Source organism: Vulpes vulpes, chromosome 1 (genome assembly GCF_048418805.1).
Source record: "Vulpes vulpes isolate BD-2025 chromosome 1, VulVul3, whole genome shotgun sequence".
Lineage (NCBI taxonomy): Eukaryota > Metazoa > Chordata > Mammalia > Carnivora > Canidae > Vulpes > Vulpes vulpes.
The window spans coordinates 169,597,432-169,669,520 of NC_132780.1; the positions used below are offsets into that span (position 1 = coordinate 169,597,432).

At 36.8% G+C, this 72,089-nt stretch overlaps 1 protein-coding gene across 1 annotated transcript; it reads right to left on the reverse strand.

Moving 5' to 3' along the window:
- Positions 1-6,782: 6,782 nt before the first annotated feature.
- Positions 6,783-38,135, reverse strand: ELOVL4 (ELOVL fatty acid elongase 4). The gene is made up of 6 exons (XM_026007402.2): positions 37,666-38,135; positions 16,039-16,226; positions 14,378-14,458; positions 12,883-13,054; positions 11,348-11,475; positions 6,783-8,858 (listed from the first exon to the last, which is right to left on the reverse strand). The coding sequence occupies exons 1-6, from the start codon at positions 37,763-37,765 to the stop codon at positions 8,583-8,585; spliced, it is 945 nt and encodes a 314-aa protein (XP_025863187.1). The 5' UTR covers positions 37,766-38,135; the 3' UTR covers positions 6,783-8,582.
- Positions 38,136-72,089: the final 33,954 nt, after the last annotated feature.

A 72,089-nucleotide genomic window follows, 5' to 3' on the forward strand; every position in this document is an offset into this window, starting at 1 on the left:
GATACAACACTGGAGTAGGGAGAGAGCATAGAAGAGATAATCCTACCTACTCTATCCATCTACCTGTTGATCTTCTATTGATTGCACCCAACTGGAAACCAGCTGGTAAGGAAGACGAGGTGATGGTGTCCACATGGGTCACTATCCTAGGACACAAAACAAGGCAAAATGTATCAGAGGTGTGCAAACACAATTAGCCCACATTTCGTAGCAACTTTCAAGAGGTCAAACAAGTAGATTTAGGGAGAAGTGACAAAGCATCAGGAGTGATGCAATGGTCATGAGGCACTAGTCATGCCACTTACCTATACCTTCATAACCTTCCATTTGATGAAAGAGTGCTGCTGTACATGCCCTGATTTATTAGATGGTGGATCAGATAACACCTAGTCCGTGACAGGCAGCTTAGCTTACATGATCATTCGATGCTCTGTGCTCAGATACGAAAATTTCTACCATAGTCCAGTAGCAACCCAGGATCTGTTTCTTAAAAGAATAGTTATCTGGAGAATAGGTCATGGCTTTGCCCTAAACTGTAATTCTAAATCAAGATTTGCCAGAGGCCCCTAGAAGATTGCTGTCAGACATTTCAAGCACCATTTGATCTATTGGATCCTAAGGCTCATATGCAGAATACCTTGCACTGCAGTCCATAGTGGTAACAAAGCCTTCTCTTACTCTGGCCCTATTCAGAACTGACAGCCTTCTGGGTTACCTGAAAAGTGTATAACAGCAGTATCCTGAAATGTATATATGTTGTTTCAAAAGTCCAATGAGATTTACTAGTCTAAGAAATTCATTTATTTAACAGTGATAGGTGTAGTGATCATCTTTCACTGAGGAGCAGAAGTCTTAATTTTCTATAGATCACAGGACTACCAAAAACTTTATTGATGTCATGGCCCTTGAATTTATATTATCCCCTCCCACCTCTGGCATAAATGTTCCTTACCAAGGAATCTATGGTACTTGATACCTCCTATTCACCAAATGCAATCAACATGATGGACCAAAGCAGTGTCTTATCTTGATGAGACAAATGAAGTTCCTAGATTATTAAAGAATATTGAATAATTGATACTGTCCTGAGGCAAGACCATGAAGGAATACAGATGAACAACACTTCTTCTGTAATCTCTTAATTGGAAAGGAGAAGCAAACATTTAGCAGATTGATCACTGCATATCAGATGCCAAAATTATGTTAATTTGCTTCAGTTAACTGAGTACATCTGAACTTAGAATTACATGATTAAGTTAATGCTAATCCACTGTTATTCCCTAAGACTCTCCAATTTCTATTCAAGTCAAACAGAAGAGTTAATGGGTATATGATAAATAATCATCTAATTCAGTCCTAAGGGCATCATAATAAATTAGCCACCATCAGACGTACTCATGTACTAATCCATTCTAATAACCAGTCTGACTCTGCTGCCCATTACTGTAACCATGTCCACTCCATCTCTGGCATTTAAGTACTGACCTTTGGCCTCTAGTCATCTGTAATTCCATCATTCTTACTGAAGTCCGAGGGTCCATTTTAGAGACAGCATCCTCCCTCCCTCCCTCATCATCCTGAAGCAGGATCAGAATAGGTCACCCCAAAATATGCTACTTTGACATAAAGGTTATTTTGAGCTGAAAGCAATTGAGTAAAGCAGACCCAGGAAGAGCCTTCCCTCTATCTGCCTAACAGCAGGGCATAAATTTGTGAAGCTGTCCCCCTCTCCTGCATCAAGAAAAGGAGAATAAGCCTTATCAGTGGAAACAGTGAGGGCACTGAGATGAGTCTGCATAATCAGAACTTATGAAATAACTCTTACCTATACCTTCAGTTTCCCCCAGTTTATCAGTCTCTCTTTCCTTGTCTAGTCACTTCTCCACAATTTATTGCCTTTTGTTAAATCCATAAGGCTAACCACTTCTGCGAGTTTTTCTCTTCTTTCCCATGAAGCCCCCATGCACATAAAACTAAAAATGTTAGTATCAATAAAAGTTATAAACTTTTCCTATTGTCTTTCGTCAGTTTAATTCACAAGTCTCACTCACTAACCTAAGCAGGTGGGAGAAGAGTTTTTTCCCCCCTATAGTCCCTAGCCTTCGGAAAACAGACACTACTTTTTCAAGGACGAATGTACATTTGCCTATGTATTTCTCAAACATAGTGAGGGGGTGGTCAAGTGGATGGCACATGATAAATCATCGCCAACATTCCTCAATCCCTGAGCTTTGCATTATTCCAATGAATTTCTAACATATAGCTCATTTTAATGTTGGCCACCAGTGATTTCAGATTTTAAACAATTGCCAAGTCATTAAAGCTACCTCTCACTGTTGAGCTTTATCTTTAAGAATTTCTAGTAAATGCACCTATATTAATAATTTCAGTCCAATCTAAAGGTATGTTTCTTCCTTCTTTGCTTAGCACTCTTAGATCTATTCCTACACATTTCTGGAGGTAAAACTAGCCAAATCCTATCATTCTAAGCTATCTCCTCCCAAGGTAGATTTTGTACTTGTCTTCCTGAGACATGCTCTGTTCTAATTATCTTTACAGATCTGATGGCACTAAAAGAGTAGATGGCAGGTATAAGGAAAATCAGTATCCCTTGGAAAGTAACTACCTTGGTTGAAGCCATTACAGGATCTCGAGCAATAAAGAACTGAGGTCATCTGACAGGGGAAGAGAACTGCTTTTGTCGGCCAGCAATATTTAATGGGATTTAGAGATTCAGGTTCTCAGATTCATCTCAATCTAAATCTTCATTCCAATTCTTCAGGTCCTCCCCCTCCCCCTACTTTCCTAATTAGTGCCACAACTTTCACTTAGGAAACTATCGATGTTGTGAACTTGTAAGTTGTAATTCTGCAACCCACTTTGGATCATCACCCTTTTTTTCTCCCTGAAGTTCTGCAGGGCAATCAGAAGCAATGATCTCACTCAAATCTCTTTATTTCTCATTTTCATCATAATACTACCATGCAACTGTCACTTGTTCAAAGACTTTGCTTACAATGATTTCATTCTATGAGGCCATATGTGAAAAATTCAGCTATTTGCTACATGGAAAACAGTAGTCATTATTTCCCAGTGGTCATTATCACTGCCTGTAAACTCAACTAGTTCAGTAACCAATTTCATATCATCTTTGTTTCCTGATCAAATTTTAGCACTGAATACTTAATTAGATAAGGCTCACTGCATGAAATAGACACTACTCAGGTATTTTGAGCAGAGAGTGCTTTAATTCAAAAGATTAGATTACTGGTAACTTGGAGGAATGAGTCAGAAGGCCACCCCTAGTCTTTGACTTCAAATTAGTATGACCACATCCACCATGATCACTGTCTCCATTACCACTACCTGCATTTACAAAAGCAGTGTCAAGATAGTGGATCACGTAATTCAGCTGTTGCCAACACTTACATCTGTAAGGAGCCCACTAATATAATTGCATTACTACAGAAGGATGGCATCCACCTCCCTTATGACTTCCAAAAATTTCATGAGTGCCTCATGTTGACAAAACCTAAATTTGTGAGGGAATCAGAAATGTAATTTCTAGTTTATATTTTAAGCTCTAACACTGGAGGAGTGAAGAAGGGAGAGATATTGAAGGGATAGAGATGGATTCATAGAACCAATAAATATCTAGCACACTAATCTACAGATGGTGCTGGCTTTCTGAAGTAGTTAATATTTAGGGTAGACTCTAGTATGTAAACTCCAAATCTCAACTGTAATTAGAAATGAGAAATGTGTTTCCCGAATTCATCTTTCTGCTCTTTTTGCCTCACAGGTTCCCATCCTCCTTTTCTTTCTGGAAAAAATACCAGACCCCACTTTTACATAGGCTGACAGTAATAATTCAAGTGTAATGAAAACACTTAAATGTTGGTGAATAAATACACCTTTCAAGAGCAGCTATTTGTTCTTTTGTGACCATGTATAACACCTTTATTAAATTTTCTCTGATGAATGAACTAAAAAATATTTAAAACCAACTGTGCACGTACAACTGATAAACCCTAACTGCATAATATGCTTATAAAAATGTAAACATTGTATTTGATTCTCAGATTTATTAACAAAATTAGAACACAAGCCACTTTCAAAGGTGAAGTGTGAGTGTCACTAACATAATTCTACCTTCTGTGCAAGACTCATAACCTACCACCCTCTCATTACCAAATAGCTGGGTAATCATTATTCTTGAAAGACTGGTTCTTAGGATAGCTTCCTCACAGGGAGGAGAAACTCAGTTTAAATATGATGCATCAGAGATGACAAAAAAGGAATTTCAACTGGGTGCTTTGCTTTTTCCCAAAGACAAATTCAAAGAAAAGTCTTAAAGCTGAGGAAAAGAGCACCTAACTGGCTTCTCTCAAATTGCAGGAAAGGGATTCAGGGATTCTTGGAGACTGAGTATATGGAATATGCATGTGGACTGACAAATTCTCTTTACACTTCATAGTCTTGTACTTAAACTGAAAAATACCCAATAATTTCCAATAATACCCTATCTTTTTAGAAATGACTGTATTATTTAAACTTTCCAAGATTTTGTTTTGAAAATGGCTTTTAATTTGGACATATTCTCTATGTAGATGTTCAATTACAATGTGACCTTCTGGTAGCTGCATTAGATTATTATAATTAGGTAGATAGATATCAAGTGATGTGTTTTAGCATGTATTTTTTTCTCAAAGGAGATACTACTTTAAGGACACAATCCCTGGGAGAACCTCACCTATGAGAGTGAGAAAAAGAGAAAAAATTCTGTGGGATTCCTATTTAAAACCAGATAGATCTCCAAGGAATGAAAGTATGAAGGAAATTTGTTCACATGTGGACATGTAAACATGTCTTCATGAGGTAAAATGAAAAAGACAAAAAGAAAAGGAGATTTAATTACTAGGCCTTTTTTTCTTAACAGGTAAGAAAAAGTTTAATTTCTCCAATTTCTCTAGCAAAACCTAGAGCTATAAGTCTAAAAGAACATCAAGGTGTATCTCAGATAATCCCTTACAAACCTAAAATTCTTATAATGATCTAAAGACAGCTGATTGACTACCTTCTTCATAACTCACATGGTCTTTTACTGATAAATTCTAAAATCTCAGTCTTCATCTGAGTAGTTCTATATATCAATTATAATTAACTTCTACCTCTGAATCCCCTTCAGAAATGTAAAGTCATGTTACATCCTATTTTTATAACTTAAAAAAAAAAGTATGCCTTTCAATTCACACCTGTGCCTTTCCTCAATAATTTAGGAGGGAAATTGGGAAATTTGGGAGAGAATGAGGGAAATCAACTTCTAATACTTATATGATCTTGTAGTGTTTTGAAACAATAAATGTTTATATTCCCCTGCCTCTTCATAACTGTTTCTCTGGTTCAGATGGCATCTGCCTAAATAACACCTAAGATTAAGCTAAAATACACTATGAAGGACTTGCTTTTCAAGGTGACTTGTCAAAATTGCTTGCATGCTGAGGAGGCAAGCAACCAGTCTCATGAAGCAGGTCTTAAGTTCCTGTGTGTGTAGCTCAACATCTCAGCCCTGCTAGTCCTATCTACCACCCAGCAGGATCCCAAGTCGACCTACCTCACCCAGGTCTGTACTTAGCACTCCTCTTGAGCTCCTATACAATCTACGGCCCTCTTTTTCTCCATAAAGAAGACGGTGTTAGGAATTCAGCTGGCTGAGTGTTAGGCTACAACAAGACAAGAGCTGAGAGAACAGGACAGCTCAGTATGATGTTGCATTCTCGCAAAGGTGCCAATTATCAGTACATAATGCCTGGATTGTTGTATTATCAGATGGATAGTGTAGCAAAAATCACCTCTAGGTTCTCTTTCATATTTAGAGGATAACTGAGTTGCACATATGGAACAAATCTGTAAATTAAAATATTCCTAATAAACTATGAAACCACTAGACTCCATGTTTTAAAATGTGAATATAAAAGTCCATATGAAAATACTTTTGAATACCTAGGAAGTGTGAAGAGAAAAAAAAGAGAACGACTAAGTTAATAATGCTAAAAGTGAAATCAGTCATCAGTGTCCATCAGCAAAATGAAATCAAGAGTAACACAGAAAAGAGAAAAAAGAAGAGATACAGTCATCCATAATTCTATTGGAAAATGCACTGTCATCTGCCTAAGGTATTTCTAGCCATTTCAAGTATGTTAAAAATTCCATTTTCTGTGCATGAAAACATTTCTTTAGTTAGTGACAAAATTTTACCAAAAAAGGACGTAGTTCCCCTCCACGAATTTTTAGGTATGAGGCATGCAACTCAGTGTGATGACTGAGGAGAAATTATGAAAGTTATCAGAACAGGCTATACATCATAGATTAAAGACATCCAAGATAATGAACTTTAAAAAGTGTAGTAAGAGCTGAATGATCTAACATAACGTAAGATCACAAGAGCTCTTCCACTTTATTCTTGGAACCAAAAAACCCACAGCATTAAAAACTGCTAAAGCTTACATTTGAAATGACAAATAGAAGAGTAGTTTAAAAGAAAATTATACGTTTTATATCTGGATCCAAAAGATCTTCCAAAGATGACTACCTTTTAAAGTAAAAATATGCCATCATTAAAAAATAAGCTTTTCTCCAGAAATTTTAGACACTCTAAGTTCTAGTTTCACATCTTTTCTACATTAGAAATTGGCAGCAAAAAAAAATTTACAATATTAACAACTGAATCAAACATCTAGCAGATAATTTATGTAATAAACTGATTAACAAAAAAAAAAACATTTTTCCCACAGCAGTTGTATATTTATTGTGCTAAAATCAGGTAGCAGGGAATGAAGAGGTCTGGGGAACCAGTACAGAATGTTCACAAAGATTTACAAATCTCTAGTCATTACACACCGAGCAGCTAAGACAAAGGTGCTGAATCCTCTCAGGCCAAACTATTTTAAATGTTGCAAATATTCTATATTTCTCATGACTGCATGCCTTTGGGGAAAAAGGTGTGTAATTTTAATGCACAATAAATATTTTATAGTTTACAAAATATTCTAAAATAGTTCGTCTGCACAAACAGCATACATCCTGTACATGCAGTTTTGACATGTTGAGATACTTAGAAATATTCATGCTTTTTTTGTTGTTGTCACATTTTCTTTCTCTATAATGATCCCTGGTCAACATCCCCTAACAATTTAACCAATGTAATAAAACAATGTACAAGTTCTCTTTCCTAGTGTATTTCCAGTTGTTCATTTATATTACATGAAACACTCCATTTACACATAGTAAACTTCATTTTCTCGTTCTGACTACTCTTCACTTTAATTCATTTTGTGTCTTAATAATTAACACCTTGTAACAATCACACACTAAATTTAATGATCTTTAGCACCAAGGAGTCAAGAATATCGCACCAAAACGGGTTTATACTTCATATCTAGTTAATAAATAAGATCTTGCAACTTTGTTATAAGGAAAATATCACTCCAAAATTAATCACATTGAAAGAGAAGGATAGTTTCACAGAAAAGTTGGGTGTATGCTATTTGTAAAAAAAAAAAAAAAAAGGCAAAAAAAAAATACTAGCGGATTCGAAAGCTAATAGTAAAATTTACATTAGAGGACTCCTTGATTTTTTAATTAAAATTTATTTAATTTTAAATGTTCTTTCCAACAGAAGAGGTAGGTATATTTCCACATATGAAAAATCGGTAACAGCCACAAATCAAAACAAGGAAAGCCTGATAAAAATCAACATACTCTCTTCTAACAGCACATAAATGTAACTCTTTTCTGATGTTACTTATAAAGATATGAGTTGTTTCATGTTCCAATCAGACAATAATCCTAATTTTCATAATATACTTCTGATAGTAATAGGAGTATTGAAAGGCTGTCTTTTCATCAAAAATTGTTTCCCACAGTGATTTGTGCCGCAAGTCATGGTGACCTTTGGGTCGCTAGACAGGATTTTACTGTAATTCTTATTTTCACCAACACCATCATCATCAAGCCTCTAAGAGTCTACAGAGATCATCAGATTCTTTAAATTTAATTACAACCAAAAGGGTATATTCAGACTAGAGGTGGAGAGATTTGACCATACCAGTCAGCAAATGAATTCAAATGTGCAAATTTTAAAGTATCTACAGTTCCAGCTTTGGACTAGAAAATGTAAGGTAACTGATTGTAATCAGTAGGTAATAGTAATTTAGCCAAAAAATTCATACTGTGTTTCTGTGATCATCAGACTGAAGAATGACTGTATATAAGATACATGAAAAATGTCATGCATTAGACAAACGGATGTGAACAGAGGGAGAGCCTCCAAAGTCACATAATGATTGCTTTGGTCTGGACGACAACAAGGCTAATAAAAAAAAATGTTTAAAATAAAACTTCATAAATAAAACATCCGGGCATTGTATTTAACACTTTACTCTATCTAAAGGTTACTAAGACATAGAGCACATTTGCCTTTTTCTCCCCACCCCCAAAACCCTCATTTGCTTGTTTTCCCTGAAATTTTATATGAAATGGGAGCTTCCTCACTGTCAACAACAGTTAAGGCCCAGTTCAATTTACTCTCCTTTCGCTTTTCCATTTTTCTGCTTTTTTCCATTTTCTATCACTAGTTGTTTCTCTGATTTGCTCACACCATTTGCTGAAATACCATTCACAGCTGTTTTTCCAGTTTTTGCTTTCTTAGGCTCTTTGTATGTCCGAACATAGAAGTTAAGAAAGAGAAATATGAAGCTGATTGCATAGGCGATGAGAGCCCAGTGCATCCATTTTGGGAAGGGGCAATCAGTGTAAAGAGACAGCGCCGTGTGCCCAATGGTCACGTGGAACTGAACCTGAAAAACAAAACAATGTAGGATACGTTTACTGTGAACAGTGAGTAACTTCACCAGAATCTTCTATTTAGCTAAGATAGGCCCAAATCTTGCCACAGTGTCCAAAGTTTCAATAGCTCTTTGGCTTTCATGCCTGATTATAGCTCCCTCTCATCAGGCTGCAGTTCAGATGTCATCCCCTCAGCAAGAGCTTCCTTCCAGCTAGGACAAAGGACCTCCATCCGGCTGGCCTCTCAACCCTATTAATGAGGGCTTTCGTTTTATGTGGGTTTTTTTCTTTTTAACAATTACAATTATCTGTAATTCTTAACTTCTTCATTGTCCATCTTTCCACTAGTATATAACTTCAGAGGGTAGGGTTCTGTGTTGCTCTCTGAAGATTCCCGAGTCCTTAGCACAGGGTCTGGATTCAATGAATAATTTGTTGGATAATGTTGAATAATGTTTAATGATAGGGAGTTATCAATGGCCTAAGAGAATGAAATAATAGTACCATATATTATTTTAGATTTTTTTTCCTCCCAAATTTTAGACTGATTTCTTTTCATGAAACTGTCAGCAAGATGGTACATATACTTTTAAAAGTGAACCTATCATTATTTATTTCTTATAAAATAGCACACAGGTAAATCTGCATTTGAATTAACATTCTCCTTGTTGTGCCTGAGAGGCTCAGTTAAACATCTGACTCTTGATTTTAGCTCAGATCATGATCTCGAAGGTCATGGGATTGAGCCCCACACTGGGTTCCATGGTCAGCAGGGTCTGCTTGAGATTCTCTCCCTCTTGCTCTCCCTCTGTCCCTCCCTCACTCCATGTGTGCACATGTGTGTACTCTCTCTCTAAATGAATTAACATTATTCTTTACAAATTTAGATTTTTTGGTAAAATTTAGTAGATATTTGATAATAAGTGCAAAAAGAAAAACTCACTTTCTACTTTAAAAGTTTTTAAAAGAAGAAAAAATTAAGATGCTTTGTAATTCAGATAAGACAAATCAGTAGAAATTCCAACATATCAAATGAATAGTTCTCAATATAAGAATTACAAATTCCACGTGTTAACAAGGGTTAAATTTTTACAAGATTCACTTACATGATTAACTATTGTGAAAACTTATGGCTTGGAGATACTCTACTCTTCACAAAATTAACATCCTATTTGGAATGGGCAATTGTGGTTTCTCTTTTAAGTATAGTCTTACCCATATTAACTAGTATATTAAAAATTATTAAAATAATTTATTCCATGTGAGCCCCAAATTTATATTAGACTGAAAAACTTTAAACTCTCCATGGCAAAATGCAGGTTTTAAGAACTTTTGATTTCACAATGGTTCTCAGAACCTAAATCATCAAAAAAAGCTTATGCATATAGGTGTGATTAAGTATGGCATCACTCAAGAAGACTCGGGTGAGGACTCTGACAAAGTAGATATAAAGAGTTCAGATGACTTTTGTCCTCTCTTCATTTTCTTGTGACCATTTACTAATTACTGAGGAAACTGAATTACACAAACTATATAAACAGCTTACACAAAAACTGGAGGAAGCTTCCTGTAGCATTTTAGTTACAAATGAATCTTTCACACCCAGCATTCCCCAAAAGTTGTGTTTCCTGTTCAGCCAGCCAGCTGTTTAGCAACTTAAAGCAGAGACGAATAATATTTCCAAATGTGATTCCACTGATAAATTGTACACATGCTATGATTACAGCAAATTATAATAAATTCCAAGGCTTGAAGAACAGCTGCCAGGTTGGCTTGGGATTTCCAGTTTGATTACTGGACTAACACCTTGCTTTGAATGTTTCACTGAGGTACCCAGATGCTACAAGAAGTCCTCCTAGGAATATGTGCTGAAAATTGTCTGCTCTAAAGGCTAGCCTTTGAAAATACCTAGCTCTGCTCTCTAAGAACTATGTGTTAGACAGTAAGAGGAGTTCTCTTGTCTTTGTTCTCTTCCTTCACCCCAACCCTTCCTTGGTTCTGTGCCTTCTCTTCAATTTTTATATCCTAAATGTAGAGGATCTGTTAGCAAGGACTAAAAAATGGAACAGAAAACAAAATTCAACCAAGAGCAGGATGAAGAGAGGTAATAATAACATCTTGTTAAAAAAATCACCTGAGAAAGAACCTATATTATTTTTCTGTCATATATAAGTCTATGTACTTTATGGTTATGCTTAGATCTTTTCTCATCCATTTCACAGATATTTTTTTTCACAGATATTTTTAAAGAACATTTCTTTTAGAGAGATAAGAGCTATTTTTAGTCTTTTAAGAACATTAAAAAGGTTAGTAGCAGTGACAACTAGGTCTATGAACAAGAAACTCCAAGAGCCAAGCAGCCTCAACTCTCACAGCTGCAGCACAGAGAAAGCCAAATTTGTAACAGAAAATTGTCCTGGATAACTTAGCTCTTCAGAATTAGTCAGTTCAAATATTTTCAGTGTTTCACCAGAAGAAAGTTCAGAAGAATTTAACTCACCAGCTGCAACATGGTTAAGTATCGTTTCCACCAAAGATACTTCTGAATCCACGGGCCAAATGCAGTTAACCCATAGTATGAGTACATAATCACGTGGATGAAGGAATTCAGCTGTGCTCCAAAAAATGCTTCAGAAAAACAAAATTACAAGATACTGAAAACTTTAATAGGCAATAAACCATCTGAACATAAAATAAATGAATCCACATTATTTTCTAACTAATCTTGAGTACAGATGAGGAATAAAAACTGTAAAGTAGAAATAATGAAAAAGATTTCAGATCATGTTAAGTCTTTTTAAACTTTAGACTCTGGCTTTTAGCATATAAATAAAAATGCGTGTTCCTCAAATGCAAAGGACTTTCAAAGTAGGCAAGTTTCCAAATGGAGTACCCCAGTGGCTTATGTATGCCATAATAAAAAAGTGCTGCATATATTATTTTTCAAGCTATTTTTCTCAGAGAAAAAAGACATGCATGGTACATTTAATTGTTTCAACAGGTTTTTAATAAGTGTGTCTGGCTGCCTCAGTCAGAAAAGCATGTGACTCTTGATCTTGGTGGGGGCCCTAAGTTCAACCCCATATGAGGCATAGAGATTACTTAAAAATTTTTTTAAATAATGAAATAAAAAGGATGTTTTAAAAAAATTAATAAAAGGTAGATTGAGATTGATAGACTTTTAAAGCCTCATTATTGCTTTCAGATATGCCCATAAACATATCAACAGAATAGTACTTGTTTGTTAGGTCTCTGAGCAATTTTAAATGAAAGCAGAAGGTGAACTGTACTACTATAATGACCTATAGCCTTGGTTCTCTAGAGAGAAATAATCAGTTTCCAGCTCAGTGATGTAAAACATCTTTAGTCTATAGGCAACTGAAAGCCTGAAGACATATCTTGGCCAAAATGTGAATTCAGATCCTTTATAACAAAGCTATTTATAATTACCTTTGAGTAAGAACCAACAGGTTCATTTAAGGCCCATTTTAGAGGAGTGGGCTCTGGGCTTGGACTGGAGATGGAGCCTTCAAACTAACTGAGAAGTTAAAGCTTAGTATCCTTTGTCTTTTTTTTTTTTTTTTTTTTTTTTTTTTTTTTTTAGGTAGGCTCCACATCCAGTATGGAACACAATGTGGGGCTTGAACTCAGGACCCTGAGATCAAGACCTGAGCTGAGATCAAGAGTTGGATGCTTGACTGAGCCACCCAGGCACCCCCAGCTTAGTATCCTTTGAATCAGAAACACTACAGCCACTCCTCATTAAAATCTGAATTTGCTATATTTAAGATTAGTTTATGTTTATCTCAGAGGCAAATCTTTATGTATTTAAGTAGCCATAGGTAAAAAGCTAAAGCTTTACTTTCTTCAAATTTCTTTTTTTTCTTCATATGTCTTTAAAATGAAATTAACACAGAAATAATTAACTATGAAAGCAAGTTAAAGACCAAATCATATTCCCAGCTTCTCATTACTTTTCCATTCAACACATTTACATAATTTAATATATGCATCTATGTTCCTGAAAATGCTCACCTTGTCCCCCTGCGACCCACTTAATTCCAATCCACCACAATGTAAACATTGTACAGTGATGGTATACATGAAGGAAAGAGACTTGGTTGTTTTTCTTCCTTAGGATAAAAAATACAGTATCCAAATACTCAACCCCTTTTGATACAAAGTACCACCAAAGAGCAGCAGCTATCTGTAAAAAGAATGGAAAAGCATGTTATAAACACCAGAGTGACACTATCATATGGTTTTTTATTCATTGTTAAGTTAGTCCTAAACAATCATTATTGCACAAAATGTACAAGGCATGGAGTCATTTTTGCCTAAGTAGGTATGAAACCTAGACATCTATCCATGGGGGCGGGGGTAATGGGAAAGAAAGAGTCCAAGTCTCTATTTACCCAGTGGCAATGATATAGAGAAAATTTTTAGTCTGTTAGAGAGCCAGATGTCATGAAGTACCAAACTACTAAATATAGAGCTATAAACGCCTTCATACTGCTATGTTTTTCAATATGGTAAAGAAACTGAGATATTTATTTTGTAAAGGTATTTTGGTTTTTCATGCTTAGCCTATAGTACCTCAGATATTTTTGCAAGTGTGTTTGTGTAGCCACTGGTCTCTCTTAGTGTCTGTCTCTCCCGCTTTAAGTGCAACAAGTACCTAATCATAGTACTTTGTATTAGGCGGTAAAATCTTTAAAGTTGCAAGTTGAAACAAACAAACAAAAATAACAAATACTTCCTAGGTCATAAATATAATCCTACTTACATGAATAAGTCTTTTCTTTTCCTGGGCTCTAATTAAGACACCAGATGGTACAGAAAGATTATGTTACATGCTGAGATTAAGGATCCAAGGATCCAGTAAGAGGTGACCTCTGTGAATGTTTTAAAATATTTTACAAGAACCTTACTATAATAGTACCTAAACTCAACTTTTTAAATGTCAAGTATTTTCTATAATGTGTGTCCTATGTACAAACAACAAAGAAAACAGTACATAACTGAAATCTGTTTATAAATTTCTGTATGTCAAGGGTGACTGGAAAGTAAGATATGGTAACATATTACCAATAGTTTATTTTCTGCAAATATAATAAAAACTGAGTTTATACCTATATAAACTGTGCAATGCTCAACTTACTAAACATTACATAGTTTATAAAATATTTGTTTTTCCTCAGGCTCTTAACAAATGAATTAGACTTTCTTTATGAGTGTCCATTCTTGACCCAAAACACAAAAATCCAAAAATGTCATCTTTACAGTAAACATAGAACTTTTTAAAATTGCTACATTCTAGTAATCCAACACATATTCATTCTCATACAACCAAACAGGTCACTATAACTATGAAAATTTTTCAATTATGTACTTTTAAAGAAAAGTTAACTTTTATTGATTCAACCTGATCCTATACACTTTTACCATTCTTTGAAAGTAGGTTTTTCAGAGTGGGGATTATAAAATTAAACCCACTTCTACTGATTAATGGGATTAGGAATGTACTTACCCTAACTTCATTAACATTATCAGAATAATCCACACTCTGGCAAATATAGCTATATCCTGCATTATATGATCCCATGAATAACTAGAAAAAAAGGGGGAATAACATTTAAAGCAAAGTTTTAGTAGATATGGAATTTCAAAACACTAAACACAATATGCAACATTTCAAATTACTTTAAAGAACAATATTGTCTAAGAAATTCAAATGCAATAAACAATGTGTTGTGGAGTTTCTAAAATTTGTTGTGTGCCAATTTATTCTAAAATTGAAATCTATATTAAAAACATGTAACTCTTGGACTGAGACTTCAACTGTCATCTACTTTATAATATTAAGAGAAATTATGATTAACCATGACTCAGATCTAACAGTTACATTGATTTCTATTCTTGACCCAGAGTGGTTTGTATCAAACAAATGAGGTCAAAGTATCCAAATAAATTAAATAAAAGTTTTTGTGAAGTTGAGATTCTCTAGACTAAGCTGTCAATTACAGATTTCTTTAAAGAAGAGTACTGTTTATTTTCTTAGCATCACCAGTCCAGTTCTCTGAATTCATACAGAATTTTAATGAAGAATCTCTTGGGAAACAAATTCCTTCCACTCTTATAACTTAAAAAAATGCCTGTATCAACTTAGCCTTTAGGATTTCTTTTCAGAATGTCATGGAGAATTTGCTAGTGTCCAGAAAAGTACATGATGATTAGCAGCAACAATGTATAACAGTTAACTCATTTTTGTTCAAACCCAAATACAATGACATTATGTAATAGGATTTAACCTGAAATCAGTATTTTACATCTGCATTTTTTTTAAGATTTTACTTATTTAATCATAAGAGACACAGAAAGAGAGGCGGAGACACAGGCAAAGATAGAAGCAGGCTCCATGCAGGGAGCCCAATATGGGACTCTATCCTGGGTCTCCAGGATCACACCCTGGGCTGAAGGCAGGCGCTAAACCACTGAGTCACCCAGGTGTCCTACATCTGCATATTTTGATCAGTTAACAAACCTGAAACTACTGAATAAGAATTACAAATAAGGAGCTACAACTATTTACTGGCTACTTAATATGTGCCAAATACTATGAAAAAAATTTCATTTATCTCTGATCTGGAAGGCAGGTTTTTAATCTCTATTTTACAGAAGGGGAAAATGAGTCTCAGAAAAGTTATATCACTCCTACTGTCAGTTAATAATGGTTATTTTGGAATCTAGTATGTCTGCTTCAACATTCCATTTTAAACAACTGTCCTGGGCAGCACAGGTGGCTCAGCCGTTTAGCGCCGCCTTCGGCCCAGGGTGTGATCCTGGAGACCCGTGATCAAGTCCCACGTCCTGGAGACCTGGGAATCGAGTCCCACATCAGGCTTCCTACGTGGAGCCTGATTCTCCTTCTGCCTGTGTCTCTGCCTCTCTCCCTGTGTCTCTCATGAATAAATAAAATCTTTTTAATAAATAAATAAACAACTGTCCTATACTTTCCATATATCTCATATTTTTGTCATTGAAACATGAAAAATATCAATAAAGTAAATTTTACTTTTTGAATAGCTAACAGTTATCTTGGGATACAATATTACAATAATGGTTTGACATATTCTAATGTCTTAATTTCTAATAACCCTGGGGAAGAATAGGTGACTTCAGTAAACCTACCTCTCTGAAGATAAAAAGGTTAAGCAAAACCATCCCAAAATTATAGATAATGAGCACTAAACGCATCTGGAAAGGTTCTCGGTCCTTCATCCATTTTGGACCCAGCCACACAAACAGGAGGTAAAGAGTACTTATACAAAGTGTAGGCAATGGGGACTGCATCAGAGGCCAATTCTCCACACGTTTATCTAGAGAGAACAAAATCACATAAAATTTATTAAGCACTAAATTTGTTTGAAATGAACTTGTTAGGAATTATAGTATTTCAGCTTAGCTTTTTTCCTAATTTGGCCAAATGCAGGTCATTTTTCTTTGAATTACAACAGAAAACATGGCATTAAAACCAAAGGAATGAGACCAATTCCTGTGAGTAGCTTTTGAAAATAATGCTTCACTACATGTGGCATACATTAAGTTTTATAGAGACCAAGAGAACAAAGACAAGAAATGAACTTTGCTACAAATATAGGACAAGCAGAGGATGAAAAGTTGATGAAAGACTTCATTGACAGGAAATAAATATTTTAAGGAGAAACCTGTCTTCCATATTAAACATGTGAAATGTATCAGTACAGTTTGGAAGTTGCGCCTTCCTTGCGCCTAGCAGGAAAAGAATAGTAAACTGAAGAGGTACAGCAATGGAAGTCATTTCCTGAAACACTTTTGGATACTGAAGACAAGAGTACAGTTACAGTGGGGAGAAAAAATTAGGGGGGATTACAGTTCTATCATTTCTTTAAATGGAAATCATCATATTTAAGACCTTTTTCTTTTTCTTTCATAGCATGAGCCTGTTCAGCCATGACTATAACCAGCTTATGTACTTTTCTCTAAAACTATAAACGTTTACCTCACATATGTGTAAATATTTCATTTAAAATGAGTACACTGTCCTTAACATTCAAATACGCAACCCTGAATCAATTTTATAAAAGTTTTGCCACAAGTAACATTTCTAAGAGAAGCATGATAAAAAATATAGAGCTAACAAAAATTGACTTTCTAATACATTATAAAAAGATACTGAAATTTATATTTCTAAAACCTAAACAGTATTTTATAGGTTGTGAATCTAATGTCTAGTTTATGCTTGGTAATATAAAACATTTCTATGTTCTATGCTGAGAACATATAATAATAATATATGTACAATATAATATAATAACAATAACAAAATTATAATAATTTTATAATAACAAAAATAATAACAATAACAAAATTCTACATTTTAATCAGTTCCTAAAGCCGAGCCCAAATGAATTTAACTTAATTGCTCATTACTATGTCCCACCACACTTAAATTGCCAGTTTCACTAAAACTATATATGCAGAATAGCTCTGGATTAGATAATTAGGTTTCAAAATATCTTACTTAAAGTTAGTCTGTTTCTGTACACTATTCATAGAAAATAAGATAAAAGAAGGACACAGAAATGAAATGTTTAATCACACAGTCTCCAAAGTCAGGAAGGGACATAACTATGGTTTCTATGAAATAAAGATTGTTAGAAAGATGCATTAGCAATCTAATGCATGCATAATGTTTTCATATGTGAACAAGAAAAAAAACAAGAAATAAGAAAAAACAAGAAATAAGAAATGAAAACAAGAAAACATCGAAACATGAAAACAAGAAAACAAAGAAACAAGAAAAACAAGAAAAAACAAAACAAGAAAAAACAAAAACTGATTTAAAAAAATTTTATTTAAATTCAATTTGCCAATATATAGTACATCATTAGTTTCAGATGTAGTTTTCAATAATTCATCAGTTGCATACAACACCCAGTGAAAAACTGATTTTATTTCAGAGTTTATAGAAGAGGCTTACTATCTATATATTCATGGAAATTATGGTTCTGTCACTCAAATCAAAATATATTCCAGAGTTAAAAATAAACTAAAACACTTACAAGAGAGAATAATCCTCTTACAAGAGGGTGTGGCTTAAAAGATGAGTGGCTGACTTTTGTTGAAGGCATTGTACCACTATGATCTTATCACTGACTTTTTACTTTTCTTTATAATAGTCATAATATCGTGCTATGACCGTATCCCTCTGTGACAAAGTCCTCTTAAATATGGTGTATTTAGCTATTTATTTATTTCCCATAGGAGAAACACTTAAGACAAACTCCTAAATCCTAAAGCTCTGCTCTACTTACTTCAGAAACTAGAGAAGGAGTAGCTGTGGCTTCCTATTCCTATCCAGAAACTAGAGACTAGACACTATTTTTTCCATGCATTTGATACAAAGAGCAAAAGGATTCTGTTATGAGATAATCCTATGTAACAAAGAAGGAATATAAACTCATCTGTAAGGAGATTCTCATATCACAGATTATATCACACTCTTTTCTTTAAAAAGATTTATTTTAGAGAGAGAGGAGAGACCATGTGTGAACAGGGGGAGGGACAGAGGGAGAGAGGAGAGAGAGAACAGATCCTCAAGAAGACTCCCAGCTGATCGTGGAGCCCAACGTGGGGCTCAGTCCCAGGACCCTGAGATCATTACCTGAGGTAAAATCAGGAGTCAGTCACTCAAATAACTGAGCTACCCAGGTGCTCCAATGCTATCACTCTTAATCACACACAGAATTCCTGCTGACTTCAAAGTAAGTTCTGAGCAACAAGTAGAAAAAAATAAGAGAAATAAGCCCCAAAATTTCCCCCAAATCAAGAATAAATAAAAATGCTCATTCTTTTTGGATGGTTAGCCTGTGCCATTCTCTCTTTCAACAGAGATATTTAAAGAGAGAAATAAGAAAGACAGTGAGAGGAAGAGACATGAGTCAGAAGCTGAAGATGTGACAATATGAGACACTAACAGAGGCCAAACAAGAGTAAAAAGGGAGAAGGGAGCAGATAAGAAATAACAGAGATAATAGAAAAGGCATTTGAGACTCCATCAGTAAACAGATGGGCTGAGTTCTAATATCAGCTCTGCTACTCTGCATAGGCCCTTAAAGGCACAATCTGTCTTCATCCCTTCATCTATAAACCCTGTTAGAAAAAGGGGAACTCCGTTAGTGCTTCTCCAACTTCAGTGAGAAAAAAAAAAATCACAAAGGAGAGAGGCATTGTTAAAATGCAGGTTCTGGGATGCCTGACTGGCTCAGCAATTAAGTACCTGCCTTCCGCCCAGGGCTTGATTCTGGAGTCCCGAGATCAAGTCCCACATCAGGCTCCCTGCATGAGTCATCTTCTCTCTCTGCCTATGTCTCTGCTTCTCTCTGTGTCTCTCATGATAAATAAATAAAATCTTTAAAAAAAAAATGCAGGTTTTGACTCAGTAGGTCTGGGGTGCAGCCCATTTCTAGGAAGATTCTGCATTTTCTAGGAAGCAACTGATTCTGTGTCACTATTCCATGGATCACCCTCTGAGTAGCAAGAAATGAGATAATCCCTTAGGTTTTTTTTTTTTAACTTTTGAAATTATTACTCTTAAAAATGATAAATAGGCAGAAGAATGGAATTGAAAGTGAGGAAAACTGGACCTAAAAAATAGGCAATTTTCATTGGTCAGGGGACCTGTTTTGCATACAAGTACCTGCACGTTTCTATTCCACAATGGCACTCATCACACTGTCCTGTTACCTTCCTCTAAAATGCAACCCTCTTAATAAAAAAAACAAAAACAAAAACAAAAAAAAACAATGCAACCCTCTTGAAGGTAGGATCTGGGTCTCTCATTCGTGTACTGTAAGGCTTATCAGCTTGTCTAAACAATACTTATTTGATGAATAAATGATGAGTGGGCAATTTTTTTCATATTAGTCCTTTATTCTCTATCCCTTCAGATAAAATCTACTAGTGCATTTATTGATATTCCAAGTTTTTCAGTGTCCAGCAACCCTTTCCTATAGCTCTTCCCAGTTCCTCCTTTATGCTGGCATACAACTTGAACCTGATGTCAACAACACTTCAGTATTTAGAGGGCATGTGTGCTCTCTCTATAAGGCTCCATATCTTTACTTCATTGCTTTCTCCAGGGAAAAAAGGTAATGCTCCCATTTCTTTATCCAACCAGTGCAAGTTGTGCGTTCAATCAACAATCACTTAACAAAATCCTGTCTTCAGCCTATAAACGGCCGCAGTTCACATCATATCCTTCTCAGATTAGCCCTTCTAGTTCACCAGGGTCAGAACACTCTTAAAAATTCCACCTCCAATGACCATTATAGAAATTGTAGTAACTGTCAGTAACCTGAACCACAACATTACAATCCCATTCTATGATGATATTCGCGTGATATTTCTCCATGCCTTTGCAGTTATTTGTGTTTTTATAAATTTGCATAAATATTTCCCTTAGTACTTCTGATTAGATTCAAATATCTAATACTTCTTTTACTTGTTCCCTTTTCCATTATAAAGGACTGAGTGACTCACAATAGTGTTATACAATGATATAAAAATTTAGTATTACTAACAGGTCCCCTTGCAAGTCTGGAACCAAAAAAAAAAAAAAAAAAGAAAGAAAGAAAAGAAGAAAGATGTGGAATTAGAAAAGCAAAGGAAAATCATGAGTACTGAAGCTTCATGTATTTTATATAACCTTAAAATAATGAATTATCCAGCCTTTCATTAACTCAAAAGTTCCAATAACATATTTTTATGTTGCCTTTCTTCTAAGAAAGATGTATAAATATTATAAAAAGCAAGTTCAGGAGCAAAAAACTATATTTTAATAATAAGAATTACTAAGACACATTACCTTAACCCTTCTGGACCCTTAAGGGTTAACTTTTTCTCAGGAAATAGTTTCTATTTAGAACATTTTGATTGTTTCATAAAACTCTTGCCAAGTAGGACTGATTTATTTACAATCATTAGGTCACTAATCATACAATTTTATCTGTATTAAAAGGTCATGTAATGGTTATACAACTGTATGTGCTTGTCAAAACTCACAAACTGTTAGCTAAAAGGAGTTAATTTTATTATGTGTAAATTATACCTTTATACAAATGGGAGGCAAAATGGTATATCTGAAGTGGGCCTTCTTCCTGCAAATACCCTCCACCAACAGGTCTTTATTTTTACCCTGATCTCTATCTTAAAATCACACAGCATGATGGATAGATAGAACAGACTTTCAGGTCAGACTCTCCACCCCTTCTGAGCTAAGTGATTTGGAGGAGGTTATTTGGTTCTTGACCTCTGAAAACTAATTTACTAGAAAAGGAGACAGACACAAAAATCTATTGCTTTTCAGGATCATGAGTGTAATACAAGAGGCCAGTCTTAAGAACAGTGATACGGCAGGTGAGATGGAACAAGATGGACTTCAAGAACAGACATTTGATTTTTCTTGAAGAAGAGGAATTTGCCAAACAGAGAGGAGGAAGGCCTTCTTACAGAAAGAACCCTATGTATAAATATCCCCAAAGCAGGAATAATACACTTATTCTGGAAACTAAGCAGGCCTGAGGTAGAGGATATTTATAAAGGAAGATGGCAGGAAATGACTAGAGACTTACAGGTCATACTGGACCCGGCAAACTGGGAGAGTCTTACAAACTATGCTGAAGAAGTTAGAATCTGTTTGGTAGATAATGGGGAGATGTTTAATTGGTTAAAAATAGGGGATCACATTTAGCTTATAAAAGATAATGGCAGAAGCAGTGAGAGATGGACTGAAGGGGAAGAGGAGATGTCAAGAGGTGGGGAAACCAGTTGGATCACTGTTCTCAAACATCTCTATGTTGCTGGGCCACCCACAAAAGGACCATCTGCTTGTTAAAAGTGTAGATTCTTAGGCTTCACCCCAGATCTACTGAATCAAAATCTCTGGATAGGGCCTAGGACTGTGATCTCAAATTCATCTGGTGATTCTCGTGGGCAGCCAGACTTGGACACCACTTTAATGCAGAAATTATGGAAACCTGAATATAGAAGGCTGCAGTGGTGATGGCCAAGACAGGGAGATATGAAAGTAAAATCAACAGATTTGGTGACTGACACGGATATGAGTTAAGAGTGAAAGAAAAGTTCAGGATTACTCCCAAATGTCTGGCATGGCTGGCAGCAGAGATGGTGAAGTCATGATCCTGGACAGAGCATAAAGGAAGAGGAACAGATCTGGAAGGAGATGATCAGGTGAATTTTTAAACATCCTATGTCTGAAGTACTTGTGGATTCCTGGATGGAGGCATCCAGTAGGCTCTGAAGCTGCAGAGAACTACTGGCATTGTGGACACATGGAGGAGTCATTGGCAATGAAAAGCACATCAGAGTTTGAAGTCACAAAGAGCACGTGGAATGAGAGAATAAAATGAACAAGGATCAAATACTGGAGAGCACTTAAGGGAGGAGTGGGAGAATTGGCAGTGAAACAACCAAAGAAAAATAGAAAATAATGTTGAGGAAAGCAAGAGTATGATGTTTTCAAAATGATGGGGTAGGCAATTGACAGTTATAGATGGAGAATCAACTGTTCTTTTCTCTTCAATGAGGAAATAACTACTTCCCAGGGTTTTGATGTGTGATAATTAAATGTAAAAGTTGTAGCACACATAAATGCCACAGAATTGTTCCTTCTGCTGTACCCTATCCCCTATCCACACCACATTTTCACACAGGTGTGTCTTACGTCAAGAATAATCTGAACCCCTCCCATTAAAAGTCAAGACCTTTGATGTCTTCTAGGTCTTTTCTTCCTGATCTGGAGAAGTTATCTAGGTTCCAAATATTGACTCTCAAGTCAGTCTACCAACATTAGAATCCTAGCTCTCTCATTTACTAGGTAAATACACTGAGTGAGTTACATAAGTCTCTTTGGCTTTATGAATAATAACAGGGTTGCTGGGAGGAATAAGATATGGCTATACACATGGTCCCTGACACACAATAAGAGCTTAATAAATGTTGACACTGTCATTATTATTGAAAATAATCAAACCACTAAATCCTCTTTTCCAAGAAAAGAGTTGAACCAAAATAAAGAAAAAGTACCATCAATAATTAATTGTGTAAGAGTTTAAACTGAGAAAACAGAACATTTTATAACTTACATACTGAGGGGGCACCCGAATGGCTCAGTCAGTTAGGCATCTACCTTTTGCTCAGGTCATCCTGGGACTGAGCCCTATGGCAGGCTTCCTGCTCAGTGGGGAATCTGTCTCCCTCTCCCTCTGCTTATATTATATATATATCTCTCTTAAATAAATACATTTTTTTAAAAACTTTGTATACAGAGAAAACAACACATTCTATAATGTATTCAGGAGAACAATACATAACAAATCTGTATCTGAATTTTGAATTACTTTGGCTATTTTTTTAAATCCTCTTTTTTCAAAAACATGTAAAACAGATTTTAATAATAATAAAATATTTATAATCCAATAGTTTTGAAATAATCCAAATCCTTTAGAAACCTCTACTTAGGGGCACCTGGGTGGCTCAATTGGTTGAGTATCTGCCTTTGGCTCAGATTGTGATCCCAGTGTCCTGAGATCAAGTCCCATATCAGGTTCCCCTCAGGGAGCCTGCTTCTCCTTCTGCCTATGTCTCTGCCTCTCTGTGTCTCTCTCATGAGTAAACAAAATCTTAAAAAAAAAAAAAAAAGAAAGAAAACTCTACTTATATACAAACAATTGTAATTAATTCTTATAGGAAATATCACTGTGTATATTAAAGGAACTTCCTTAAAAATCTCTAATATGGGGATCCCTGGGTGGCGCAGCGGTTTGGCGCCTGCCTTTGACCCAGGGCGCGATCCTGGAGACCCGGGATCGAATCCCACGTCAGGCTCCCGGTGCATGGAGCCTGTTTCTCCCTCTGCCTCTCTCTCTCTCTCTCTCTGTGACTATCATAAATAAATAAAAATAAAAAAAAAAAAATTAAAAAAAAAAAAATCTCTAATATGTTGGAGCACCAGGCTGGCTTAGTTTCAGCTCAGGTCATGATCCTGGGGTTCTAAGACTGGGCCCTGTGTCAGGTTCCATGTTCAGCAAGGAGATTGCTTAAGGTTTCCCTCTTCCTCTGCCCCTCCCCCCCACTTATGCTCTCCTCTCTCTGCCTCAAAAAAAATAAATATCTTTAAAAAAAAATCTCAAAAAATAAAAAAAAATAATAAAATAAAAATAAAAAAATAAAAAAAAAATCTCCAGTAGGCCTCTTTTTTTTTTTTTTTTTTTTTTTTTTTTTTTTGGGAAAGGCTGACTTTTCTTAAAGACTTTCAGAATTCAGGTTGTCTACTAGTTAGAATGTGCTTTATTCCCCAAATAGTCTAAGCTAGCTATCATCTCCCAAAAGAAAAATTAGTAAAAATTTGAATTTCTAAGACATCCAAATTCCTAGAATTAACGAGAGTGAGCACAAAACCAGTAAATAATCCTAGGTGGGTGATGACTTTAGAAGATACAGGGACACTTGGGTGGCTTAGTAGTTGAGCATCTGCCTTTGGTCAGGGTGCGATCCTGGAGTCCCAGGATTGAGTCCCACATCGGGCTTCTTGCATGGAGCCTGTTTCTTTATTTGTTTTTTTTTTTTTTTTTTTTTTTTAAGATTTTATTTATTCATGAGAGTCACAGAGAGAGAAGAAGAGATACAGGCAGAGGAGAAGCAGGCTCCATGCAGGGAGCCTGATGTGGGACTTGATCCCAGATCTGGGGATCACACCCTGAGCCAAAGGCAGATGCTCAACCACTGAGCCACCCAGGCATCCCATGGAGACTGCTTCTTCCTCTGTCTATGCCTCTGCCTCTCTCTGTGTGTCTCTCATAAATAAATAAATAAATAAATAAATAAATAAATAAATAATCTTAAAAAAAAAAAAGATACATGGAACAGAGGGAATGTGCTATAGGGGCAAGGAACAGTGCTTGAATTAAGAATAACCAGATTCCAGATCTATCCATCATATGCTAGCCCCATGACTTGGACCTGAAATTCTTGAAGCACAATTCCTCCTATGCAATGGGGGTAATAATAAGATTATCCAAACCACAGAGTTACTTTGAGGTTCAAACTGACAGCCCTCTGTAAGAAGCCCCTCCAACATTAACTCTTTCTTTGTACTTACAAATATTAAATATGTATCTCTCTTGAAACCTTTAAAGCACACTTTGATTGCCTCTATCATACCATTCCACTGTCCTTTTAGTCTGCTTAAGTGTGTTCCACACAGACTAGGCAGAGACAGTACTGCTATTTCTATCGCCACAGAGGCTTACAAGAGTAGATATCCCAGCTAATGGCTAAGGACTAGCAGACCACCAAATAAAGGCCACAAAGTTTCTAGAAAAATAAATGTTATTAAGGCTACTGCTATTGTGAGAACAGACATTGGAGACATTTCTCAACTGCCCTTTTGATTCAAGGTAGAGTGAGCAAGAGCTAATAGTTCTAAAAGATATACAAAATCCCTGTTGGGGTAGAAAACAACTAAATGTTCTATAGAAATACATGCCGTTGTATGGCTTTCTTAAATATATTTTTAAATCAATAGCTTAAGAACATTTTTAATTCAGGATACCTGGGTGGCTCAGCACTGAATGTCTGCCTTTGGCTCAGGGCGTGATCCCCGGATCTGGGATCGAGTCCCACATCAGGCTCCCTGTATGGAGCCTGCTTCTCCCTCTGCCTATGTCTCTGCCTCTCTCTCTGTGTGTCTCTCATAAATAAATTTTAAAAAGAACATTTTTAGTTCTTTTTCCATATTAGTATATAGCAGCAGATTATCAAAGAAATTAGGAATCCTCAATTCCCTCACTATTCAAAGTGTGGTACAACAGCAGAAAAGTATCTCTTGGAAGCTTACTAGAAATGCAGAACCTCAGGCCTTACTCCAGACCTACAAAGCCAGAATCTGTGTTTTAGTAATATTCCCTGTGATTTACACATTAAAATCTAAGAACTGCTCTAGTCTACTCATAAATGTAAGCCTATTTTGTATAATATATAATCCAGTCATAAAAGTTTGTTTTATTTATTTGTTCCTAGAGTCTACCTGAATGAATAACCTTTTTTTCTTTTAACAATATCTACATGTATTTAACCTGCCACAAACAAAAGAAAAACACATGCCTAACAACCAACTAGAAATAGTGAGTAGCTTCCAGAGTATATTTAAGACATCAAGATGTATGTACTATATACTATTCTCCAGAACTATTCATCCTTCTTTACTATTTTTAGAACCAACAGCTGCAAACCAACATCATGTTTTTATACCTCTCTACTAAGCACTAATATACAAGTGATATTGTTAAAAATCCATTTCCCTTTATTGACTACACACACACACAAAAAAAAACAATGTTACATTTTACACTAGAGGCCCACCAAAAGGAAGCTGAAGTTTTTTTTAAGGAGGTGGTCAATGTCTTCCTCCATTTATTATAAAGGTCATGAGGGCGAGGGCCACAGTCCTTATTCCTTGATGTATCTCTAAAACAATGTCTAGTATACAAGGCCTTCAGACATTTGTTGCTAAATTTTTAATGAAAAATGTAGGTAACTGTTGTCAAGCAGTTTGAGAAGAATTTTCTATGATAGGGATAAACCAAATAACCACCATAACGCCTCTTCTAGGTTCTAGTTTAAAATGTGATGCATGATATATGCTCCACCCCACGTAAGATCTTGGGTATCAGTGAGGTGAAAAAGGTAGAAGTAAAGGAGAAAGGGTTATCACACAACTGGATACAATGGACAGGTAATGATCTGAGATATACTCTAGGACTAAAGCACAGATTCTGAGGATGGTGGATGAATGAGACTCCAATCAGTTCCTACTGAGTCAGGGTGATGATCGGAAAATTTCTGCTTTAACCTGCTCTATGTCCTCAGGAAAGAGGATGACAGTTTTAGCTGGAAAGAGTGCCTGGATGAATGTAAGGACAGGACAGCCCTTGAGGAGGTGGACCAGGCAGAGGCTGGGCTAAAAAATGACCAAGAGGTCAGTATACGATGGGCAGACAGGAGGGAATGAGGTCTTCACCAGCAAGGCAAGATATATTGCAGTGTCTGAGAGGGTGAGGGGGGCAAATGGCCTGAAAGCATTTGGAACAAGAGGGCAAAGATGTTTTATGTAACTCAGTGGGATTACACAGTCACCTAAGTGCCTGAAAGAATGGATGGAGGAGTTCAAAAACAGAAAAAAGGAAAGAAGAATTTAAGTTCCAAGTCTGCCTGAACAGAGATCATGATAAAGGTAGAAAGTGAGAGAAATAATAAAATTTCCCACAGAGAATACATAAATAGGGATGACTCGGAAGCTGAAAAGGAGAAAGGACTGTCTATGACACAGATGAGCTGAGTGAATCAGTGTGCCTTACAAGCTGGAGACTGATTACTCTGAGGTTTAATTTGGGAGGGCAAGTAGTAGATGGAAAAGATCCAAGAAAAGTCAGTTCACTTGCTTGGAAAAAGGAAATAATAGTATGCAGCCCAAAGGAGTATGAGGATTAAATGTGATAATACATGTGAAGAATTAGACATAGTACCTGGCACTTAGTAAACATCCAATAAATGTTTGCTATTATTACTGGACAGTAAAACAGTATTTGTTGATGAACAGGAAGCCTGCCTTAGGAAAAGGTCATTGATGTGGGAAGGTGAAAGATCTTGATTAGGTCCCAGCTCCGTTACTTTCTAGCTGTATAGTTTAAAGCCTATTTCTGCAGCACGGAATGATTAAATAATACTTACCTTATGGGGATACTATGAACATTAAATACGGTGTACAAAATGCACACTACAGCATTTCATAGTCCAAAAGAGTCCTGTACTAGAAGCTCAATAAACAGAAGTGAGTTTTACTATGTGCAGATGATATCCAAATCCATCGTTAAAAAATAGGATATATATATATATATATATATTTTTGACCCTTAAACAATGTGGGTTTAAACCACATGGGGCAACTTAAATTCTTGATTTTTTTTTTCAATGAATACAATACTGTAAATGCATTTTCCTTATGATCTTCTTAATAACATTTTTCTCGAGCTTTATCAGTAAGAACACAGTATATAATACATATAGCAAAGTACGTTAATTGACTTTATATTATGGTAAGGTTTCTGGTCAAGAGTAGGCTATTAGCAGTTAAATTTGGGGGGGAGTCAAAGGCTATATGTGGATTTTTGACTGTGCAGAGGATTGGTATCCCTTAACCCCTGCATTATTCAAGAGTCACTTGTGTATCTTCCCCCCAGACTTATTGCCTCAAATCCCCCCACTTTTTGCTACTGTCTTCCTTTTCCCTATGAACACAATTTTATGAATATTTCATCATATATATATGTATTTGATATAAGAGAATGATACCTCACATCCTGGCAGGCAAGGTAAAATGCAGATAAATAGTTTCTTTCTTACCTCATTTTCACATTTTGACTTCTCAGAAAATGCAGTCATAAAACTTCCTCCCTGTGCTAACCTGGGAGTTAGTTCAAAGCCCAAATATCCTCCCCTTAGTGCCACTAATGATCTTACAGATTTAAGAAAACTGAAATTATGTTTACTTTCAGCAAAAAAAAAAAAAAAAAAAAAGACAAGATACCATTGGGGCATGTATATGTGTTTTAATGGGAACTGTGGCCTAATATTCTCTTGCTAACATTCTACAAGCTGAGTATCCAATGAGTAAAATACTATTGGTCCTGAATTTATTCCATTTCACTAATTACCAGTTGTTTCAGTTTTCTTAAACTGTGAAATTTGGCAAATATTTCCGTAATTCTCTTTGAACATAATTTATTTGTCCTAGCCACTCCACCATATAGAAGTCAACTTCATCTTCTCAGGCTACCATTTTTTAAATATGTATATTCATATATATATAATTTAAATATATAAATTTATGAAAATAAATGTCACTTTTTAGTTTCATCTCATACAACAGCACTTATAGTACCTTTGAGCATTTCAGATTACCTTTGGTGGTATTACAGCTTTGTTCAGATTTTTAATATTCTAAGCAGTGATACTATATAGATAAGATAGCAGTAAAGAAAAATATATAGGTCAGAGGATTGATTATTGCTTTCCTGCTTGGCTAGTGTGATGAGACAAGAGCACTGGACTAAGAGACAAAACAACCTGTTAAGCCCAGTCCCACTACAGTGTTCATCCACAAATAACTTAACTTCTATGACTCTCAGAGACTTCTAAAGATATGAAAATAACAATGCCTGCCAGGCCTATCTTCGAGGGTTGGGAAATTCTTCATAAAATTGTAAAGAAAAAAAAAAACCCAAAATACAAAAAATAAAGGTAAGTTTGTCTTCCTTGCTATTTGCTACTTTCTAGCACTGGGCACTTTTCTAGGTAACAGCTATTCATTGTCTTTATAAAGTTATTCTACTGTAAGCTAAAAAAAATAATAATAATTTAAAAATTGTCTAGAAAAATAAAATAGCCATTAGTTTACCAGTAAAATGAGTTTATGTGAGGACAGCAGAGGAATTACAATTTTGGACACGTAAACCACAGTCAACCATAGACAAGCCCTGAGAACAAAGGAGGAGGGCATCCTTTTAACAGAGAAAAAAAATAATAAGTTGGGCGGGGTTGTTTAGGATGATCCATTGGAAAAGGGTGAGAGTTCAGGTTTGTGGCAACTTCTCACTGGCTGGGTTGCTGCTGGGCAAAGAAAAAATCTTCCTTCTGCTGGGGTGTTAAAGTAAGCCTTTTCCTGTAGGTTAGAGTGTATAAAGTAGGCTGTGACAAGTGGTACATGCCTGAGAGGTCCTCCTTCAGAAGTTCTCAACCCCATTTTTAAAATATTTATTTATTTATGTTTAAGTAATCTCTATTCCCATCATGGGACTCAAACTCATATCCCAAGATCAAGAGTTGGATGCTCTTCTGACTGAGCTAGCCAGATGCCTCCCCAACTCCATTTTGAATGAGTTTTTCCTTTACTCACATAATCAATTGTTTTACCACTGAACACTGAAGAAACATCATGTCTAGAGGTACTATATTAATGTCCTATGAAATGTTTTAAAAATTATCGTAAAAAAGACATAACACAAAACATACTTTTAACCATTTTAAGTGTATAGTTCAATGATATTAAGTATGTTCACACTGTTGTACAACCAATCTCCAGAACTTTCTCATCTTGCAAAACTGAAACTCTACACCCATTGGACAACTCCCCATCTCCCCCTTCCCACAGGTCCTGGTAACCAACAGTCTACTTACTGTTTCTATGAATTACACTACTTTAGAGACCTTATATAAATGGATTCATCAATATCTGCTTTTTGTGACCAGCTTATTTCACTTAGTATAATGTCTTGAAGGCTCATCCATGTTGTGGCATGTGTCAGAATTTCCTTCCTTTTTAAGGCTAACTAACATTCTTTTGTATGTATATACTACATTTTATCTACTCATTCACAAACGGACATTTTCCATCTCTTGGCTATTGTGAATAATACTTTATGGACATGGGTGTACAAAGCTGTATGAAACTCTTTAACAATATATATCTGTGCCTAAGTTTTCAATTGATAAATAAAAATGAAAACAAAGCTTACTCCTTTGACTACTCCAGCTCAAAATCACAAATGCCTTTCTGTGATTACACCTAACAGGGAATAACTGATTCCTTCAATAGATTAATGTATTTCCCTTTCCAATTTCAAGACTTATATTCTAAATAAAATGTAATCATAAAATATATTGAGAAGTATTTAAGAATTACAATATTTCATGAATAAAAATATATGACAAAACCAAGATCTTTTAAATTAACATTTGATTAAAGAACATACTTACACCAAAATTATTTAATTTCTTTAGTTTTCCCCCTACACTAAGACATATTTATTTGTAGAAATTTTATAAGAATTTTAAGCCATACTTCTAAATTTTAGAAATGCTTATAAACTGAAAATCTTTTACAATGACATATGATAAAATTTTGCATTTTCTGTAGAAAAAAATATAAAGTAAGGTTAAGTTTAGACTATTTAAGCTACCACTTTAGAAGACATTATGAGGATTCAATAAAGTGGCCATAAGAGATGACCTAGTTTCAACTATCTCATGGTACAGGTAGAAATATGAAACCCAAAAAATCATAAACCACTTGCCCCAAACTACATAATAAGCCATCCTCAGAAGCTGTATGTTACATAATAAATGTAATATATAGTATAAATTTAACAGACTAATATATATATATATAGACTAATTTTCTTAATGTTAATGCTATTATTTTTGACAAAATAGATAACTCTTGGTTATTCAAAAAATACCTAGATAATTGAATAGGTAACAGTGTTATAGCAACAAACACAGTGCTACGCCAAAGCAGGTACTTAAATAACTGCATCCCTCTGTTATTCTATTCCTGTACCTATTTCTTATGGGGCAGATAAGAGAGTAAAAAGAATTAAATATGAATCTGTTATATATACTATCTTAGCAACACTAATATTAGGTTTGTTGGAAAAGGTTGGAATTATTGCACAGTGAGGTTTTTAAATTACCGACCACTGTATGTTTATTTGAGGTTGCATGACCTATTTAAAGAATTTTTTAAAATTTCATATATATCCAGAATGTAACAGCCAAGTGAAACCTTAGATATTACCTAATTCAACTCTTTCAATTTACAGATGAAAAAGTCAGGATTGGAAAAACAAAGGGACCTGCCCAAACTCTCACTGCTAATCACTGAGACTAAAGTCTAGGACTCTAGCCTAGGTCATATGACTCCCAGTCCAGTGTTCTTTCCCATTCTTTACACCATGCTGCCCTCCTCACTTCCACACTCATCACAATACTTGGAAGACAGAATTATATCTGATTTTACATCTTTTGAAAGTAACTGTTTTATGCTAATAAATGATTTAATGGTTGATTCCTTCATTAGATATAGTCAACATCAATTGAATTTACCACTAACTCATGATAAAGATCATTAAAAAAAAGAAAACTTCCCAGAATTTAATATGGAACCAAACCCTACTAGTGCTTAGCATCCAAAATATCTCACTATTTGTAAATCATGCTAGATTAAGGGGGTTATCTCTTGATACCTACCAAATCAACAAAAACAAGGGCACTTCCTAGTGTTTCGTAGAAAAATACAAAGTGCGAAAGAGTAAATAATAATAAAAGTTAAAACAGCCCAATATGATAGAGTTACAGAAGGAATCGCACAAGAAAGTGCACAAGCAACTGCTAAACTGATGGAATCAAATGAAGGAATGAACTGCTCCAGGGCACCCTGGCCAAGAAAGGCTTTGTGAAGGAGGGCTTCTGGAGACATTTGGAGGAGAAAGGGCAATGAAGGCAAAGGGAACAGTGTGATAAGAAACACAAAGATAGACATGTGCAGGTTTTACTCAAGGGGGAGTTACCCAAGTTGGTTAGAGCTGCAGGTCCACGGGCAGGTATACAATGGCTGACCAGGTTAAAAAGGAAATTAGGAAATTTGGTTTTGAAAGGCCATGTTCCCTCCCTTTTCTAAAAATCAAAACCCTGATGAGCCTTAAAAATGTTTTCAATTCATTCTCATTCCGAGGGAAAATACAACTATAGCACCTTGATTTTTAAAAGGAGAAATGTCTCAATCATGAAAAGGAAAAAAAAAAAAAAGCCATCTATAGCGAGAAAAGACAGATTCTGTTACACAACACTTCTCTGTGTTCTTCTACATCTAATTCGAAATAATGACTAAAAAAATCCAAAAATAATACTTAGGTTACTAAATTACTCACTAATGACATTAGCATATGACTTGAGGAAAAAAAAATCTAACAACTTCAGTTTTAAAAGGATGACCAACTTTTTTTGTGGCTCACATAGGCACTGTCTGATTACCTATGTTAATTCCTAAAACATGGTCTCCCTGAGCCAAAATATCTAACTACATAAAACTGTCCCAGCACCAGTTTTAGAATTTGCATGGTTTTACCCTCCTGTAATTTCATCTGTGATTGGATGTTCTGCTACGAGGCTGCTGGGGAATGGACAAGAGCATGAGACATTTAAGTCTAAGAGTCAGCCATCAGAAAAAAGAACTGACCCAACAACAACAAAAAAACCCTAAAATGGTATGGATCTCATAGAGGCTTGAGGGAGGTTATGAGAGAGAAGGATAACTCTAGGATTTCACTGAAAACATTAGCTAAGGAAGATGCCATGTTAGGAGCTGGTGATGTTCCACTTATTTGTCTTTAATTAGCTGCCTAGACTTTAGAATGTCTTTTTGAGAAAATACATTAAAACTGGTAACCAGGTTTCCAGGAGAGGCTAAACAAACAAACAAAACATATTTTAGACAATAACAAAGATTAAAGACTATACATTGACTATAACAAATAATAATACTAATGTAAATATATTGTAAGACACATGCTCTTCTGGGACCTAGCACTCCCTGGGACAGATCTTTTACCCCAGAGTATCTGAGCTGAGTTTAATGTCCCTTCCCACAAGCCCCCAGTTTCAGCAAGCCAGGATGACTCACTGATTCTTAAAAACATTCCCAGTTTCCATGAATTTTTAGTCTTTGATGCCCTTTTCCTTAGTCTACCTATCCAAACACTCTCTGACAAAATAAACATCAACTCCACATGGTGATAGCTAAAATATTCTAAAAATAAAGCTTGTTAGATTCTTCTAACTCAAGACTATGGTGCAGGTAAAAGTTAAGATAGGAATAGTAAAGAAGGACTTTTCTGACTTCCCTATGCGCCAGCTAGGCCTGATTCTGACAGATCACAGATCATGCCTTTAGACCATGATACAAAGCAAGGTGGAAGAGCCATAACTCCATAAGCTGCATGGGAGCAGTGACCAAATATCCTCATTCTCTCTCCAGAGCCCAGAACTATTCCCACACATGGTAAGTGATGAGGAAAGAATATATGATTATATAAGTCTTGCTTCCAAATTTCATCATCATCCTACAGCAGTCTTCCTTCCTCCTGTACTACTCTTCCCTTCTCTCTTCTGCCTCTCCAAACTGAATTAAGAAGGCTAGCTAGGATGGCCTTCCATGCTCTAAGTTCAATTCCCAAGTAGACACAAATTTTGCATCAAAATATGGGCTACTATATCTGTAAACAGAGAGCAATGCGAACTCCCCCCGAGCATGTGTGTGTATATACTTCATGAACAATGGGCTGTTTAAAAACATGTGGTTAAGGGAAGCCTGGGTGCCTCAGTCGGTTAAGTGTCTGCCTTCAGCTGAGGTTATGATCTCAGGGTCCTGGGATCGAGCCCCACATTGGGCTCCCTGTTTAATGGGGAACCTGCTTCTCCTTCTTCCTGCTGCTCCCCCTGCCTGTGCTCTCACTCTCCTTCTCTCTCTCTGTCAAATAAATAAATAAAATCTTTAAAAAACAAAAACGTGGTCAAAAAGAAATAAGTGGCTCAGGAGCCATCTGGCTTTCCTATAGGCATCCTGGCTATTAGCTTTGTAGGATGCTTCTATGCTAAATTCATTTACACAAAAGGCTACTTAAAAGCATTTATTAAAATAAAGAAATACAACAGATAGTATAGATAATTTGAGCATTTATAAATTGGAGAATATTAAGATTCATGTTTTAAAAATCTACATGAAACTTTGATTACATATATACTTTGAGCCTGATCCCAGTCCTAATAATTTTAATGTACTCATAAAGTAAAAGAATAGGAAAAAAAACACATTGACATCAGAGTTCTTATTCCCGTGCTCCCAACTAGTATAAAGTTCTACATCAGTCTAAACTTTCCTATAATATAAATCGAGACTAACTTACTTGTTCAAAATATCTAAAAATATAATATAGGGAAGTAGAAAACTATTTTTGTTGTTTTCCTAAAAGAACAACTTTTTCAAAGTTTCAGTACCAATGTATAAAGTACTAATAATTACAGTAAAAGTAACGTTTTCTGTGTTAATACTCTATGGGCTATATTCTATATTTGCTAGAGATGTGCCTTTGAAAAGCCCGCTTTTTATACACTACCTTGAATATTGCTTTATGTTTTATTAGATAGCACCATTTGATATAATAGCACAAAATGGTATTTTTCTAGAAACTGTCTACCTGAGGGCAAAAACCTCTTGAATCATCAAATATACTCTAGAATTCTGTAACTATTCTTATTATGACAGTCCAAAGTAGATATACTCATTTACACTTAGGTAGAAACTTCAGTAGGGAGAAATAGTTAATGAACCAGTAAAACAAAGGCAGAAGCATGGAACTACAACCTGGGGATGAGCCAGTCAAGGGAGGGCACGGAGCCTAGTTCATATCTTGCTCTCTCTGAATAATTTGTATCCTTTCGCCATACTCACCAGGATTTCTCAAGACCATCTTTCTCTCCACCCAGTCTTATTTCCCCCTCTTTCCAAACATCTGACTCATCAACTTTTTACTCAGCCTCATCTAATAAGCTACTCTCCTACTTAGAAACTCATTCACTCAGATTTTTGTGAAATTATAGCAAGAGGAGATCCTTGGAGGAATCAGAGCAGTGTGAGTAAGTCAAAGAAAGGGAACAAAGAGAGCATGGGATAGAGATGAAAAGAAATGAGACATCATAGGGTTCAGGTCTATTCTGGCTGAATCCTAAAATACTCCTCTTCATAGCAGCAAGGCAGAACAAACTATATCCCACTAAGCCTCTAAGTTGGTTTAAGAAATACCATCTACCTACACTAGGTAGCTCATTACAGAAAGCAAGGAAGCAGTCTCAAGTTTCGTAAGTGGATAGCCACAGCAGGGGTGAATAGCTTGCCTCTGACTTGCTAGTGAGAGGTCAGCTGTGCTCCAGTGGTTACTCTCTTTTCTCAGGCTTAGCCTATAATAAATATTATTTTTTATGCCCTTCACAGAGTAGCAGCAAGCTTTCACATGAAGCAACTGCACAAAATTTTCTATTTCATTCATGGTATTTTTTACACCAGCATCATTAGGAAGGAATTAACCAACACAAAAAGGTGTATTCTACGTTTGTGCTCAGTTTCTTTCTGACACTCAGAGGTAGGAAAGCTTTGCGATAGGAAGGGAATGATAGACAGGAATGAGAACTTTTGGGTGTGGCTCTGGCTCTATGGAGATTGGAGGACCTTGACAATGTCTGAACTCTGAAGTATGCAAAGTGCAATTATCTGCCAAAGCTGATGTTCAGCCCTGCACAATTGTGTAATGGGAAACCCTGATGCAATGTCTAAATAACCAAAATCGCAGAGATGAAGGGAAGGGTACATTCTTTCCAGTTTTTGTAGGTATAGCATGACTTCAGTGTGCAGAGAAGAAAGATTTGAGGAAAGACTCCATTTAAAACTGTCTTTTAACCATTTTCAACTGCGATGGCCAATTAAATAGCTTATTTCTCAGTGCCAAACTTGAGATTCCTATTAAAGACGCATCAACATCAAAGAATCATTTTATCTCACACAGAAATAACTCCAACACACATTTTGCCCCACAAAATGTATCTCACGTATTGCAATCATGTTGTAACCATTGTCCCATTTACACTAACAACAAATACAAAACTACATGAATATATCTTCATTTCTAGGGAAAGGAGGCAGAGTCACAACACGAAACGTTAATCTCTTCCACTAACTGGGATGCAGCGCAATACTGCAAAAGGACTAGATAATTTTAAATCATAAGATCATTTCTAAAATCGTTTTAGGCTAATATTTTATTTCAAAAAAAAAAACACTTTTAAATCCTTTAAAAAACCAAGAGCAACTGAAGCGAATTAAGAAAATAAATGGGCAAATGGAAAAATAACAAAATAGCACAACTATTTCCACTAGAGGAGCTGCATAAATCAACCAATTGATGATCCCTGTCAAATAAACCCCAACGGCTCAAGGGAAAAGTTTGCTAATTTAAGAAAACTGTGTATGTGTAGGCTGTTGGGACAACCTCTAGGTGCTGCTGTAGAGACCCCCTTCCTAAAGACTTATTTCTTTCCCGGGTATTTTAGCCTCCCCCTCCCCCTGACTGCACTGCACTGCGCATAGCCATTACAGACAATCACCTCAAGCATATTTGCTGTTGAAAAAAGCCTCAGAAACTGACATTCTTCAAGGTTCAAGAAGCCAAACAATGGCTTTTTTACTTTTTATTCCAAATTACAGTATAGATGGATGAGCCAGACAAAAATCCTAGCAGGTTAGCAGGTTATGTCAAAGCAACCAGGAGGCCCAAGAAGCAAAAAAAAAAAACAGCTACCACTAGAGCCCTCCTCCTTCCCCCAACCATCTCTCCAAATGGACTATTAGTTAATGTTCAAATCAATCCTGTGCATCAGTTAAAACTGTCAGATGAAACCGGGAGATGTGGGCGTACGGTAGGGCGGAGTGGCTCTTGCGCCGAGCTCTTAGCAGCACCGGCTCCATCTGATATGTCAGCTCCAGCATCCGAGGAGCTGATGAGAGATGGAAGCTCAGAGGAAAACCGTGCGAGCGTCGGTGGGGGGAGGAGGAGGGGGAGGCCTTAACGTTCGGATCCGATTAACCAGTGCCCGACCGCGGTCCCCGCGCCGCGCCGCCTGCCCTGATCCGCAGCATCCCAACAGCCGCAGGGAGCGCGGGACTACGCGGCCGGGCGGGGGCGGGGACGGCGACGGGGACGGGGACCGGGACGGGGACGGGGACGGGGACGGGGACGCCAGCTGCTTTACCTGTGATGGACCAGGTCCAGCGGTAGAACTCCACGGTGTCGTTCAGCGCCGTGGACACCACGCTGAGGACACTGCCCGGCTCCGAGTCCAGGAGCCCCATCTCGGCGGGAAGCGGGCGCCGGCGGCAGAGCGCGGGGAGGAGAAAAGGGAGACACCCCGGGAGGGTGGACCTCGGAGGCGACGGCCGGCGGAGCGAGCGGCGGCCGGGCTCCCCTCTCACGGCGGCGGCCCAGCTGGCGTCTTCTCCTCCTCCTCCTCCTCCTCCTCCGGGCGCCGCGGCGACAGGGATGCGGCGGCCGCGTGGACCAGCCGGGCGGAGGACAAGGTGCCGTCCAGGCTCCTACGAGACCGAGGAGGAGGAGGAGACGTCGCCGTGAGCGCCCAGCGCTGCACCAGTCTGCCGCCGCGCGCCGCCGCCGCTCCAATCTCCTCGGCCCGAGTCACGTGGGCGCGCGCGAGGCGGCGGGGCCGGCGCCCCTCCCCCCGCCCGCGCGCTGGGACTCTTGCGCAGGGATGCGGCTGCCGTGGGACCGCGAGAGCCGGGTCCGCGCAGGCGCGCGCCGTCCCGCGCCTCTCGTCTCCCACCCTTCCCTCGGGTCGCGCGGGAGCGAGGCGCCTGGCCCCTCTCGGGTCTCTAACCGCCCCGCCCCCGCAGGTCTCCGCAGGTCTCCTTCTCGGTCTCGATCCTCCGCGGGAGGGTACGACGGCGCTGCGGAGGAGTTTGCCGCCTGCCCACGGGTGACCTGGCATCCGCCCTCTTACATCTTAGGAAAACAGGACGGGGAAGAATGGGCGTTTTGTGGGCAAGGAGGAGGTAGGCGAGGCGCTTTGGTCCCTACCTGTCATTCCCTTCTATTTCCTTGGGGTTCTGGTTTTTTTTTTTTTTTTTTTTTTCACCTCCACCAGCACATGCCTGTCCTGACAAGAGCAATGCTCAAGTTTTCCCTCTAAGTTAGTCAAGTGATACTGTCTTCCAAGCTGCAGTGGTGGAGAATGGACTTTGGGGTCTACTCGTTAACCAGGTTGCAAATAATTCGAATGAATGCTTGCATGTGCTTTGTAAGCTCTTTGAATATACGTGGAACCATCAAAGCAATAGAATTGTATTAAATTAAGGTCCTTACAGTTTCAGAGAAGAGGGAGGATGAAGAGGGGACTTGCAGTTGGAGAAGTCCTCTTGGACCTGGAGGAGTTCAGGTGAATGTAAAAGGATAATTGCCCAGCAGGCAAAGGAGGCAAATTTCTAGGTGAAATACGAAAGAAAACATATTTTTTTTAATTTAAAAAAAAAATGTTTAGGAGCAGCCCTGGTGGCTCAGAGGTTTAGCGCCGCCTTCGGCCCTGGGTGTGATCCTGGGAACCTGGGATCGAGTCCCACGTCGGGCTCCCTGCATGGAGCCTGCTTCTCCCTCTGCCTGTTCTCTGCCTCTCTCTCTCTCTCTCTCTCTCAATCTCTCTCTCTCTCTCCCTGTGTGTGTGTGCCTCTCATGAATGAATGAATAAATAAAATATTTTTTAAAAATAAAAATTTTAAAAAATGTTTAGATGATAAGGTGGGAGGCAACAGGCTGGCTAATTTACCCCCTGAAAAGTGAACCCCTGGAGTGCTGCAAATACACACTACATACTGTTCTTGATAGTTTCTGACATCAAACAGGACCTTTGAGAGTGATCCAATAAACTTCCTACCTACTTGTTATTTAAACACATCACCTACTTTTTGTTTAACCTTTCCTCTGATTGTTGGTTTAGGATGCTCCATTTGAAGGCCACTGAATCAAGTAGGTGTGTGATTGCTTCTTCCCTTTGACACCGTTAAAATGTGAAGACTGTTTTTTTATCATATTTATTTATTTGTTTTCCAGTTGACTTGGTTATATACTCTAATTTTATTTTATGTTGGAAACATCTAGAGAGTAAGAATTATTTTTGGTTCTTTGTTGAGGACCTAACCCAATGCTATTTATTTTATTATATATTATTTTACTTATAATAATTAATATGTATGACGATGTCAAAATTATGGCATATTTATTTCAGAACTTAAAAACTATTGTAAGTGACAGAAGCGTTAGGAAGAGAAAAGGTAATTAAATGTAACTGATTTTATCAAGCAACCCGTCTTCTTTAATGGTCTATTCCTGAAATTAACCTTAAAAATGTAATTTATCAAATATATTTACCAGATTAAAGTTTTTGGATTGAAATTATGGTTTCTCAAATCTCAACCCCAAGTTATGTGTATCATACTTATTTCAGAAGACATATATAGGTATAGATATATAGATATCTATATTTAAAATACATTTTATAAAAACCCAGTCAAGTTGTAATACCTGGAGAGTAAATATCAGTGATCTACTCCTGTACCTTGATGACCTAGCAAAGTTCAGATTAGCTTGATCTTCATCTAGAAAACTGATTACTACTTTTATGTTATGAAATCCTGGATGCTTTTTATGGAGAACACATCCCCGCTCTCATCTGTATTCACATGCACAAAAATTGGCATCTTTTCCCCAAGTTTTTATTTAAATTCTAGTTAGTTAACATATATGGTAAAATTGGTTTCAGGTGTAGAATTTAGTGGTTCATCACTTATGTATAACACTCACTGCTCATCACAAGTGTGCTCCTTAATACCCATTACTCATTTAGCCCATCCTCCACCCACCTCCCCTCGGTTTATTCTCTATAGTTAAGAGTCTATTATGGTTTGTTTTCCTCTCTCTTTTACTTGTATAATGCAGTGTGAACTTGTTAAACTAGCTTCAGATATTTTTCTAGCCTTTTGTAATAGAGGCCAACTTAAGTCCCTTTATTCACTAGGGGGCGCCTGTCACATATAAGAAAATCCTAGTCAAGTAATGACAAATCTAAGTCAGGGATGGCACTGAACCTTTTGTCCACACTACCTGGAAGAGTAGCATGTTTATTTGCATTTTTGAGCTGTCTAAATATATACCAAGAAGAACCCTAGAACTTATCCACCCAGGAGCTCTATTACTCAGCATAGAGTCTAACAGTCTAGTACAAAATCAATTCACAGGTGGTTTACAAATACTAATGGCTGACCAAACCAAAGCCTACCTAATCTGTACAAAGGGAAGGAGATGTGCATATTTACTCACCTTGAGTGGCAGCCATCTAACCAAGATATTGGTGGCATCATGACAAAACAAAATCAAATATAAACATCCAGGACGCCTGGGTGGCTCAGCAGTTGGGTGCCTGCCTTCAGCTCAGGTCATGATCCTGGGATGCAGGATCGAGTCCCACATTGGGAGCCTGCTTCTCCCTCTGCCTGTGTCTCTGCCTCTCTCTCTCTCAGTCTGTGTCTCTCATGAATAAATAAATAAATCTTTAAAAAAATATATATAAATATCTATAGTATCTGCAAAATTTTGAGGATTAGAGTTTTTTGTTGTGGATTAAATACAACTAAGATATAGTTATCTATACAAACTGAGAGAGGATATGATTGTAACAAAAATTGATTTTATATAAAATAGCAGAATATTTTAACATTTCTCAGTTCATACAGAGTTAACAATGTAAATCAAGCTATCCATTTTTTTCCCTTGTGTTTCTGCCTTTCCATATTGTCAATAGTGTCAGAAACCTATGCTTTCAAAAAAAAGTGAACCTGAGAATCTGTTGAATCATAAGTGAGAGCAAATAGTTTGATGAATTGTAGAAAGACCTTATATCTTACAGAAGTAAATTTTAGGTAATATAGAAAATGGAGAAAATCATTAGTAAAACAGTTGACCTTGAACAACACTTACAGTTCAAACTTCCATAAGTACTGAAATTCGTACTGAAAATGCAGCTTTTATGTGGGTTAAAACTTCCGTAAGTTTGAACTATATGGGTCCAACTTACACATGGATTTTTTCCCATAAATATATTGAAAATTGTTTTGGAGATTTGCAACAATTTCAAAAAATTCTCAGATGAACCACATAGTCTAGAAATATCTAAAAGAATAAAAGATATGTCATGAATGCATAAAATATATTCTATATAATCTATTTTATCATAAAATATATACAAATCTATTATAAAAAGTTAAAACTTATCAAAACTCACCCACACATTTATAGACCATACATGGCACTATTCACAGTTGTAAACAAATGTAAAGATATAATATTAAGTCATAATTGCATGAAATTAACTAGTACATACTGTACTACTGGAATAATTTCATAGCTCCTTCCTGTTGCTACTGTGGTGAGCTCAGGTGTTGCCAGTAACCACTTAAAATACTGTGTGATACTAATCATCTCTGTGTGAAGAGTTTGCCTCTCCAGCAAATAGCAAATGACAGTTAAAAGTGATCTCTGGTGGTTCTCACTTCCCTTTTATCATGGTTAATGCAATACTGTAAACCTTGAATAACACTGTGGGACCTATAAAAATGTGTCACTTTTTTAGAAAAGTGATGCTGGAAGTGCTCCCAAGAAGCGGAGAAAAGTCATGACTTTAGGAAAAAAGTTGAATTGCTTGATATGTATCATAGATTGAGGTATGTAGCTATAATTGCCTGCCATTTCAAGATGAATGAATCCAGTTAAGGACAATTGTTTTATAAAAAAGAAAAGTCATGAAGCTGTTACTACGCTCTGCCAGCAGGTGCAGAAACCTTACACTTTTTGCAAAATCCCTTTTATCTCGTACTGAAAATGCAGCTTTTATGTGGGCTCAGGATTGCTATAAGAAGGGCATAGCTATAGACTCTAATATGATTTGGGGAAAAAAAGCCGTTATTATATGACAACTTAAAAGGAAGCTGAAGTGTATGATGTTGGAGAACTTATTTTTTTTTTTTTAAGATTTTATTTATTTATTCATGGGAGACACAGAGAGAGAGAAAGAGAGAGGCAGAGACACAGGCAGAGGGTGAAGCAGGCTCCATGCAGGAAGCCTGATGTGGAACTTGATCCCAGGTCTCCAGGATCAGGCCCCGGGCTGAAGGCAGCGCTAAACCTCTGAGCCACCTGGACTGCTCTGATGTTGGAGAATTTAATGCCAGCAAAGGATGGTTTGATAATTTTAAAGAATTTTGGCTTTAAAAATGTTAAGATAACAGGAGAAGCAGCTTCTGCCAAGCAAGAAGCAGCAGATGAGTTCCCAGACAACATTAAGAAATCATTGAGGAGAAAAAAAGGAAAAAGAAGTAATTAAGGAGAAAGGGTATCTCCTTAAATTTTTAATGTCGACAGAAGTGCCCTATTCTGTAATAAAATGTCACAAAATACATTTATTAATAAGAAAGATAAGTCAGTACCAGAATTTAAGGTAAGAAGGGATAGGCTAACTGTGCTGTTTTGTGCAAATACAATCAGGTTTATGTCATGATCAGGACTGCTTTTATCTACAAAGCTGCTAACCCCTGAGCCTTGAAGGGAAAAGATAAACAGCTGCCAGCCTTTTGGTTGTACAATAAGAAGGCCTGGACCACACGAACCCTTTTTCTGGATTTATCCCATTAATGGCTTGTCCCTAAAGTCAGAAAGAACCTTGTACATAGAGGATTGCCCTTTTTATTTTTATTTTTTAAGATTTACTTCTTTATTTTAGAGAGAGTGAGCAAGTGGGGGCAGGGACAGAGGGAGATAGAGAATCCTGAAGCAGACTCCCCACTGAGCTCAGAGCCTGACCCAGGACCCTGAGATCATGACCTGAGCCAGCCTCTTAACCAACTGAGCCACCCAGGCACCCCAGGGATTGCCTTTCAACATTCTTTTGATATTGGACAATGTCCCTGGCCACCCAGAATCCCATGAGTTCAACACCAAAGTTGTTGAAGTGGTCTGCTTGCCCCCAAATAGTGTATCTCTAATTCAACCTCTAGATCGGGGTGTCACAAGGATCTTTAATGCTCATCACACATGGTACTCTATGGAAAGGATTGTTAGTGCTATGGAAGAGAACCCTGATAGGGAGAATACCATGAAAGTAAGAAAGGATTACACCACTGAAGATGCTATCACTGTTATAGAAAAAGCTGTGAAATACATCAAGCCCAACACAGTGAGTTCCTACTGGAGAAAATGATGTCCAGATTTTGTGCATGACTTCATAGGATTTATGACAGATGATCAAGGAAATCATGAGTGAGATTGCGAGTATGGCAAAACAAGAAGTGGAGGGGTGAAGTGTTTCAAAATATGTATTTTAGGGTAATTCAAGAGCTAATAGACATCACACAACAGGAGTTAACAGAAGACGACTTAATGGAGATGAGTGCCTTTGAACCAGTGCCAGATGAAGAAGAAGACATAGAAGAAGCAGTGCCAGAAAAATTGACGTTAGACAATCTGACAGAAGTGTTCCAATTATTCAATTATACTGCTTTTGACTTCTTTTATGGCAGACCCTTCTATGATACATTTGCTTTATAGTTAACAGTGGAAGAAAGATTGGTACCATGTAAAAACACTTTAGAGAAAAGAAAAGACAAAAAAAGTTATACAGAAATTCCAGTGCATTTTTGTAACATTACACTAAGACACCTAATATGTTTGCCTCTTCTGCCTCTCCTTCCACCTCCTCTACCTCTTCTGCCTCTGTCACTCCTAAGACAGCAAGACCAACTGTTCCTCTTTCTCCTCCTCCTCAGCCTACTCAGTATAAAGATGTTGAGGATAAAGACCTTTATGATGATCCACTTTCACTTAATAAGTAATAAATAATCATCATGACTACAGTTAACAAACTTATCTGTTGTATATGTGTGTGTGTTTGTGTGAAAATCTTATAACTGCAGCAAGAACTGAGTTGTTTTGTGTCATCATCATCATCATTGGGTAAGTATTCATTGTGTAAAACGTGGTGTGAGGGACTTGTACAGAGTTAGAGACCCTATCCTTACATAGGCATAAGGTGAGTGATATTAAATAGGATCCCTGTACTATTAAAACACAATTTTATTATCTTGTCTAATTATTTTCTTAGCATAAATTTCTACAGGAAAAATTTCTGAATCAGGGAGCTTTATTTATGTATTTATTTTCAAGGAGCTTTCATTTTAAAATGTTGATACATGGGATTCCTGGATGGCTCAGCAGTTGACCATCTGCCTTTGGCTTAGGGTATGAACCTGATCTGGGATCGAGTCCCGTATCGGGCTCCCTGTGGGGAGCCTGCTTCTCTCTCTGCCTGTGTGTCTGCCTCTCTCTCTGTCTCTCATGAATAAATAAATAAAATCTTTTGAAAAAATTTAAAAAATAAAAATAAAAATGTTGATACATGATTGCCTTCCAGAAATGTTACATCAATTCACAGTTCCACCAAAATCTATGAAAGTATGGTCATATACCCACACCCCATTTTCCTCACTACATTTAATTATTCTTTTATTTTTTTATTTTTTTTTTAATTTTTATTTATTTATGATAGTCAGAGATAGAGAGAGAGGCAGAGACACAGGCAGAGGGAGAAGCAGGCTCCATGCACTGGGAGCCCGACGTGGGATTCGATCCCGGGTCTCCAGGATCCCGCCCTAGGCCAAAGGCAGGTGCCAAACCACTGCGCCACCCAGGGATCCCCTAATTATTCTTTTAATCATTACCAATCTAATAGGCAAATATTTCATTGTTACTTAATGGCTTATCATGCTATTGGCATTTTAGCTTCTTTCTTTTGAGATCCGCCTATTTGCATTCTTTGCACAGTTCTATTCATTATATTTTTCTAATTGATTTGAAGAGATTTTATGTAATAAAATTAATAAGTTTGTCTGCTATATATGTTATAAGCATATTTTCCCAGTTTGTCTTTTACTGAATTTGTTATAATACTTTTTAACTGGGCATATTGGAGGCTGGAAATAAGTTAGGCTCACCTACCACCGTCTTCAAAAGAATTATGTATCAGAATGTCTTGTGATGATTTTCAAACTGTATAACCCCTGGAGTTTCTAATTCACACTTCTAGGAGCACATGCTACTCCCTTTCTAAGAATCTTAATTACAAATAGCTTACATTGGATAATCATCATTTGGGGGTTATCCACTATGTACACCTAGTCTATAGTCCTTCCCTTTTATGGCCAATGCCACTGGTCCATTCCTTCCTTCATATAGCCATCCTTTAAGGTCATGTAGCCACACTTCAAGTCATGCATTCAAGAACAGAGTGATAAATCTGCCAAACTATGGTATTTCTACCAGCTCTTCCTGGATTGGTTTCACCAAGAAAAGTTCTGTTATTCTCAACTGAATACTGTCTAGGTTTCCAGTTCCTTCATTTACTACATCTTATAACATCTCCATCTTTACTGGCGATATAAACCTTAACCAAGAAATATGATAATAAAAGGAAAGTGTTAAGGAGATGCCTCTTCACCCTGCTCTTATCTTCCGATTACTAAAAGTGAGTCTAGTTCCATTGTTGGAAAAGCTAGAGGGGTTCTGGAGTGGAAATTAATTCATCACTATAGAGGAAAGAAATTGACTATATTTCAAGGACTCAGTATAAAAATCTTACTCTTGGTTCCAGGCCAGTGTTTAGCTAATTCAGGAGCCATCTTTCATGAGCCATCCTGATATTCTGAGAGTGCTTTAAGGAAAATAACTATGTGTGAATCAATTTAAAGAAATTTTCTAGTTATTGGCTACAATGTTTTGGGTCTAGCAATTGTGCAGTGGGACATGCACACAAAATGAATAATTATACGAAAATGAATAACATCCTTCAGACCTTGGAGAAACAACCTTCGCTCTGAAGCATCCATACACAAAACTGAAAGATATCAACAGAGGGAAAGTATTGACTTTAATACCATTACTTATATATCTGATCCCTTTTTCTCTTTTTTTTTTTTTCTCATCAGCAACTTCTTTCTGACCTTTGAATGTCAGAGTTCTTTCTGATTGGTTTATAGTCTTCTTTTTTTTTTATAATTATACTTCCTGCCATATTATTTGATTCATTCTCAAGGCATTAGTTGCCGCCTGTTTATAACTCCAAAAATTATATCTCCCCCTCAGATCCTTCTTTCAAACTCATATATCTAATAGCTTGTGTAATACTTTCTCTTTGATGTGCCTTAAACGTCTAAATTTTGGTGTGCTAGAACCTATTCCCCCTCCCACATCTTTCATATTTATTTCCACACATGCCAAAAATAATTACTGGCACTTTATCCTCTCTTACCCCTGACATCCAATCCATAACCAACTATCAGTTCTACATGCAAAATTTATCTTTGACTTCTTATATTTACCTCAGCTCTACTACATATACTTTAACTTAAGCCTCCATCACCTCCTGTACCTTAATCACCTCAATCATCTCTTAACTGAACTCTCTGCATCAATTTCTTGCCTTCTATAATTTATTCTTACAACAGTTTTAAGTACTTTTTAAAAATTGCACACCAGATCATGGTGCTTCTTGACTTAAAACTTCAATGCTCCCACTGCACTCAGGAAGCTTCCAAGCCCCCACATATGTGCCTGCTACTTCTGCCTTCACTCTACAATGAAGCTATTCTTGACTTCTTTGTTTCTTCAAAGAGCCACGCTTGGGCAGCCCTGGTGGCTCAGCAGTTTAGTGCCACCTTCAACCCAGGGTATGATCCTGGAGACCCAGGATTAAGTCCCACATAAGTCCTGCACGGAGCCTGCTTCTCCCTCTACCTGTGTCTCTGCCTCTATCTCTCTCTGTGTGTCTCTCGTGAATAAATAAATAAAACCTTAAAAAAAAAAAAAGAGCCAAGCTCCTCCTTTCCTCCAGGCTTATGCACACAAAGTTTCCCTTTCTTGGAATGCTCTTTTCATAACCTCCGATTAGAGCTAACTTCCACTTGACTATTAATATATCACTTACATCAAGCTCTTCCTGATTTCCATGTCTAGGTTTTATATGCCTTCATGGTATCTTATGCTTTTCTATTGTACTATTTATATCATTTAGTATTATGTATGTATGTATATATTACAGAAAAACTGCAAATAAGAGTGCTTAAAACATGATAGAAGTTTTTCTTTTTTTTTTCTAGAAGTTTTTCTTTTTATGACAAACTTAAAGTCAGAAGGTAGGCTGACGAAAGCTAGTAGAGAGAAAAGGGTCAGTAAAAGTTGAGCATCTTATATGTACTTATATGTACTTAAAAATACATGAATTTTTAGACTAAAGTAAAAACTAGACAAATTCAAAATCATTGTCAGGGAATTTAATAGCCATCTCTTATATTTGAATACATGGACAAAAATAGATTTGTATCACAGTGTAAATCACTTGACCTGGCTAAGGCTTATGGGATACTAAATCCAATTATGACAGAATGCATATTCTTTTTAGTGCGCACAGAACATTTGCAAAGACCTAGGATTTTAGAGGTCCTATTATAATTCTCAATAAGTTTCAAAGTATTGAAATAATATACCCTATGTTCTCTGACCACAAGGAAATTAAATAAGATCAGTAACAATAAAATACTAATAAAATTGCTAACTACTTATATATTAAGCAACATGATCTTAAATAACACATAAGGCACAAAAAATAATTCAAAATAGAAATTAGAAAATACCCCAAATTGAGTAATATAATTAAGACACAACATACTGAAATGTGTGGAACATAGCTAAAGCAGCCATGAGAAGAAAATAAATAAAACACTTTTATTAAATAAGAAAGATTTACAATCAGTGCTCTAAGCTTCTAAACTTAAAGATCTGTGGGTAAAGTAAAATCGAAATAGTAAAAGAAATAAAATAATAAAGAGCAAAAATAAAAGGAAACAAAATAGCCAGTTGAGAAAATCAGCATAGCCAGCAGTATGAAAGCCAACCTTTGAAAAGGTTAAGAAAATTGATAAACTCTGAGCTAAGATAAAAAAAAAAAGAGAGAGAGAGAGAATGCAAAAAAAGGCTATTATCATAGAACCTGAAGGCACTAAAAGGATAATAAGGTAATATTATTAATAACTTTATGCCAGAAGATTTGATAAATTGAGGCATCTGGGTGGCTTAGTGTTAGAGCGTCTGCCTTTGGCGCAGGTTGTGATCCTGGCATCCTGGGATCGAGTCCTGCCTCTCCCTCTACCTATGTCTCTGTCTCTCTCTGTGTCTCTTATGAATAAATAAAAAAATCTTTAAAAAAAGATTTGATAAATTGGATAAAATGGACTAGTTCCTCAGAAAATGGACCTTCTCAAAACCAAACCAAGAAGAAATATGAAATATGAAATAGCCATAAACTGTGAAAGAAATTAAGTTTGTAATTTTTTTTTAAATTTTTTTATTATTATTTATTTATGATAGTTACAGAGAGAGAGAGAGAGAGGCAGAGACACAGGCAAAGGGAGAAGCAGGCTCCATGCACCGGGAGCCCGATGTGGGATTCGATCCCGGGTCTCCAGGATCGCGCCCTGGGCCAAAGGCAGGCGCCGAACCGCTGCACCACCCAGGGACCCCAAGTTTGTAATTTAAAAATGTCCCAACAGGGATCCCTGGGTGGCGCAGCGGTTTAGCGCCTGCCTTTGGCCCAGGGCGCAATCCTGGAGACCCGGGATCGAATCCCCACGTTGGGCTCCCGGTGCATGGAGCCTGCTTCTGTCTCTGCCTCTCTCTCTCTCTCTCTCTCTGACTATCATAAATAAATAAAAATCTTAAAAAAATGTCCCAACAATGGGAATCCCTGGGTGGCTCAGCCGTTTAGCACCTGCCTTTGGCCCAGGGCGTGATCCTGGGGTCCCAGGATCAAGTCCCGCATCCGGCTCCCTGCATGGAACCTGCTTTTCTCCCTGCCTGTGTCTCTGCCTCTTCATGTCTCTCATGAATAAATAAAATAATAAAAATAATAAAATTAAAAAATAAAAATGTCCCAACAAGAAGTTCCAGGCCTAGATAACATCATTGCCAAATTCTATGAAACTTTTAAGGAAGAAATAATATCAATCTTACAGATTTATTTTTAGAATATGAAGGAGAAGGTAATTCTTCCCAACTTATTTTATGACGTCAACATTACTCATATCAAAATCTAACAAGGGGGCAGCCCCGGTGGCTCAGTGATTTAGCGCCGCCTTCAGCCCAGGGCGTGATCTTGGAAACCCAGGATCGGATCTAGTCACATGTCAGGCTCCCTGCGTGGAGCCTGCTTTGCCCTCTTCCTGTGTCTCTGCCTTTCTCTCTCTGTGTCTGTCATGAAAAAAAGAAGAGAAAAGAAAAGAAAAGAAAAAAGAAAAGAAAAGAGAAGAGAAAGAAATGTATAGTCTAACATTCCTCCTGAACATAGATGTAAAAATCCTTTTAAAATTTATCAAAGCAAATTCAACAAAATATACACACATCTTTAATGTGTGTGCACAAATAAGAACGTGTCAAAATACATTAGGTAAAAACTAATAAGAGTGCAAGTAGAAGTTGAAAACGTCATTATTATATTGGGAGACCTAGCACCTTTTTTTGAGTAATTATGGATGAAGCAAGCAGAAAATTAGTAAGGATAGAATTGGCCTAAACAACATATAAATTAACCTGATCTGATGTAAAATACTCTTAACAACAGTAGTATATGCCTTCTTCTCAAGCTTATATAGAACATTCACCAAGGTAGACTATATTCTAAGCCATAAACACACCACACACCTTAACAAATTGAAAAGAAGAGAAGTCACACAAAGTATGTCCTCAGACCATAATACAATCAAACTAGAAATGAGTAACAGAAAAATAGCTTGAAAAACCTCAAATATTTGGAGATTAATCAATGTATTTCTATATAACATGGGTCAAAGAAGAAGTTTCAAGAACAATTTTAAAACATTATGAATTAAAATGAAAATATAACATTAAAACTTGTATGATGCAGCAAAAGTAGTGCTTAGTTTTTTTATAACATTAAATGAGTATATTAGAAAAAGAGATCTAAAATCATTAAGCTGTTACCTTAGGAAGCTAGAAAAAGAAGAGCAATGTAAATTTTTAAAAAGATTTTATTTATTTATTCATAAGAGACACAGAGAGACAGAGACACTGTCAGAGGGGGAAGCAGGCTCCATGCAAGGAGCCCCATGGGGACTTGATTCCGGATCCCAGGATCACACCCTGAGCCAAAGGCAGAGCCAAAGGCGAGCCAAAGCCACCAGCAATGTAAATTTGAAGAAAGGTGTCCCAGCAATGTAAATTTGAAGAAAGCAGAAGAAAAGAAAAATTAGAACAGAAATTAATGAAATTGAAAACAAGAAAAAGAGAAAAATCAAAACCAAAGCAACATCTCTGAAAGCAAAAATTAAATTGATAAAGGTCTAGTAAAGCCAAATAAGGCTTAAAATCAAAAGCCTCTAGCCAAACTGACTTTAAGGAAAAAGGAAAGAAGACACAAATTGTTAACAGAAATGAAAGAATGGTCATCACTATTGGTTCCACAGACACTAAAAGGTTAATAAATGAAGACTAAGCAAATCTACATCCACAAATTTGATAACTTAGATGAAACAGACCAATTTCTTAAAAACATAATGACCAAAATTCATAAAATGAGAAATATAAAATGTAAATGGAACTATATCTATTTTTAAAATGTAATAAATAATTCATAACCTTCCAAAAAGGAAAGTATCCAGGCCCTGATGGTTTCACTGGTAAATGCCACCAAACATTTAAGGATAAAATGATATCAAATTATCTACAATCTCTTCCAGGAAATAGAACCAGAGGGAACACTTTCTAACTCGTTCTATGAGGCCACCATTACCCCAATACCAAAATCAGATAAAGACATTACAATAAAGGAAAACTAGATACCGAAATCTCTCATAAACATAGATGTAAAAATCCTCAAGAAAATATTGCCAAGTTAAATCCAACTGTATAAAAATAATTAGATCAAGTGGGACTTAATTCTAGTTATGCAAGACTGGTTCAATGTTGAAAAATCAGTGTAATCTATCATATCAACAAGCTAAATGAGAAATTCTTATTGGTCTTATCAACTAATACATAAAAGGCATTTGACAAAAATCTAAACATCTATTCACAATAAAAACTCTCAAGCAAACAAGAAATATAAGGTATTTCCTCAACTTGATAAAGAATCTCTACAAAGAACCTACAATTAACATCATATTGAAAATTAGAGGGATCCCTGGGTGGCGCAGCGGTTTGGCGCCTGCCTTTGGCCCAGGGCGCGATCCTGGAGACCCGAGATCGAATCCCACATCAGGCTCCCGGTGCATGGAGCCTGCTTCTCCCTCCGCCTGTGTCTCTGCCTCTCTCTCTCTCTCTGTGACTATCATAAATAAATAAAAAATTTTAAAAAAAATTTAAAATATTAAAAAAAAAGAAAATTAGAAATTGAAAAAAAAAAAGAAAATTAGAAATTGGATACTTTCTCTTTAAAATAGTAAACCTGACAAGTGTATCCTCTCACACTACTTCTATTCAATGTTGTATTGGAAATTGTAACTAGTGCAATAAGAAAAGAAAAGGAAATAAGTGTATACAGATTGGAAAGCAAGATATCACACTGATTATGTGGAAAATCCTAAAGAATCAACCACAACAAAAAAATTTTGGAACTAATAAGTAATAATAGGAAGTTCGTAGGATACAGGGGTAATATACAATAGTCAATTGCTTTGCCAGTAATGAACAATTGGAATTTGAAATTTAAAAATAGTATCACTGGGGCACCTGAGTGGCTCAGTCAGTTAAGTGTTTGCCTTCAACTCAGGTCATGATCCCAAGGTCCTGGGATCAAGCCCCACATCAGGCTCCCTGCTTAGTGGGAAGCCTGCTTATCCCTCTCCCTCTGTTTTTTATTTATCTTAAAAAATAAATAAATAAATCAGGAAATCAAAGAATAAATAAATCAAGAAATATATAAGTAAATGAAGAAAAATGATATTCCGTGTTCACTGACTGGAAGACTAAATGTTGTTCAGATGTCAATTTTTCCCAATCTGATCTACACATTCAATGCAATAACAATCAAAATCCCAGAAAAATATTTTATAGCTATTAACAGACTGATTGTAAAATTTTTATGAAATGCAAAAGAAACACAATACTGAAGAACAAAATTGGAGGACTTACACTACTTGATTTCAAGACTTGCTATCAAACCGCAGTAATCAAAATGGTGTGGTATTGAAAGAATGGACACATAGAATAATGGAAGAAATATAACATCCAGAACTAGATCCACACATATATAGTCAACTGATTTTTGACAAAGGAACAAAGCTAATTCAATGAAAAAAGGATAGTCTTTTCAACAAATGGTGCTGAAAAAAATGTATATCCATATGCAAAACAAAAGAAAATGCAACAAAAAAATTAGAGACCATCTGTCTTTTATCAAAATTAACTAAAATTGATCATAGACCTAAATGTAAAATGTAATATAATAAAACTTCAGGATGAAAAGATAAGATAAAATCTAGGTGATTTTAGTTTGGGGGATGAATTTTTCGATACAACACAAAAGCACAATCCATGAAAGAAAAAAAATGTTAAGTCGTTAAAATAGAAACTTATAGGGATCCCTGGGTGGCTCAGCAGTTGGGTGCCTGCCTTCAGCCCGGAGCATGATCCTAGAGTCCCAGGATCGAGTCCCACATCGGGCTCCCTGCATGGAGCCTGCTTCTCCCTCTGCCTGTGTCTCTGCCTCTCTCTCTCTCTCTGTGTCTCTCATGAATAAATAAATATAATCTAAAAAATAAAATAAAATAGAAACTTTGTGAAGGATGGTTTAGAGAATGAAACAACAAGTCACTACTTGGAGAGAATATATGCAGAATACTTATCATGACAAAGGACTTGTATCCAAAATACACAAAGTATTCTTAAAACAGTAATAAAACAATTTAAGAAAAAAGCAAGAGAGCTAGACACCTCACCAAAGAAAATATACAGATGGCAAATTAACATGTGAGATACTCAATTTGCTATTAGAGAACTGCAAATTAAAGCAACAATGATATACTACATGCCTATTAGAATGGATAAATTTCAAAAAAGCCTAACAAATACCAGTTGCTAGTAAAGTTACAGAGCAACAGGAACTCTCATTCATGATGCAGGAATGCAAAAGAAAAAAAAATTGTACAGCCATTTTGAAGGACAGTTTGGCAGTTTCTTTCTTTTTCTTTTTTTTAAGATTTTTTTTTATTCATGAGAGACAGAGAGAGAGAGAGAGAGGCAGTGACATAGGCAGAGGGAGAAGCAGGCTCCACGCAGGGAGCCCGATGTGGGACTCCATCCCAGAATCACCCTGAGCCAAAGGCAGATGCTCAACCACTGAGCCACCCAGGCATCCCGGTTTGGCAGTTTCTAAATGTAATCTTACCATACAATCCAGAAATTGTGCTCCTGAGTATTTACCCAAATAATTTGAAAACTTATGTCCAACAAAATGTTGCACATTGATGTGTATAGTAGCTTTATTTATAATCACTAAAAACTGAAAGCACAAAGCTGCTTTTTAATAGATGATGGATACACAAATTGTGGTACATTCATACAGTGGATCATTATTAATCAATAAAAGTAAATAAGCTATCAAGCCATGAGAGACATGGATAAAACTTACATGTATATTGCTAGTTGAAAGAAACTAGTTTGAAAAGGCTGTATACTGTATGATTCCAATTGTTTGACATTTCTGATAAGGCAAAACTATAGAGACAGTAAAAAGACCTGTGGTTTCCAGGGGCTCAGAGAGATAGAAGGAGATCGAATATGTCTAATACAGGACATTTTGTAGGGTAATGAAACTATTCTATATGACATTGTAATGGTAGATAAATAACACTATGCATTTCTCATAATCCATAGAACTTCACAGCAGAGAGTTAGCCCTAACATATGAACATTTTTCTTAATCATTTAGGAGGTTGGGAAATCCCAAGATGGAATACAAACTGTGACAAAAGAATCTAATTTTATTACAAAGTCTATGGTATGACCTCACTGAAAAGGATCAGGGTAAAATTTGCAGATGTAAGTAAATTTGGAAATGAGTAGAGTCTGTAAGACTATAGGCAAAAGAAACTGCAGGTAGTCGATGTACTCTAATTGATAAAGTAGTTTCCCATAAGAGTACAAGTCAACAATTCTGATATTGCTGTATGTGTATACTAGAATCGAACAATTCAGTAAATGCATGGCAAGTGATGTGAGCCATTTCTCACAACTGGAGTGGAAGTTTATAGGTAAGCTAGGAGAGGGGGCTAAAATGATCCATGTGGTAATAGATTAGAGTTGGAGACACCAGTGTAATACTGTTCTCCACTTGAAGTAACCAGGGATCCTTGGAAAAATGACTGATTCTAAGATTGAGGCAGGAAATGTATATGATGATCTCAGAACATCTTTTAGTGCTAGAAATTAAAGGGGAAACAGTAATCGGTGTGGATATGGCAAAAGGATACCACAGGCAACTGGAAGAGATCCCAGTGTCCAAAGTTGGTTACTTTGAGCGATAGATAAAGTAATATTGTACTGTAACTCAAAGTGTAAAATTAATGAGTATGTGCTGATATAAACAAATGATTGGATAAATGGGGAAGAAGAGAGAAATATCCCCTGCAGAAGAATTCTAAATAATTATGGAGATACTCCACCTCTAAAGAGATGGAACATAACACCCCATTCCTTAAGTAAGTAAGGGCTACACATAGTGACTTCTTTCCAGAGAGTACTGTATGGATAGGGAAGAAAAAGAACAACTTTACAATAGATAAATCTGACAAATACTACCTCAGCCAGGTGATCAGGGTCAACATCAACAATGACAAGAATCGTTGATAGTACATACCTTGGTTCTAATGTAATGAAAAATGATACTTTACCTCTGGGTCTTTCTACCCCAAATCCATAACCCAAGTAGAATCATGTGGAAAATGTCAAATAAATTCCAATTGAGCGACATCAGGTAAAATATCTAACTAGTACTCTTTAAAATTGCCATCAAAAGCAAAGACATTTTGAGAAACTGTCATAGCCAAGAGAAGCCTAAGGAGACATGAAAACTAAAAGTAGTGTATTATCCTAGATATAAATCCTGGAATAGAAAAATAACAGATAAAAACTAAGAAAATCTGAGTAAAGTACTAACTAAGCATTGGCCCAATAATTGAGACGAATGTACCATATAATGTAAGATGTTATTAATAAGGGAAACTGAATGTAGGGTATATGGGACTCTTTTTTAGTTTTTACTTAAACCTAAATTGTTTTTTAAATAAAGACTTTAAAAAATCATAAATAAAACATAAAAAATAGTTATAACCTTTTACAGTAATTTCAGTTCTAGGAATATACCTTAAAGAAATGACTACTATGTATCTTATGGTAAAGTAGGTTTTACAGTAGTTCCTAGAGCATAAGTATGTTGTGAAACTTAAGTCAGCCATATAAAGTAGTCTGAGTACTACTCAGTAAATATTGGTTGCTGTTGTTTTTGTTATTATTCAAAGCTGATTCTGTCTCAGAAACAATCCTCAAAGAACTGACAGTGTAATAGAAAGATAAATAAATGAGCTAATCTATTACATCGGCTTCTGGCAACCAATAAATGGTATTAAGCTCAACAACATTGATGACAAATTTAAGACAGAAGTATGATGGAGTGCAATAGAAACAGAAAGATCTCCTAACTTAGACTGGGGGTGTCAGTGTTTCTAGAAATGATAAACAGCTAAGACACGTCATGAATAAATAACTAATCCATGTATTCATTCAACAAACATACAAGTTACTACTATGTATATCAGGGACCATTCCATCAGTTTTTTTGAGAAATCAAAAGTGATTTACCAATGACATTACTTCCTTCTATAACTTGTACATTGACCACTATTTATTATATTGCTAGTATGATTTTGGTCTAGAATAGCACAAAAGATTTTCTTCAAAATGGTTGAAATCAGTCAGTATCACATCTGGGACCAATAGACATTCTTTAAAGAAAAATCTCTGTAAATTGAAAAATGTTATCCTGGCCAGGGTATATATAGAATTAAATTGCATAGGTTTGTCAGTGAATAGGACCTAAATGATCATAAAATTCTCCCCATTTATAAAGTCAATGTGGAAAGTGAAAGAAATACCATGCTTTCATGCTCTACTGAGATCATTAAACTGAGAAACTAAATCAAGTCTGTAAGCAATATGGTTTATCTGGTAGAGCTAACTTAACTGATCAGCAGAATCACATATAATTGCCAAAGACAAATTAGATTGTGCAACATTGTTAAATTACTAGTAAGATTTTAGTCTAGAATAATACAAAAGATTTCCAAGTAAAGGATGACGTATGAATTAGTGTTGGCCATAAAATTAACAAAATTAAAAAGTAATTGGTCTCTTGGTAAATTTCTGGTAGTATGCAATTCATTCTTTTCTGATCTAGGGTGAATAAGGGTAAGACTGGAGAAAAGCAACACATTTTGAGCACATTTTATTAGATCCTAACCTTATTTGGCATGTTGTCTGCAACAGATAATAGATATTAAGAGCATCTAAGAAGATAATATATTATAATGGAAAGCATCCTAGACCAGGAATCAGGGAGACTTCAGTTCTGTTTTTATTTCTGGCTCTAAGGTGTGTGGGCATGGGCAAGTCGCTAGTCACTTTATAGTTCTCCTTATCTGATAAAGATAACATATTCTCTATCTACTTCATATAATTGTTGAGTGAGTCAAATGAGATAATGAATATGAAATTATATTTAAAGCATGGCCATTTTTACTACTGAAATTGTTACTAATAAACATACTTAAAAGAGAATAAGTTCAAAAAAAAAAAGAATAAGTTCGTGGGAAATTGAAAAGATTTTTTGAAAAATATTGTAATATATCTCTCTTTATTAGTAATTGAATTAAGTAACTATATATAATGTAAGATTTACTTTGTACAAAAAGGAAATAAGCACTGATAACTATTTTTTCCATGGGAAAGAAGTATAGGGCCCTTTAGGTATTTTATTGTATTTTCTCGTGTTGAAAAAAACCTCCCCCTTTAAAAGGATTGCACAGATTTGGCAATTACAAATGTAATATAGATAACTTGGAATTCTTTTTTTGTTTGTTTGTTTTTATTTATTTATTTGAGAGAGAGATCACGAGAGAGAGCACGAGCGGAGAAGGAGAGGGCAGGGAGAGCTGAGGGAGCCTGATGTGGGGCTTGATCCCAGAACCCTAGGCTCATGACCTGAGCCAAAGGTAGATGTTTAACCGAATGAGCCATGCAGGTACCCTAACGTGGAGTTGTTAATTGTTTTTATTGTTCTTAGAAAGAATAATATGAGCTAAATTCCCTAATCTTTGATTAGGTATTATTATCTCCTTCATAAAGTTATTGACAGTTATTTTGGAAAAGGAGAATCTAAGTTTTCTTAGGATTTTTATCTATCCCCTCATGACAAATACGTCTATCCCTTCTCCCTATATCATATTTTCTTTTGAGTCATTTCATAGGAGGTGAGAAAAATACACAGTTCCTCTAACAAGTAGTCTATAAAAGACAACCTAAGAGGTGCTGCACAGTGATTTTTAACTTCCTCGAAGAAGGAGACGTGGATAACAGTCCTCAAAAGTAGGCTTGATCTGCACTAGAATAGAGGAGGGAAACAGCAGGTACTCGCATTTGGGAGGAAATAACTGAGAAAGAAGAGAGAAAGCCTTACAGGTAGATTGATTCCTACACAGTAACAGAATCTATTTAAGAGTAGGAACTGTATCCTATTCATTTCTTTATCTGTGAACAGTGCCTGAAAGTGAGTAGATGTTCAATATAGATGGCAAATGTTGAATGGATGAATGAATAAGTAGATATAGTAGACTTATCTAGAAAATACAGACTAAAGCAATATATCACAGTCTCTTGTAGGCCTGTTAAGTAGGCAGGATTGAAGGTAGGGGTGGGAATAACAGCCAGCTACCTACACATGCACACACCAGGCATTCTCTCTCTTTATGTAATTACTTAGCTCCAGTCTCCATTCTCCTAATAATCATTTGGCAAAAATAAATAAGACCAAAGTACCATGAAGACTGTTATTTACAATGCACTGAGCTTTACTAATTTATTAGCTAGTAAATAGTAGATTATAGTGTGTGATGAATATTTATAAAAATCTCTATTCACTATAATTGATATTTAAGCATTTTATTCAAAATTTTGTAGCATTACAGATGTAAATGAGCAGACATTTCCTCTGAGTAGGAATGTGAGACAAAAGAGTAAAGCTGAATAAAAAAAAAGTCAAAAAGAATAAGAAGGAAAAAAAACATTATGACAACAAAACAACTAGAACTAAGCAATGATTTCTTGTAATGTACACATTCTGAAATATGCTTTCTATGCCCAGATTAAATATGAATTTATAGCATCTGCTCTCTTTGATATCATGCTGCAGAAATGGCATGTATCCTGTTACACTGCTGGTGAGTACTAAGAAAAGAAGCTAATGCCACCATACTCACTATTTTGGTATTTCCAACATAGCACCTCCTTTTCCATAGGCTTTTAATTAAGTTATTAGTACATAAGATATGAATGGCAGTAGCTTATATCAGAGGTAGCAGAGTAAAATTCCTACAACTTCCATGAAACTAAAGTAATTGAGTGACATCTTTATATCATTTGACACAAATGCTCACCAATAAACATAGAAGAAATGATAAAAGTAGAAAAGCCATGATTCTCCAACAGCTATAGTAATAGTTGATTCTGGCTAGAACTATCAATAGGTTCTAAAATTATTGGTTGGAGGATTGTTAAGGAACAGGATAGTCACATAATCTGAAACATCACTTCATAGTCGTCACATTAATTACAAAGGGAAAAAAGTTTCACAATGGAAAATGCTAGACTCTAGTTAAATTGAATTTGAATTTTAGGTAAACAATAAATATTAGATCACTCACTGTTTATCTGAATTTGAGAAGTAACAGAGTGCGCTGTATGTTTGTTATGTAGCTGTCAACAGGTATCTCCCTCTCTTCCATCCTTACTTTTTTCAAATTTAACCTTGATATTGGAGCCAATGCATCAAAAAACAGCATAGGGAAAAATATATACCAGTGAACATCCTTATGCTGAACACTTCAATAACTCAACACTGAGAAACTAATGTGATCCTAGATTTATAGTCCCTGTCTCAAACAGTCCTCAGAGGCCTGGCCTGTCTCCATCCCTTCCTATTCTGTTGTACTCCCAAGAAGCCCAGCTATCTTCCAGGGGTGCCCCGATCCAGTACCTCCTTCATACCAGTGTAAGAGTATCCCCCTTCTGAGCCCAAATTTTCACAAACATACCAACAAATACTTTTATTAACAAACACATTCAATCTCTATTACTCATCTAGTGCTCAGCACTACACAGTGTGATTTTTAACCCTAAATATCCACTCTTGGAGATGCCTGGGTGGCCAAGTCACTTGAGTGTCTGCCTTTGGCTCAGGTCATGATCCCAGGGTCCTGGGATCAAGCCCCGTATTGGGCTCCCTGCTCAGCCTGGAGCCTGCTTCTCTCTTTCCCACTGCCTACTGCTCTCCCTGCTTGTGTTCTCTCTCTCTGTATTTCTCTCTGTGTCAAGTAAATAAATAAAATCTTTAAACAAACAAACATCCACTCTTGTTCCTAACCTCATTCAAGCCCCAAGGAAATCCTTCTCCAAACCTTTTATCTGAGGACCTTTGAAACAAAAGGTACCTGTACCCATGAAGGTTTGTGGGTTGTGCCACTGCCAACACTGGAGATGGACACTGCTTCAGAGCACTGTTAGTGGTAAGAGTGCTTAGATAAAAGAAAAACTAATTAATTTGTCGAGTTCTTCCTTTTAATATCATTTCTAGTACTATGAAACATCCATTTAGTTCTCTTTGTGTTTCAGTGTGTGGGTCTGAAGGCCTTTACCAATTAATATGGTATTTGTAACAGTTTATGTTGTTCTAATATGGTAGCATTAACTATATGTGGCTGTTGGGGCACCTGAAATGTAGCTAGTCTGATGAGGAAGTGCTGTAAGTGTAACAGACATTGAATTTTTCACACTTGATGGGGAAAAAAATGTGAAAGACCTCATTAATTATTGTTATGTTGATTATATGTTGGAATAATATTTTAATATTTTTACTAAATAAAATATATTATTAAATTAATTTGAGTTATTTTAAATATTTAATTATTTTTGTAAGATTTTATTTATTTATTCATGTAGACACAGAGAGAGAGGCAGAGACAGGCAGGGGGAGAAGCAGGTTCCTGGCAAGGAGCCCAATGCAGGACTCGATCCCAAATGCCAGGATCACGCCCTGAGCCAAAGGCAGGAGCTCAACCGCTGAGCCATCCAGGCATCCCTAAATATTTAATTCTACTGTAGAAAAACTTTTAGTGTAAAAATTAAGAGTTATGCATGTGGTTTGCACTATATTTGTATTGGATGGTGCTAATCTAGACATAATACTTATAAAGTGTGATACTTTTTATTAACAATTAAATGGATATGCAATTCTAGAATTGTGAATAATTTTCTTAAATTGAGATATAACTGACATATATTACTTTCAGGTGAACAACATAATGATGTAATATTTGTATTTGTATTATTACAAAACGGTCATAGAATAAGTCTAGGTAACATCTATCACCATACAGTTACACACTTTTTCTCCTGTGATGAGGACTTTTAAGTTCTACTCTCTTGGCAACTTTTAAGTGTACAATATAGTATTATTAGGCAATTCTGTACATTGCATCCCTAGGACTTACTTATTTTTTAACTGAGAGTTTTTTACCTTTTGACCAAGTTTACTTATTTTTTCTACCCCTCACTTCCCACCTCTGGCAACCATCAATCTGTTCTCTGTATCTGTGACTTTGGTATTTGGGGTTTTTGTTTTGTTTTAACATTTCACATACAAGTAAGATCCTACAGCATTTGTTTTTATCTGTCTGACCTTTTTTCATTTGTCATAATGCTCTCAGGGTCCATGGATGGAGAGTTTTATCTTTATAAAAAATATTTACTAAGATTTAATTAAATGTTTTTTTTTTAATTTTTAAAATTTATTTATTCATGAGAGACACAGAGAGAGAGAGAGAGAGAGAGAGAGAGAGAGAGGCACAGACACAGGCAGAGGGAGAAGCAGGTTCCATAAAGGGAGCCTGATGTGGGACTCAATCCTGAGGCTCCAGGATCACGCCCTGGGCTGGAGGCAGCGCTAAACTGCTGAGCCACCCAGGGTGCCCTAATTAAATGTTTAAATGATTTTGAATATCAATTTTATTTAATAACTTTGTTTAAAATTTTTCATATTCATTGATTAGAATTTGCTTTTTGACTTAATTTTAATATACATATAATTTGAGTATTTTAGAAGAAAATGACTTTTGGAAAATATATGTAAATATATTAATTTTTATATTTATTTTAATTTTTGCTGGAAATACATTCAAATTTTGTACTCTTAATATAGTTAAAATTAACTTTTAATCTTTCAGCTCTTTACTGTCAACAGAACACAAATAAGGTAAAAGCTATAATTAGAATAATACAGTGAGTGATCTTTTTCTAATGCAAGTAAGAAAAATAAATTTGTAGAATGAGTCAACTTATAGATAATTTATGAATTATATATTCTGTGTTATGATTAATATAAACTCTGGCCTGTCAACAAAAAAATCCCTAAAATGTAGAATAATAATTAAATTCAAATGTTTTTTATGTTTTGCCAACTATCAGTAATAGCTAGCCAGAGCTTTATTTTATTTATTTATTTTTTTTTAAGATTTTATTTATTTATTCGTAAGAGACACAGAGAGAGAGACAGAGATATAGGCAGAGAGAGAAGCAGGCTCCATGCAGGGAGCCTGGGATCATGACCTAAGCCAAAGGCATCAGATGCTCAACCACTGAGTCACTCAGGTGCCCCTAGCCATAGCTTTAAACATGTATTTTATTTTATTTTTGTTTTATGAATGTACTGTTGTGGTTCCCAGAGCTGCCGCCCCGCCACTGTGGCTTCCTCCCGGGGCCTCACAGGGTAAACAACCCCCAGTGAGCCCTGCACCAGGCAGGGGCAGAGCAGCTCCCCCAAGAACACAGGCAACACCCTTTTTGAACTCGGCCACAGTAACTTCTTGCAAGATACATCCACAAAGGCAAAAGAAACAAAAGCAAAAATGAACTATTGGGACTTCATCAAGATAAGAAGCTTTTGCACAGCAAAGGATACAGTCAACAAAACTAAAAGACAACCTACAGAATGGGAGAAGATATTTGCAAATGACCTATCAGATAAAGGGCTAGTTTCCAAAATCTATAAAGAACTTATTAAACTCAACACCAAAGAAACAAACAACCCAATCATGAAATGGGCAAAAGACATGAAGAGAAATCTCACAGAGGAAGACATGGACATGGCCAACATGCACATGAGAAAATGCTCTGCATCACTTGCCATCAGGGAAATACAAATCAAAACCACAATGAGATACCACCTCACACCAGTGAGAATGGGGAAAATTAACAAGGCAGGAAACCACAAATGTTGGAGAGGATGCGGAGAAAAGGGAACCCTCTTACACTGTTGGTGGGAATGTGAACAGGTGCAGCCACTCTGGAAAACTGTGTGGAGGTTCCTCGAAGAGTTAAAAATAAACCTGCCCTACGACCCAGCAATTGCACTGTTGGGGATTTACCCCAAAGATTCAGATGCAATCAAACGCCGGGACACCTGCACCCCGATGTTTCTAGCAGCAATGTCCACAATAGCCAAACTGTGGAAGGAGCCTCGGTGTCCATCGAAAGATGAATGGATAAAGAAGAGTGGTTTATGTATACAATGGAATATTACTCAGCCATTAGAAACGACAAATACCCACCATTTGCTTCAACGTGGATGGAACTGAAGGGTATTATGCTGAGTGAAATAAGTCAATCGGAGAAGGACAAACAGTGTATGTTCTCATTCATTTGGGGAATATAAAAAATAGTGAAAGGGAATATAAAGGAAGGGAAAAGAAATGTGTGGGAAATATCAGGAAGGGAGACAGAACATAAAGACTCCTAACTCTGGGAAACGAACTAGGGGTGGTGGAAGGGGAGGAGGGCGGGGGGTGGAGGGGAATGGGTGACGGGCACTGAGGCGGACACTTGACGGGATGAGCACTGGGTGTTTCTCTGTATGTTGGTAAATTGAACACCAATAAAAATTAATTTAAAAAAAACATGAATGTACTGTTGTTTCAGTACGAAGAGAGAACATACTTCATCTTACAGGTTGTTAGCCTGACCTGTAACATTTAAATATTTAGATATATGGAATGTGGACCTCTATTTGTGCTCTTGCCATGGAGCTAACAAATGTTAGGAGCAGACCTTTTCTGATCATAAAGGAAACCAAGCGTAATCCAAATTTCTAAGTGAAATGGGTTATCTTCCATGGAACTACATCATGTGGAGTTTTCATGGTTTCTGGGGAGTTCTCAGAGGTGATAACATTTGTATGGCCCACTCAAAGTCTTTGTGACCCAAATAAAGTGTCCAGCCTAACTCATCTGCACATTTACACCTAGGTCTGGGTGGAAAGGGGTGGATCTAAGAAATTGATGGGGAAGAGAATGAACCTAACAACCTCTTTGCATATGTGTCTTCCTACTTTTGCCCTATCCAGACTAAGTTAAATAACCTGGTTGGCAATTGTTGAAACAGGTTTAAAGCCAATTCAAAACTTCTGAACTATATGCAATATCATGGCTGTGATTCCAGCTTACGGTAGAAACTGGGTCAAAGGGTGGAGTAGGTAGAAGGGATGTTCTTCAAAGAGTAAACTCAGCCACCTGCCAACTAAACTGATTGAGGAGTAAGGCTCTTGGAGAGCCCAAGGGAAAGTTGTGAGCAGAATTGTTTATTAAGTTGATTCACATATTGTTTAAACAGTATATGAGAAGGGACAACCACAAAGTGCATCAATTCAATATGAATAAGTACTGTGAATTGTACCTATCCGTAGACAAGCTTTACTCAACTCTGAAAATTAATAACTACTTTTACTGACAAAAACTATAGAATTATCAGTGATCATTATGGCAGAAATAAAAAAATGGACTTGGAAGCAGAAGTCCAGAATTCTCATCCTGATTTTGCTGTTTTCCAGACATGCAACCCATGGCAATCACTAAACTGGTCTAGTCTTTACTCTTCTACCTGCAAAATGATGAAAAAAAAATATTATGCCTATTTCATAAACTGATATGAGGTTCAAAATGAAGCATTTTGAATATTCTAGGGTTATTTACAAATAGAAAACATTACTATTTTTTGTTTCACTCTTGATATTTCCTTCAGGAACCTATGACCAATTTCTTAAAATTGCTATTATCATAACATATTGATATGGGGTTATTAGATGTGGTTATATCATAAGATATATTTTTCCCAAATGACAATTCAGAATTCTAATCACCAATTATTAAATATCCAAACTTTATTAAAGTACTATTCGAGAAACTTACTTTCTTTATTTTTTTTTATTTTTTTAATTTTTTTTTAAATTTTATTTATTTATGATAGGCACACAGTGAGAGAGAGAGAAGCAGAGACATAGGCAGAGGGAGAAGCAGGCTCCATGCACCGGGAGCCCGACGTGGGATTCGATCCCGGGTCTCCAGGATCGCGCCCCGGGCCAAAGGCAGGCGCCAAACCGCTGCGCCACCCAGGGATCCCAACTTACTTTCTTTAAACCTCAATTTCACTCACTAAGAGGGCTATATTTTCCCCTTGAATTCCCATTTCTCTTTCCCTCCCCTTTCATTTTTATTTTTTTAATTTTTTTTAAGATTTTGTTTATTTATTCATGAGAGACATGGAGAGAGAGGCAGAGACACAGGAAGAGAGAGAAGCAGGCTCCATGCAGGGAGCCCAATTCGGGAGTAGATCCCAGGTCTCCAGGATCACGCCCCAGGCTGAAGGCGTTGGTAAACTGCTGAGCCACCTGGGCTGCCCAGCTCCCCTTTCATTTTTAAAAATCAGATGACTTATTTTCCATAAATTGTAGTCTTATATCTTATGTTGTCAAAAAAATTACCATTTATCAATGTCTGCTTTTCTTCTGCCTGTCTCTCCCTCCTGCGCTCATCCACAGTTGATGGTGAAGTTGCCTCTTAATTTTTTCATCTTGACTGTTTTTACAGGAAAGGACTCTTATTACTCCCTTCTTCACCCCCTGATCCATCTGTGGGTTCCCCTCCGACAGGACTGGCTGGGTGGTTGGACACTCCCTGTGCAAACTTGCCCTATCAGACAAATCAGGGAGTGAGCATCTGACAGGTACTGCTGTCACTATCCTGGATGTCCATGGCGCAAGTGGCACTACAATCAGACCATGTGCACACATGGTTGTGCAAGAGGCTATGAGTGGATGACTTGTTCCTCGCCCCAGATAAATGCCTTGCCACATCTGTGTGCTCAGAGTCAATGAAATCCTTTCTTAAGATTTGTTTTTTTTTTTTTAAGATTTTATTTATTTATTCATGAGAGACATAGAGAGAGAGAGAAAGAGAGAGGAAGAGACACAGGCAGATGGAGAAGCAGGCTCCATGCAGGAAGCCTGATGTGGGACTTGATCCCAGGTCTCCAGGATCATGCCCTGGGCTGAAGGCACGGGCTAAACCACTGAGCCACCCAGGGATCACCTTTTCTTAAGATTTGAAATAAAAGAGAACAATATGAAAATATTAACACACAGCTCTTCTCACTAAAAGATGCACATTTAATTATGTAAGGAGAAAACTTTAGGTACCTAAGTATTAGGATAAAATAATGTATTAAAATCTTTCCCTGAGGAAAGGTATTGAGTCTATTTCTTTCTTTTTTTCTTTTTAAGATTTTATTTATTCATTCATGAGAGACATAGAGAGGCAGAGATATAAGCAGAGGGAGAAGCAGACTCCTTGCAGGGAGCCCAATGTGGGACTCAATCTCTGGACCTCGGGATCATGCCCTGAACCAAAAGCAGATGCTCAATGACTGAGCCACCCAGGTGTCCTGGTATTGAATTTCTTTATGAATTTAGATAATAAGTTAGAAGATAATTCTAAATAGGATAAATAAATAAATAAGTAAATAAAGACTTTAACCACTCTGTGCCTTCTATTTAATATGCAGAAATTATTTTAGAATTTCAGAATACTGTTTATTATGTTTAGCCTCACAGCTGTGTGTTACAAAGTTAATTATATGTGTTTTAGTTGTTATAAATGTTCTCTAGGAATTCATGTTGATGGCTTTTTTGGAATTATTCATTCCAAGCAGGTGACCAGTCCCTTAGTATTTCCTTGCCTCAGAGGCAAGAGGTGGCAAGACTCCTAGAGGAGCTGGCTTCTTTCTAGGGGCACTCAGAACACTATTAGCACAGGTACTATCAGCCTTACTGATGATTCCAGGGTCCTGAATGAGGACCAAAGCCCCAACAGTTGGGGCTGATGTCCCAACAGTTCTTCAGTAATAACTGTGAGCAAATGACTAATGGCTGGAGCCCCCCTCTCCAGAGTCTTAGTCAAACACAAGACAGAGGTACAGCCCTGGGTGGGTGGAGCCCCAATTATTACTGAATTTCCCACCAGCCTAGAAGAATGGGGCATTAAGTTGACTTTCAAGTGATTTATTGATTATAAACAAATATGGTTGCTCTTGCACTTTTGAATTTATGAATCAAGATTCTGCTACTCCTATGTCATGGCTTTTAACATACACATTCACAAACTGGACAAGGGATTAAAGAGAATTAATTATTAATTATTGGTTTTAACAAGAAGTTATTGTTGAGCTGATGATCTTAGAATAGATAGGCTCACAGATATATAATAGTATTCTTCGCTTATTCCTTGGCCCTTTAATGGTGAAAACAGAGTAACGAAGTATAAAAACTAAACTTTTTTCTTAAAAAAGTACCACAATTCCATTATTCAAATAAAGCAACAATTTTATTTAAAATTTTTTTAAATTTTTTTTATGATAGTCACAGAGAGAGAGAGAGAGGCAGAGGCACAGGGAGAAGCAGGCTCCATGCACCGGGAGCCCGACATGGGATTCCATCCCATGTCTCCAGGATCGCGCCCTGGGCCAAAGGCTGGCGTCAAACCGCTGAGCCACCCAGGGATCCCTAAAGCAACAATTTTAATGCTGTGTTTATTCTTCCAGTCCATACAGATTAACAAGTAACTCGTGTTTCCGATTTGAGGAGTAAAATGGAGGAATTCCAGTAGAATTATGGAAAGCCCAACTTCCTTCCAGCCCTTGATAGAATATACTTTGGTGTAATTGACTTCTATGTTCCCTTTGGTGGCCTTTAAGTTGTGCTTGCTGCCACCTCATGGCTTCTCTTTCTGCTGGCTGCTTTCTTATCATGGGTGTAGGATGGCTTTATGTGATTTGAAAGCTTGTCATTGCTGAGTTCATTTGAAGATTTTCTTGTGTATCAGGATGGCAAACCCAGGGTGCAGCTCCTGTAGGCTCATACCTGTCCAAGCATGCCTGGGAAATTTATGACCAGCCTATTTTCCTGAGGCCTGAAGAGCACATGGAAAAAGTGTGAGTTTTGTTTCCTACTCGACTACTAGGTATTTGGGGTAAATTGTGAAATACTCTGACAGAAGTCATTGAAAGAGGGTCTCCCGGAAAAGAATTTATCCTAAGGGTGGAAGGAGGGAGACCTAATGAACTCCGCAGTATCAAACCCCTAGTCATCAGAGGAGGAAAGACTGTCATATCTGTTCTTAGCCCAGTCCCATACATTAATGTCTGAGTCCTAGGTCAAATGAGGACGATAAATTAAAACTGGAAGAACATTCACTGAACACTTCATAAAACCTGAAGGCATTCACACAGATATATTTTGCATTGTTTTTGATTCCTCAGATTGATTGAATGTTACAAATTGGAACCTGTGAACTTTTAAGAACTACAACATGTGATGACATCATTTGTGCTCAGTGGAGTAGCCACGGGGTTTACTGAAGAATGAGATGCTTGGAGGAACAGGATTTGGGAAAGCTGTGGTGACTGTTGGAAGAGAAATGTGGTATCTCTCTAGTAAGGTATCTGTGTTTCCGATTACAAGTAAGACATCCTCTACAACTCTCAGAAATGCTAAAGGGAACATCTTCGGGGTTGAGGACCAGCTTTATGCAACTAGGGGTGATAAGATCTGAAATCTGAGTAATATTCAAGTGACCCTGAATGCACCTACGGGCTGGCGAGGTCCCTTCAGAGCTAGATGCAGACTTACAATAACCACAGATGGAAGATGCAGTGACATTTAATTACTATCTGACCAAAATGACTTAGCCTCCTAGGTTTTTAAGGGTTCCCCTTTACTTATTATTTCTCTTTAATTTTTATTCAGCACATATTTGTTAAGCATATTCTCTGTGTAGGGGGATATAGCATATACTGTGCAAAACATATTTTAATCAGGTCTTACAGACCTCATAGCCCAGTAAGCAGCACAGACTCATTTATTTATTAATTCAACAATTTTTATTGTTATTGTTATTGTTATTAACAACTACCTACAATATGCTATATATCATTCAATGTTTTTGGCATAATAATAAACAAATAATCAAGGAAGGATTTTAGTTTCAGAATGCTTACTTGGTAAGAGTAGATAAACACAAGGATAATAAATTATAAACACAAAGATCAATAAAAGAGATAAACTACATATAGGGTTAAGTACAGTGAAGAGAATAAACATAGTGATATAATGACAAAAAACTGAAAAGTCTCACTGAAGAGGTAATATTTGAACAGGAGCCTAAAAGATAGAAAATAGCCAACCACCAGAGATCTGCAGATGAGTGTTTTAGGTAGAAGCAACAATAAAAGGCAGGGCCTTAGATGAGAACAAATTCAATGTGTTCAAGGAACTGAGAAGAAGCCAGTGAGCTAGAGCTTAGTGAGAGAGGAGAAAGTGTGATGAGATGAGTTTAGAGAATTAGGAAGGGTCAAATAATATAGGGTCTTAGACTTTGGTCAGGAGCATGGCTTCTTGCTTTGGTTACTAGGAAGGCTGTGAATGCTTTAAGCAGGGGACAGTCATAATCTTAGAAATTATAGTAACAGATGCTGAGAGTTTTCATTTCTATTTTCTAATAGTAGTCTCCCTCAATTCTCAAGAAACCTCAATTCTTAAGAGCTGGTCCTGAGAAAATGTCGGGTGGCATTATTCAGCGACTTATCACCAACCTTATTCTTCATACTAATGTGTAGTGTCTCTACATTGACTTAGTATCTGAACTCCTGCCTACTCACTCCAGGGGACATAAAATGGACACTCCCTACACCAGGATAGCTTTGGTTTCCTCCTCTTCACTGGAGGATTTCTATACCAAGACTATTTAACAACTGACTCTCCCAGGAGGCTCATGGAGGTGGAACTTTTATAGGCCTACCTTTCACATTAGAACAGCCCTATGTTGGGGGAGAATAGATGGCTCAGTCAGTTAAGTATCCAGCTCTTGATATCAGCTCAGGTCTTAAGCCCACTAAAACAAAACAAACAAACAAAAACAATAAGAAAAACAAAACAAAAAAAAACCCACAGCTCTATGTTGAGGAGTTTAGCAACATACATATATATACATACACACAAAACTTGTGGTTTAAAAGTCATAATAATAGTAATGTAACAGGGAAAATGGCAAAGATGTCCTGCAGACCTGATAGGACCCTGAGAAGAGTGATTGCGGCAGGCAAAGGAAGACAATTCAAATACTATGTAATGGCTGCCTGTTTTATTTTATTTTTTTAACATTTTATTTATCTATTTGAGAGAGAGAGAGAAAGAAAGCATGAGCAGGGATGGGGGGTCAGGGAAGAAGGAGATGGAGAGGGAGAAGCAGACTCCCCACTGAAAAGGGAGTCTGACTCAGGGCTCGATCCCAGGACCACAAGAGCATGACCTGAGCCAAAGGCAGACACTTAACTGACTGGACCACACAGGCACTCTGGGTGTCTGTTTTTTATATATGAACATATGTGCAGAACCCAAGGGACTCTCAGAAAGAGTGGAGGAATGTGGATTTATCAAAGAAACAGAAGACTGAATTAGCAGGTTAAAAAGAGTGAGTCACTAATAGATTAAAATATGGAGCAGCACAATTCCACCTTCAAAATATCTTCTAAACATTTTGAAACTATTTGAGACTTCCCGATGGGATTTCTCATTTATATTTATTTTACTTTCATCCATTCACCCACCTTTAAAGAAATAGGTGTGTTATGTGTTTATATGTATATATTTACATATATATGGTTGCAAAATTATATTCATATATATATAGTTTTAACCGTATTAGTCACTATATATGCTGACATATATGTATTATATATGGACCAAATGTTTGTGTCCCCCTGGGACACCTGGGTGGCTCAGCAGTTGAGCATCTGCCTTTGGCTCAGGGTGTAATCCCAGGGTCCTGGGATCGAGTCCCATATTGGGCTCCCTGCATGGATCCTGCTTCTCCCTCTGCCTATGTCTCTGCCTCTCTCTCTCTATGTCCATGAATAAGTAAATAAAATATTTTTTTAAAAAGGTGGGGAAGGTCCATCCTCACCCTTAAAAAAAGTTTGTGTCCCCCCCTAAAATTCATATGTTGAAATCCAAAATGTGTATGGTCATGGCATTAGGACACCCCCAATGGGATGTGTTCTTATAAGGAGAGACTTTTCTCTCTCTCTCTCAATCTGTACACAGAGGAAATCCAGTTAAGGAACATGCTGAGAAAGTCGCCATCTGCAAGCTGAGAAAGAAGGCCTCACTGGAAACCAACCCTGCTAGAACTTTGATCTTGGACTTCCGGCCTCCAGAGCTGCAGAAAAAATAAATCTCTGTTGTTTAATCCACTCATTTTCCTGCTTCTTTGAATATTGGTAATGTTTTCGGTTATATGCCAGACATTGTGAAGTTGATCTGGTTGAATGATCTTATATTTCCATACATATTACTGAGCTTTGTTTTGGGATGCAGTTAAATCATGTGGAAACAACTTGATCCTTTTAAGGTTTGCTCCTAAGTTTTGTTAGGCTGGACCAGTGCAGTCTTTAGTCCAGAGCTAGTTTTGCTCCAGTACTAAGGGAATATATAAGTCCATTGTCTGATGCTCTGTGAACATGAACCATCCCTTGTTTTTTATGGGCTCTAGAGATTATTCCCTCTGATCCTTTCAGCTATTATTTTCCCCTGGTCTTGGGGGAAAATCAGACACATGCACTCATTGGTACTCAGCTGGAGCCTCAAGAGGCCTCTCTGTAGATTTCCAGAATTCTCTCTCTGTCCTGCTCTCTTTTTCTGGTCCTGTGAACTTTAGCTGCCATGACCATCCCAAACCCTATCCTCTTAATTTATGGAGAATGCGAGGCAATTCCTGGCTTTCCCCTTCCTAT

Excerpts from the sequence above, each read along its gene's own strand:
- ELOVL4 (XM_026007402.2), bottom strand. The coding sequence starts at position 37,765 with ATGGGGCTCCTGGACTCGGAGCCGGGCAGTGTCCTCAGCGTGGTGTCC. Across the intron at positions 14,459-16,038 it reads ACCTTTTTATCTTCAGAGAG|TTATTCATGGGATCATATAA; the intron begins GTAGGTTTACTG and ends CTTTTTTTCTAG. Across the intron at positions 8,859-11,347 it reads ACTTAACCATGTTGCAGCTG|GTTCAGTTCCACGTGACCAT; the intron begins GTGAGTTAAATT and ends TTTGTTTTTCAG.